This window comes from Dermacentor silvarum, chromosome 11 (genome assembly GCF_013339745.2).
Source record: "Dermacentor silvarum isolate Dsil-2018 chromosome 11, BIME_Dsil_1.4, whole genome shotgun sequence".
Taxonomy (NCBI): Eukaryota; Metazoa; Arthropoda; class Arachnida; order Ixodida; family Ixodidae; genus Dermacentor; species Dermacentor silvarum.
Window position 1 is genome coordinate 80656972 of NC_051164.1, and position 71630 is coordinate 80728601.

Here is a 71630-nt window from a genome sequence, read left to right on the forward strand (position 1 = left end):
GCTCAATAAGAGTTGCAACATGGGCATATACACCCGTCAGTTCTGTCAATAATGAAAATGCTAAGTGCAATTCTTCTTGTAAACAAGTGTGCTGCCAGTACACAACCCTGATGTCTGTTGATGTAAGAGAAGCTTCCCTAGTTTTGGAAAACGGTGCATTGAAACGCAAGACATATGGCATGTATTACAATGTGCAGGTCTCTCTATTTACAGATTGCGATGTGTCCATGGTTTGCGATCGTTTCTTTTTTAGGGGCGAAGCTCCTTATAGCGGCACCCGTTCCGTCCCCGTCGTCGTAGTAGTAGTGTGTAACCAGTCTGAGAAAAATGAGAAAAAAAATTCCGAAGTTGTGTCCGTAGCGCGGAATCGAACCAGGGACCCCTCGGCTTCCGAGCGCGCGGCGTTAGCCCACTACGCCACGAAGCGCACATGGACACACGCACCACGATGGCAATAAATACCCAACATTAACGAAAGGCCGCGTTTCTAGCGCGTTTCTAACGCGTTTGTGCTAGCGCGTTACGGCCCGTGTAAGAAGCTGGTGTAAGACGCTGTGGCCTCTCCGCCTTACCTTCAACGCGTTTCGAACGCGCTGCCCAAAGCGGTGGCAAGTCAAGTTCAAGTCGAGGAGCGTTTATGAATACGGGGGGTATACTCTCTCAGCAGTCATGTGATGGCGTCGGCAAACGCGGTGCACATTCCGGCATGTGTCAATGGCTGCGTAAGACGCTGTGGCCGCTCCCCCTTACTAGAGAGTACTGCACGTTTCTAACGCGTTTGTGCTAGCGTCCCCTTAAGCGGGAGATCCGATGATTCCCTCCGGAGCTTCGCCCACTCATCATCATTCACCCCGTGGATATGCTGTGATTTTTTTTTTTACAGCCGACTGGAGCTTCCGAGAGCTCGCCATTCACAAATTAGATAAATGATCTTCTGCAGTATCTCTTATGTACTGTGCTTTCTCAGTATCAGTTGCAACACGGCCACATACGCCCGTCAATTCTACAAATGATAAGTGCAATTTTTCTTGTAAACATGAATAATTTTGACTACCTGGGGTTCTTTAACGCGCACCTAAATCTAAGTACACGGGTGTTTTCGCATTTCGCCCCCATTGAAATGCGACCGCGTGGCCGGGATTCGATCTCGCGACCTCGTGCTTAGCAGCCCTACACCATAACCACGAAGCAACCACGGCGGGTGACGTCAGCTTGCGTCTTTGTATCACATAAAAAACAAACATCAAGCGCTGCACTCCGCGTCAATTAGCTTCAGACTTCGCGAAACCATTACCCGATCGCTGTAACACACTTCATATGATTCATCCGAGCCATTATTTACCAAACCATCAATGCATTACGTAGATGTCAACGGGAGCTAAGTATGCTTATTTTCTTTAATTATTTTCTGTCACAGAATAGGCGCCGTGTATGGGAACGTCCCGTCATTGCTGTCGTGTTGATGCGGAGGCTGAAACCCTACTGCGAATATGACGGACCAGTTTCTTGACACGCTCCGAACAACCGGACAGCTTCTGCAGGTACGGCGTGATCTTCTGGATCTTTGCGGACACGTCATTGTAGCTGACACGCAGAAGGCGATGTAAAGCCGACAGGCAGCGATAAACCTGTTCTTCGCTGACATCGCCCTGCAAGAACTGCGTGATCGCCGTCGACAGCTCCTCGGCAGCGTCATCGAACAGCTCCCTCGTGGTGAGATTGAAGACGAGCGCGGCGCCGAGCTCGTGTGCGAGAAGTCGGTCGCTGAGTAGCCCGTGGACAACGGCGCGGACGGTGGCTTTAGCGTTGCTGCACACCCGGCCGGTGTTATCTCGCCACTCGGAGATGTACACCAGCCACTCGCAGCTGGCGACGTGGCTGCACAGGTTGCAGAGTAGCTTGAGCACTTCGTCCTGCTCCTGCGGAGAAAGCGTCGCGATTCGGTTGACGTAGTTCATGATGACGTGCTTTCTGCGGTCCTGGTGCAACAGGAGGATGACGTCCTTGATCAGCGCCGCCGCCTGGAGCATGCGCAGTAGCGACAGCCGCGCTGCGCACTTCCCGTCGTGCGACGTCAGCAGCTTTTCGAACAGGTCGAGCAGCTCTGGACCGAGCGCAAAAGCTCCGTGGCCGTTGACGAGGTACTCGCGGAGCTGGTCCAGCTGCGAGCGCTCGCTTTCGGTGATGGCGGTTCTTTTGAGGTATCCTTCGAGTTCCTTGAAAGCGGCGATGCCGTCGACCCGAGGGTAGAAGATGGGTTGGTCGCCGCCGCTTTCATCTTCGTGCTCTTCCTCGCTCCCTGCATCAGGACTCGTCTCTCCTCGTGCTCTACCGTGAGCCGAGCCAGGCTTCGGACGGCCTGGAGAGTGCGAACTCTTCGACCTTTGTCGTGCGCCGCCTGGAGAATCCTGTCCCGGTGCCTTGTCGACAGCAATCGCAAGGCGCTCGAAGAAAGGCACCAGCGTACTGCCCAATGGCGTTCGTAGGAACTCGTCGGGGAGTTCCAGGATCTCTGCAGGGATGGACTTGCCAGTCAGGAACAAGGCGACGTCTTGAGAAAAGTTGTTGCAGTTGTGGCGGAACAGGTTGTACGTGCTGCCCTTGTAGCTGGACTCGCCCAGTTCGCGGATGTACTCCAAGAATACGCCGTGAGGCAGCTCCGTGCGACCGAGGCTTATGATCTTGTCAGGTTCCTGGAGGATGGTCTTCCCCGCCGGACAGCTATCGATGCCCGTCGAGCCGAAAAAGTATTCCGTGCCGTGGACGACGATACTTGTGTGCCACACGCCAGGCAGCTGCTTTCCCAGGAGAGCGGGAGAAAGTTTCTTGGCGAGTCCTTTGGACAGGTCGTACACGTAGAGATGGACTTCGAAGCCGGGCTCTGCATAACTACGGCATGCGGTCGTCATGACGCCGAGGCTCACAGTTAGCTGAAGAAATCTGGTGGCTACTTCGGTGCCGCGATGATAAACGCGATACTAGACGCCTAGATAAGCTGTATTGAACACGGAAAGGGCTTGTGCTTCCGATGACTCACAGAAGACGACAGGCTGGACGCCGATCACAGCGTGGACTTTCTTCTTCTTTGTTCGGTGCCACACAGCGATGCCTGCTTCTTCTTTCTCTGGCGACGCTGGTTTGAAACAGTTACACGCTTGTGGATGGTTTTGGCCGTATGTATGCTGTCATGGGGGGAGCGGTAGAAAAAGAAGACAAAAAAAAAAAAGGACAGCAGTCCTGCGCGACCTTGCAGAATTACATTCCGATTTCCAGCAAAACTGTTTCTTTCGATCAGTTGCAAAAAAGAATTTCAGTGGCCTATAATCAATAACTTACCTCAAAACGTTACTCGGACATGACTGGCCAGTTTGAAACCTTAATTGACCGCATGTAAATATTTTGAGGACTTGTTAAGAATTTTTTACGAAGCCAGTTATTCATGCGCACACACTTTACTTCGCCAGGACATTGTCCATAATGTCCCTCAGCCCCTGTTCCACTTGATAAATTATCGATTGATAGTAAACCACACTTACAACGCTTGGGATCGCTGGCATACGTAATTCGCCGCTGAGGCTGTAATTAGTCCACCACACTTTAAACTCCACCTACATATCACCCATAATCTTTCACTATCTCTAAACAAATCTCGACAAGGCCCATAAGCTCGTATAAGGCATAAAACAAAAGAAAGAAAAATGAGGGCACAGTAATTATTTGCAACGCTTTGAATTACGCATGGAACGTTAAGTTTCGCTATTGCACTTAAAATGGCCCCAATTTTCACCAAATATTAACTTCGTGAAATGTATAGTTATTTTGGGAAATAGGGAAGTGTGCTTGGGCTACACTGAAAAGCCTTCAAATTAACGACGCGCGCACACATCTCGGTGGCCATTGTATTTAAGCCTAATCAGTGATCTAACGCTTGCGCCGCTCGTAAAACACAATCATAATGCTCCGGAGCACTTGCATACGTAATATATTGCAAAATACGCAATTAAACCGCACTCTTTGAACTTCGCCTAAGCATTATTCACCTTTACCCCTTTGTTCGTCTGTTAGGTGTATGTTTTATTTTATCCAGTGTGGCCAATCCCCCTCGTGGGTACGAGCCACGTTTTGAGGCAGCAGCAGCAGCAACAACAACAACAACAACAACAACAACAACAACAACAACAACAACAACAACAACAACAACAACAACAACAACAACAACAACAACAACAACAACAACAACAACAACAACAACAACAACAACAACAACAACAACATGCCCCTTATTTTCGCGAAATATATACAAGGCGCCTTGTTTATTTTACCGATGACACCATGATAAACCAGCTACGAACTTCGTATAAGGCATGAAAATAGGGAAAATAAAAGATACGAGAGTTCAGCAATTATTTATAACCTTTCTAAATAAGGCAGGAACGTGAAAGCTTCGGCACACATTAACATTCCCGGCTTTTTCACCGAATTTGAACTTGGACTCTGGTGCAGTTGTTTTAAGTGTCTGGGAGAAATTGCGAATAACGGCAGTATGACACTCAGGAACGCTTGAATAAGGAATTGTTTAAAAAGGTGTAATTAAGCTACACATATTCAACATTTATCGCACGTAAACCACGACAATGCTTCGTACTTCAACGAAGTAAAAAAAAAAAAAAAAAAAAAAAAAAACGTGACTCAGATAGCTATAGCTCACAGAGGAGACCGAGAGAACCACCTACACGTCTCGTATAACGCATCAAAATTGGGAGAAGACGAGTATACAGTAAATATTTTAATGCACATAATTAAACTATATACTTCAAACTTCTGGTACACGTAATTTATGCCGTTTTGGTTGCCCCAAGGGAAGCAGTAAAAATTTGTAAGCTTTTTATATAACCCCTCTAAATGAGACGAAAACGAGGGTTTAGCTATTTTCATATAATCCCCAATGAACACACACACACGCTTTGAAATATACCTGCATATCGCCGCTAATTCACTTTCCCCACATTTCCTGAAAATGCAAATTTTCTGTGCTGCAAAGAACATAGCTGGACGATAGCGTCACGGTCGCCCTTAAAAAGAAGGAGAGAAATAGGGGTGTGATATGGTAATCTTTGAGACAGAATCGCGTACGAATTGAATAGCGCCAGAATCGAACCAAACCGAAGGTGGCGCTAACGTAAAACTATTGAACGCTATGTTCATTCCTAGTCCGATATCAGCCCTCCGCGATTGGTCAGAATTTTACAGGGTAATTTAAAGCGCAAATAAATAACCCCGAGTGATCAAAATGAAATTGAGATGAACAGATAGAGTAAATTAGATCCAAAGCATGGAAACGAAAAAGACCATGGATATCTACCAAACATCCGGAAACAACTCGGCACATCCTAATGGAATGCGAAGGTGGAATGGAAGGTGGTATCCTAATGGAATGCGAATGCAAAACACCATGCAGCAAGACCCATAGGGTTACGTCAAACTTTCATAAACACTGTGCTAAGCGGTTGGAAGTCTTAACTAGTCAGCAGTGGAGATACGCGAGAGACGTTTGAGCGTTGGTTAAAATATCCTCCTGTTGCAGTAGCCACTATTTCTAAACGCTTGAAGAAGCTCATCATTTCTTCCACTTGGCACATGGGTGCAGAAAGCAATGGCAATAACAAGAACAGAGTCCCAGGTATTCCTTAAGTCCATCCCTTGTTAGGTAGTAGGTAATTAGGTAATTAGGTAGTAGGTACGGGTTAACGTTGCGTTTACGACTGTCAGTAAGTTAGGGAAGTTACGCACCGCCGAACGGAGAGAGAAAGAAGAGGTGAACGGCAAAAGAAGGCCCGACAGGTGTTATGCAATACATGCCAACGACTTCGCAGAATGCCCGTAAGGGTCCAGTACATAAAGTTCCTTTCAGCTGCGGTCGCTTCGATGTGGGGCAGACAGGCTGTTGTAGCAGTCAAGGATTAATTGAGCATAAAAGGTCGTTAACTAGCGGACCCCCCCCTCCCATCTATACGTCTAACTGTCGCGGTTGTGAAGGCGCTCTCAAATTTAAGGACAGTGTTACTTTATCAAGACATAAGTACGGACAAGCGCGTCTTTCGGTTGAGGCTTGACATGTCCATAATAGTGAAAGTGCGAGCGTTAGCCAGCCTTGAACTACCTCACATAAAGATGAAATGCCGTGCCCAAACAGTTATATTTCGCGGAGGCAAGCGCGTGTTCCTGATTGAAGGTTATCGCTGCCATCTCCTGAGCATGCGCAGATAGGTTTTGAGTCTAACTTCTATTCCGATTTTGTACGTCCTTTCACTTTATAGTCGGCGTTTGTGTTGTCAGTTTCCCTCTGCTTGTGTGCGTGTCTGCACGCCTACTTTTTTCCAACACGAATCTGTAAACACGTTTCAATGTAAATTTCAATTTAAAGTCGGTTACAGTGCTAGTTTTATTATTATTGACACCATGTTATTAGAGTGTCCAAAGAAAAACTTAGTAAATTGGTAATAGCGTACACAAAATTTATGAACGCGTTAGAATTTCAAGAATCTGACAAGCAAATCTAACAGGTTTCTAGATGGTTGGTACAAAGTTGACAGAAAGCCAATAAACGTGTTGTAAATGAAAGTCAGTGGTCAGGCGTTGATAGCATTTACTAGGGAGTTGCTAGGAAGCTTGTAAAATACCAGCACGTAAAAAACAAGGGACGAACGGAGAAGAGACATACACAACGCTGAATCTTCAACGTGGTCGTCCCTTGTTTTCTTACGCGCTGTTATCTGACGCTCATGTATAGCCAAATAGCCCGAATGCCAGCCCTAGTGTTAGCAAGCCTAAACAATGTTGGAAGGATTTCAACAAAGGGATGGTAGGTGAAAGCAACAATACGGAACAAAGAATCACTTAAATGCTACTCGAAATTTTTATAAGGGATCTTCGTCTCTTCCAGCATCAGCAGTTGTCTCTCCTGGCGGCCCATCGTGAGCCGAGCAGGCGTCGGACGGCCTAACAGTTCTGGGGCTAGCTCTTCGAACTTCCTCCGCCGGTAGAATCCTGGTCCGGCGCCTTGTCGACCGCGCTCGAGAGACGCTCGATGAAAGAAACCAACATGCTGCCCAGTGGCGTTCGCAGGAACTCGTCGGGGAGTTCCAGGATCTCTGCAGGGATGGAATTGCCAGTCAGGAAGAAGGCGACGTCCTGCGAGAAGTTGTTGCAGTTGTGGCGGAACAGATCGTACGTGCTGCCCTCGTAAGCGTACTCGGCCAGTTCCCTGATGTAATCCAAGAATACGCCGTGAGGCAGCTCCGTGCAACCGAGGCTTATGACCCTGTCGGGTTCCTGGTGGATGGTCTTTCCCGCCGGGCAGATGTCGATGCCCGTCGAGCCGAAGGAGTACTCCATGCCGCGGACGACGATACTGGTGTGCCATAAACCGGGCAGCTCCTTTCCGAGGAGACAGGCAGATAGTTTCTCGGCGAGTCCTCTGGACATGTCGTACACGTAGAGATAAACTTCGAAGCCGGACTCTGCGCAACCATTCGATGCGTTCGCCATGTCGCCGACGTTCCTGATGAGAAGAAGAAATTTTGTCGCTGCTTCGGCGTCGCGACGCGGTTGCGTCTTCGGCGGAAGACGACGGTTGCGTCTCGACGCCTACCTCAACGCTGGTTGGTTGGATGGTTTTCCTTCACGAATGGCTCATACCTACTATAGGGGATTGGCCCATAATGATGATGATGATGATGATCCTCTGTACAAATGGCACATACCCACCGTGGGGGATCGGCCAAGAATTGAATCAGCGCTCCGTTGCCTCGTCACTTGGTTCCATGCCACGTGTCACTGTCTGCTTCTTTCTTTTCTTCTGGCGCCGCTGTGATGAATGTCACCGCAATGAACAACAACGACAACAACGACAACAACGACAACGACGACGACGACGACGACGACGACGACGACGACGACGACGACGACAACAACAACAACAACAACAACAACAACAACAACAACAACAACAACAACAACAACAACAACAACAACAACAACAACAACAAAGTTTAACAGACTCGGCCATCGCGCCCCGTATAGCGCCTCGGCGCTTGCGCTCGGCAGGAGTAGAGACCCAAGTACTGCACGTGTGCGTCATGTATACTGCTCGCTGCATGAGTTCATTTCATACGACGCCTTCGCCCTATCACTTTTGCGGTTATGCGCGAGTCGTCGTCAGATGATAAGTGTAGATCAGCCGTGATGTAAAGCGCCTGCACTGCTACGTAATACGGCTAATCCATACTTGTCAGGCAGCGGGGGTCGATTCGCTAGACGATACTGTGGTGCGTCTGATTGAGCGAACGATCATTGCGGCGTGTAAAATGACAAGTACTACACTCAACACTGTCTGGAGGCCAGGCTATAGCCTAAGCGCCGAGGAGGTAGTTGCCGCGATGATGCAATGCTGTCTGAAGCTCAGGTGTGCTATTAAAATGAAGACTTGCGTGTATTGATATTGGAACCTTTAGTAAACCCCTTATTGCAACGCCCTCGGGTTTTTCCGGGGCCATTTTTAATGAAGAAAGAAACTCTGGACGCGCTCTACGAGGTTTGTCGCCTTTGTTTTGCTACACCAACCGCTAACGCTGGCGAATTGGACATATGAATACACAGGGGGCCAATGCACGCACACGCATTCTTTACTCAACGTGACACCCGGTCTCAAGTTTCCAATATGAAGCTTCTTCATCTTGAGGAATCAAGGCCCATACGATAAGTGGTTTATGTCACCCTGGCCCTCTTATCTCTGCTCGGCCCTTTCGGAGCTAAAATATCGTTACCGAGCACTGTCGGCATCTAATCGCAGGCACAGAGGTACGACGGCATGTCTCTCAATCATATATCCTTATCGCAGTGGCCGCTGGGAATCACCCCTGAAAGCGCAGCGTCTATCCGTGCTCGAAATTTGGCACTGTCATGCGTCGGTGGCACGAAAGTTAGGAGAAACGCAGATAGTAAATTAGGTGAAAAAGATAAAAATAAAAGAAATTTGTGGAGCTTTACAACGACCTAAATTCAGAAATCAAGAAAGAAAGAAAGATCTTTAGTGTCAGAGGTAGCTGCGTGAGAAGAACATAGATTATCAAATTTTCGTAACAAGGTGAGGCATGTGTCTGCGGCGTAAAAGGAAAACAAAAAAGAAAGAACAAAGCGGAGCTAACTCAGCGCATTGTAAGGCATTGCCACTATACTCAGGAAGTTTGAACCGCGAGAAACGGTAATTAGAACGCTGATTAGAACGGTAAGTGGACAGCAGTGTAATCAGCCAAGGGATGATGCGAAAAATTTGTGGAAAAAATGTCGGGAAGAGTTGGGAACCGGGTGGTAAACAGGCATAGATAGCTTTGATAAAGCAGGGATGACCAGAACGCTAGAAATCTATAGTTCATCATCATCATCATCATCATCATCATCATCATCATCGGAATCATCATCAGCCTATATTTATGTCCCACTACAGAATGAAGGCCTCTCCCTGCGATCTCCAGTTACCCCTGTCTTGCGCTAGCTGATTGCAACTTGCGCCTTCAAACTTCCTAATTTAAATTCTATACTATAGTTATAGCAAAACATAATTGCCTCAAGCAGGTTAGGTTCGAAGTGAAGGCCATTATTGATCATCATCATCTTCGGCATGATTCTGAGGGGTGATGAATGAGAGCTTCTAGTCTCAAAGTTCCTAAGTGATTACAGGGGTGAGACAAATTTGATGCTTCATTTATTCTATCGGCGATTGGTTTTCGGAAACCCACGCACAAATACAGAGATGCCTTGTATAAGTTCTGCCATGTTAAGGCAGTTTAAGCTTAATAGGATCGGAGCGTGCTTTCACGGATGTGCAGCGACCTTTCACTATATTTTCAGTATCTACTAGGAGGGAAAACATCAGACAACGTAAAGAATTATTTGAAAAAAAGAAGGAAAACGAAACAGAGCACACACGTCAGCATGGAAGCAGCCTAAAGGTAATGCAATGAGAGATGTAACGGGAAAAGATAGGCATATGTTTTTTAAAAGATAGGAAGACGGCAATGTGAATTAAAAAAGCAAAGGCGGGTAAATGATATTTTTGTGTAGAGTAACAGGAAAAGCAGAATAGGAAACTAAAATGATCGCATACGTCTACGTGCTACCGATGATCCTTATGACGGCTAAAACTTTGCAGCCTCAAGCTGCCGTCTAGTATTCGTGGCAAAGAGCGTTGCATAGCCTCCGAGAGCATACTGCGCGACAGGTGTACATGTAATCTCGAAGGCCATGCTCTTTGTTCCCTTGGCAGCATTGTCCTCCGCTAGATGGCAAAACTAGTCCATCTCTTGCACGCAGGAAGTAAAAATTATCTCCCGATTCTTTTCTTACTCCGTTTATCCTTGCCTTTCGCGCATTCCTATCGATCAGGCTGAACCAGCGCTCGACGGCTCGACAGATTTCGCGACGGTGGCGTCTCTTTTGGGAACATCGTCAAGCATAATCGTAATCATTTTCCCGCCTTGTCGACAGGCGGCGCGAGCTCTCAGTTAGCAATTTAGTCACCTTCGAATTTAAAAGAAATTTGAAGTATTTGAAGATCATCATCATCATCATCCTCATCATCATGAGAACATATCACTTTTTTAATTAAGTGGACTACATAGCCAGAAGCTATATGTATTACAAGATTACCAGTATAAAATGCGACTTCTAAGAACGGCTATTTCAGATTAATGTCGTCAGTTCCAATGAAAAGGAGGATTTCTACCTGTTTTTTTTTTTTTTTTTTTTTGCGCTTACCTTTTTTTTTTTTTTTACACGCTGTCGTGCTGGCCGTCGTCAATCATAGCTTCTTAAACAGCGCGTCACAGTTTTATTAGCAAATCAGCAGGAAATATTCACAAAGTAAAAATAAATAGGCAAAGCAAATCCCTGATGTCTGTCGATGTAAGAGGAGCTTTCTTAACTTTTGAGAACGGTGCATGTAAACACAGCGCCACCAGTGGACGCTGGGGATACCGAGCTGATGCTTTTCACGGCAATCCCGTGGGTGCTGCCATTTTTTGATCAGGTGGTGATGCGTCCATTGCTTGCCTCAGCCGCCTCCGTTGCATCGGTATTTACAATGGATGTGCACGACGCCGGCGCGGCTCAGCAAACCTCCTATTTGGCGGATATCCTGGACGGCGATTGGGTGGACGACACGAAGCTTTGTCCACAGTTTCAGAGGACATTGTTAGCGCTTTCGGTGCTCTTTACGCCTTGTCCAAGGAGCGGGAGCACCGTGTACTGTGATTGTACTATAAGGAGGGTGGTTTTGTGGTGGTGAGCCGGGCGATGTATAATTCACGGGCTCATGAAGCCATTTCGTTAACTTTCGAGGGCAACGAGGACATTGCACTTAAGAAAGTACAAAATGAAGCAAAGAAACTATGTAAAGTTTCAGACTAGATGGCTTATCCCGGTCTATCGAAAAGAGCACTTAGGGGGAATTCGACTTCTTTTCAGCAAAGACACACAAGCCGCAATGTCCCCTTCGAGGGATCGTGTCAGAGAATGCATCCTGGCAGAAATATGTAGCGAAGTTTTTACAAAAGTACTTGAAGCTCTTGCCAATCGACGACCCATTCTGAAGACGGGGTGGAATTCTTTAAAGACTGGCAAGACAGGAACCTTGTTGCTTTTTCTATTGACTTAAAAGACCCGTACTATTCTCTCCCGCAGAATGACTTGATGAAATGTGTTACTGATTGCATTGACACGTTTGGAGCAGTTTGATTTCGAAGCGCTTCCGGTATGACTTGCGACAATTTTCTAGAACTTCTTAGTTTTTACGTTAACTCGACTTACGCGACTTGGGAAGGAAGTGTTGTTCAACAAAAAGATGGCCTATGCATCAGGTCGTATATTGGCCACTGCTTAAGTGAATTGTATCTAGCCAACCATGACCAGGTTCTTGACGAGCGCCTGATGAATAACAGCGATGTAGTGAAAGTGTTCAGATTTGTCGACGATTTTTAAATTATTTTTGATAACGAATCGGGTAATTTTAACTCGCTGGTATCAAAAACCCTAACCACGTTTACTGAAGTGTTGTCCCCTTTGTCGTTGATGCATGAAGTCCCCGTAGGCAATTTCACAAGGTTTTTAGACTTGGGATTGTACTTCTCGCCCCAAAAGGTCTGCTGGAATTATCAGCCGAGAGGCAATAAGTCAGTCCTACCATTTTCTTCCGCTCATTCAAAACTTGTAAAACTGGCAATAGTAACATCTTGTTTTAATAATTCTCTCATGAAGTCATGTGGCCACAAAGGGGTCGCGGAGGGCTTGAGCAGGAAGTATAAAAACGCATGAAAGGGAAGGAGTAACACTACTAGAGCAAATAAAGTAGCTGTGGTACCATACAGTCATTGTATCTCGCATAACTTCAGAAGAATATCGGGAAAATCGGGGGTGGACGTGGTTTTCTCTGCCCCTGAGCGTGTACAGAAGCTATGCAAGCAGGTTAATTCAGAGAATAACCAGACGAACGCATTGTTCGACTCTACATCACCAAGAATTTGTACCCTGCACTCGTAACGTTGTCTATGCCATCCCGCTTTCGTGCAAAAGAGCGTATGTTGGTCAAACTGGCCGATGCATCAATGAGAGACTAAAAGAGCATCAATATAACGTCACCAGAGTAATCTCGGGCCATTTGGGCATTCATTGCCGAGACTGCAGTGGCTGCAAGCCCATGTTTAAAGATACTTCTGTTTTTGTATAGGGCTCATAGCAGGACGACAAGGGAGATTGTGGAGGCCTATGAAATTGCAAAATTAGGAGAAAAGTGCGTGAGTAAGCCTTCAGTGTAGCTATCTGAAAAAGAGATACGATTCGTAGGTTTATCGCTTCAATTATTGCAGTGTCTGTTTTAATCATGCCTTACACGTGTGTACGGTTCATCGATATGCGCCACTGAATGTTTCCTTTATGTCCTTTTTACCTTGTTTGTTTCCGCTCGTTCGGTGTATATTTATCAGCGCGTGAGAAAATAAAATCTGTAGTTGAAAGTATAGCGCTGTCTCTGTGTGTCTCTTTCTACGTCCTCGTTCAGTCGCGCTCACACATTCTATCATGGATTTTAACCAACTAGCCCGCCAACGTGTTTTAACTAAACGCGGGGCTAGAAATGCATTCCTAGCTGTCCAAGCTTGCAGCTTATGAATTAAATCAGGATCAACGTGTTTTGCTCTTCCTTCATTTTTAGACAAACACTTTGAAACAGTGGCTCGTCATGTTTCTGACTCAATAAAGTTACTCGGTGTCGCCCCTATCTGATCGTTCGCAGGTGTGCTCAGTTGCCATAGATTTGTTGTTGCTGGGTACATGGCTTGGAACGTGGATCTTCTGCACTTGGTGATAGCATGTAGCAAATGTGTATTATCGCTAGTCACTCGCTTACTCTGCGGACCACCACGAAACGTACAGCTTCGAACATTCGTGTGTAGTCCCTGTAGCCGACCGTAACCCATGCTTCGGCGCATTGATTCAAGTGCGCGCCCATTCACTTATTCTTGATACATTGTAGATATAGTCGGCTTATGTTTGAGTGTGAGATGAGGTGGATGTGTGCAGATAAAGCGCAAGAAACTTACTATGCCAGGAAGCGGCGCTTCTCCCTTTGTCACTATGTAACGATCGGTATACTCACTCTTGCCGACGTTCCAGCGTTGAAGCCCTTACGTTGGAGGTTAGCGATACAACGCTGTTCGAAGAGTCACTATTTTTATCCTCTAGGAGCGCCATCAATTAGCGAAAGGCCGGTAACAAAGGCAGTCTACTTACGTAGCAGATGTCCGTGGACCTGGTCATTTATTACATTCCTTAATGTGCCAGCGACTATTTTTGCAGCCGACTACAGCACACCTCTTCCCTCTACTGTTCCACATTTTGAAGCCCGATTAGAGCACAGTGCGTTAGCGAACACCCAGTTGTGTTTCCGTCAGCTAATCGCACAGTAGAAGGGCAGAAGCGGCGACGGTTTCGTATGCGTGCGCTTTGATTGAGGCAACGTGTGACGCGCTGCGGAAAGCGCCATCTCGTTTTTCTAGAGCAAACTGCTCCGAGAAAAGGGTCTATACGGTGAAAGCGAGAGCCCTTGCGAAAGCGAGAGCTCACCGGGAATGAAAAAAAGTGCCGGCTGCCACGCGATCTAAATATCGCGCTCGAATCGCTGGCAGTGTATACAACAATGTACAGAGCGCTTTATTTGCACATTACAACGTGCCCATGGTTTCGGGTCGTTTCTTCTTGTTGCACAGCTACCTGAATCTTCCTGGGGACATTATTCATAACTCAGAAAAAATGGTCTTCTGCCGTCTCCTTTATATACGACTGGTGACGTCAACTGGCGTCAAGCTGGCGAAAAAAGTGGCAACAGCAAAGGTGCTGCCATGTTGCTGCGACTCATTCTTGTATACGCCAAAATTTTCAGAATATTATGCAAGAAAAAGCGTTTATGCGTGTCACGTACTTTTGGACCAAGTGTAAACTTCACTCCTACATTTTTCAGGAAGATCGAATGGCTATTTATAAAATATTGATGTAAAATTTACCGTGCGTGAAAGGATGCGTTTGCAGGCACCTGATCGCTGTAGATGGTGTCACCATACTGACGGAGGCCCAGTGACCGCGTTGATTGCGCGTATCGCTTGAATCGCATCTCATCGTCTGCGCCAGCGCGCCTGTAGAGTATAGCAACATGGCGGCACCCATCGTGGCGGCACCGATTTCAATGCATGGACGCTATTGGGAGCTTTTCCTCTAGAGTTGCACGCGTCATAAATCACGTACTTGAACTAAGCACACATGTAGCGCCCTACACTTAAACAGACGAAACAGCCGACTCAGGACTGATTAAATGTTCATGAAAGTTAAGGGTGGTGCTAAAAAGGATGCAATATAAGGGGTCGAAATGTATCTTGTCGCGCGATTTCCAGGATTTGAGGGGAGCGCGGCATCCTCTCGTTAATGTGAGCACGTGCAGTAGAATAGAGGGTTGATGAAAGATACTTCAGAAACTATCTGCAGAAACGGCAGTAAGTTAATTGGCTGAGAAAACTTCGAATACATAGCTAAGTAAATAAATATCGAGCCTCTGGTGCTAAAAAGAAATTATGGGGTTTTACGCGCCAAAACCACGATCTCGAAATCGAAGTACACGGGTGTTTTATTCGCATTTCGCTCCCATCTAAATGCGCTGTTTTCGTCGAGATGCCCACCCGGGGACTATGATAACTAAAAGAAACAGACAGCTTCTGTAGTTACGGCACGAGGTTCAGAACCTTTTCGGACACGTCACTGTAGCTTACGCGCAGAAGGTGATGTAAAGCCACCAGCGAGAGGGAAATTTGTTGCCCGCTGACATCCGACTGCAATAACTGCGCAATTTTCGTACTATTCCGCATGCGTATAGCATCTGGTTTCACATATTCGACTGCTGATCGACCTGTTAGGATCGACTCTCCAGGTTAGGATAAATTTACAGGAAGTGCTGAACATGTCACAATTTAAACACTGCGGCCGATTGTGGACAATGTTTCTAGGTTGTCCAAAGCGAAACTGTTGGCGAGGAAATTGAAATAGTTGACGACGTCACGATGGAGCCTAAACAAGCGTTTATAGAATGTTGGTGACGAGTGTTTACAGAAAATCTAGAAAGACATTGCAACTCGATTTCGGGGGTCAATTGTTGACACAGTAGTACAAGAGTGTCCAAAGAAAAGTGTTAGCAAATTCATATAGCAAGATTACAGAAAATATATGGACACGTTACAAATTAAGGCATTTTACAACAAGTCTAACTGAAAATGTTCCTAGTTGTTAGAACGTTGACAAAGTTAATAAACAGGTTTCAAATGAAAGCTGGTGGTCATTTGTTGATAGGATGTACTAGGGAGTCGTTAGGAAGCAGAACGAATATTCGAAAAAAAATTAAATGAACTGCTGGTGGGCTCAAGAAACTACGGTCTAAAAAAAAAAAAGAACTAAACGCTGCTAGCTGCTAGAAACTTTTACAAGCGATCATCATCCGTTCATGCATCAAGAGTGTCTCTCCTGGCGTTCTACCTTTTCGAATTTTGTCCGCCTAGAGAATCCAGTCCCGGCGCCTTATCGACCACGATCGAGAGGCGCTCAAAGAAAGGCACCAGCGTGCTGGCCAGTGGGGTGCGCAGGAACTCGTCGGGGAGTTCCAGGATTTCTCGCGGAATAGACTTGCCGGTCAGGAACAAGGCGACGTCTTGCGAGAAGTTGTTGCAGTTGTGGCGGAGCAGGTCGTACGTGCTGCCCTTGTAGCTGTACTCGCCCAGTTGCTGAATGTAATCTACGAAGACGTCGTGAGGCAGCTCCGAGCGACCGAGGCTTATGACCTTGTCCGGTTCCTGGAGGTCCGTCCTTCCCGCCGGACAGCTGTCGATGCCCATGGAGCCGAAGAAGTATTCCGTGCCGTGGACGACGATACTGGTGTGCCACATGCCGGGCAGCTCGTTTCCGAGGAGAGCGGGAGAGAGTTCCTTGGCGAGTCCAATGGACAGGTCGTACACGTAGAGCTGGACTTCGAAGCCGGACTCGGCGTAAACATTCGATGCGTTCGCCATGTCGCCGACGCTCCTGGTGAGCAGAAGAAATGTGGTGGCTGCTTGGGCGTTGCGAGGCAATACACGCTGCACTAGACACCCAATTATGCTGCCTTCAGCACGGCGAAAGCTCGGGATTCTTGCCTCAGTCTTGCCTCGGCCTCGTCTTTGTTGGTTTGGCGCCACGCTGTCTGCTTTTTCCTAGTATGACGGCGCTGGGAAGAATGTGACGCGCTTCTGGGTGTTTCTGCGGTATTCCCAACCATGCGCGAAAATGTTACACTCTTGCCGATTACCCCACCTAGCGCCTTGGCGCTGCGGCTCGCCTGGAGTCGAGACTTACGCAGTGCGCGTGTACTTCCTATCTTGCTTGCTGGCATGACTGTTCGTTCGCATCCGATCCTTCGCCTGATCGACTTTGCAGTTACGCGCGAGCCGTCGCTAGCTGATAAGTGCGGCTGAGCCGTGACGTAACGCGGCTGCTACTGCGAGAGACCGCTGAGTCATACTTGCCAGGCATTGGTGGACCTCGCAGAACTCGTCAAACGACACTGCGGCACATCGGACCGAGCGAACAATCATTTCCGCGTGTAATATTGGACGCACATGCGCACTGCGTGGGTCTCGAGGTCAGGCTATAGCCGCGCCGAGATGCTAGGTGGCGCGATGGTGCAATTCTGTCTAGAATTCTGTCTGGCGGGCTATCAGAAGGAAGACTTGTTTGCATTCATGCTGTAACCTTTAGTAACCCTCCTGCTATAATACTCTCGGGCAGAGCGGGGTAATTCTTAAATAATGGGAGAAATAGCAATTTGGCACGCGCTCGCAGAGGTCCCGCCGCTATCAAAGCGATAGCGTTCAGGGTTCCGTGTCGCAGAAAATCCGGTGTCGGCGTCGGCGGCCCGTGAGCGAAAATATATTTAGGTATATGTATATACCACGCCTTGCTATATCACATGCGGTACATTCGGGTTATACTGCCACACCATTCTATCACTAAAGTTGATCATACCTTGTCCAACATTCTTGACAAAGTTATTCCTCGGAATTTTGAGAATTGACAGCGCTTTGAAAAATACAAGCAAATGCCATGAAACAAAACACCGACAGCGCATGCCTTTTATGTTTATTCTTCTCAGACTGAAATATTAAAAGTGCGAAACAATGACAGAAACCTGAAAATTATGCAATTTTTTTTTCGGCGCGACGTGCGTTACCTCCGGGATCGGCCCACTCAAGAGGCCGCGTTTCTACCAGGAAGCTTGCCTTCGTGCATAGGTATGTTCGCCGCCAGCGTTTCCCAGTAAACATTACGGTTACATAAGCTGCAGTTGCCGGGAAGCGTGAGAATCAGTCAGGGATCTTTGAATACTAAGCTTAAGCGTCCTCCAAGCTTTTTTACCCCCGACATGCAGTTCGTCAGCAATTCGAATTGGTATAACGGGGGCTAAATCGACAGAATGGATACGGACTCGTTACTCAGCTTGGTATACTATGCGTCGAATCTCCAAAAGTGGAGATCTTGCAGAATGAAGGGGCTGTACTCTATAGAAAGTGGCGGGTCCCATCCACTGAGTGGCGTATGTCACCCGGGCTACTTCACTCCAGAGCGCCTGGGACGGGCCGTTGGTGCTCCTTTTGTCGGACCCACTTCACTCCAGAAGAATCGACAATGCCTGCGCCGTCAAGACGTTCAACCACTTCACTCTGCTCGGCGCTTTCTGAGCTAGAAATCTCGTAACCAATCATTGTCAGCGTCTACTGCGAAGGCACAGATGTTGAGGCATGTCTCTCAGTCAAAGCCTCATCGCATTGGCTGCAGGGAGGCACCGTTGAAACGCCGCGTTACCGTGGTCGAAAGGTGGCGCTGTCATGAGTCGGTGGCACGAAAGTTAGAGAGAAATAGGTACAAAAATGTCCTAATTGCTCCACAAGCATAGCAATTAAGAAATCGGGAAATGTAATTAAAAAAAATAAATACTGCAACCTCGACTTGGGGTTTTAGCAGAGCGGATCGAGTTACATTTGTTGGGGATTTCCGAATTGGCAAGCAACTCTAACAATAAAAGAAGTACATGGACGAGAAGTACATAATTTGGCAATGCAACACAATGCTTCACTGGAACCAGTGAAGCATTGAACTTGCATCACATTGAACTTGTTGGATTACACAGAGTGTCTAGATTTTTTGTGCCATTACAATACATACAGTACATCAAATTTTCGCAACAGGGTGGAGCATGTGCTTGGTGCGTAAAAAATCCGGTGTCGCATTGTAATGGATCAAATGGAGCATTGTAACGTCGCATTGTAATCCGCATTGTAATAGGTTGCAAAGATATTCAGCAAGCCAGAACTGTAGGAAACCTTAATGAGAACGTTGATAAGAACGTTAAGTGGGCAGCGGTGGAGATCAGCCTGGTTACGATGCGAATATTGATTGGGAAAAGTTGACAACTGGACTGTCACGGGCATAAGATAAAGCAGCGATAGCCAGAATGCTAGATTACTGCGTTTAGGATAACACATATTTAGCTCACGCAGGTTAGGAGGCTGTTAGAAGCGGATGTCATTAGCGATGGTCGTCAGCATCGGCAATGTTCTCAGTGGTTTCGAATATGAGCTTCGAGTCAGAGCTAGCTAATTGATTACAGTGGTAAATATAAATTTCGTGGTTCAGTTATTCTAACGACCGGAAATTTTCTGAAGCACCATGCACAAATACACAAATGTCCAGCAGAAGTTATGCCACCATGTTGGGTCCGGTGAACCTTGATAGGATTGCTAATGCATGTTTCTGGGTGTGCAGTGGTCTGCTGCCATCTTTCCAGTGTTAACTTATGGGAGAAAACCTATAGAATAGCGTAAAAGGTGAAAAAAAAAAGCGCAAGCATAGAAGCAGCCTAAATGTTATGGAGTGAGCGGTGAGACGGGAAATGATAAACGCATGTTAAGATGTAGGAAGACGGCGCTGTGAATTAAAAGAGTAAACACTGGTACGTGATATTTTATTTGAGACTAAGAAGAAATTCAGAATCAGAAAGAAAGTTCTAAAATGATCGCATACCTCTATGTGCTACCGATGTTTCTCATGACAGCTAAATGCTTGCAGCCCCCAAGGTGCTGTCTAGTATTCATGGTACATAGCGTCGCATGACCTCCGAGAGTGCGCGACCCGACGCGCGTGTAATCTCGAAGGCTATGCTCTGTGTCCCTTGGTTGTATTGCTTTCCATGAGATGGCAGGACTAGACCGCCGCCTCATGCATGGAGGAAGGAAATGTATTTCTTATACTTTTCTTCCTTCAATGCGCCTTGTCTTTCGCACATTCCTATCGATCAGGCTGTCCAAGCTGTCTACGACGGATTGTGCAACAGTGGCGTCTCCTTGCGGGAAGCGCGTCATCGATAATAGTAATCACCTCTTTCAAATGCCGACAGGCGGCATGAGTGCTCATGGAGCGGTTTAGTCACCTTAGAATTTGAAAATACTACTACTACTACTACTACTACTACTACTACTACTACTACTACTACTACTACTAAAAATAATAATAATAACGAAGTGTTTAAGGATGACGATGATCATCATCATTATGAAACTACTTTGCTTTCCTTAAGTTAGTAGGTGGAATTAAGAGTACTTTGCCTCGGGCTGTACATATTACGAAATCAACAGAAAAAAAAAAAAATGCCACTTCTAACAACGGTTATTTCAGGGCCCATGTTGTCAGGTCCACGGAAAGAGAGGATTTACTCGCAGTTTCTTTTTTTTTTTTCTCTTTACGTTTACGTTTTATTGCGATAGGACACTCTAGGCGAATTTTCGTAGTTGTCATCGCCGTGATGTTCTGTATAAATTCAAAGTGCCATAAGATCTTATCGCACCTCGCACGCTGTATATATGCTGTAGGTGTAGGTTTTTTGTTACCTGAGGTATTCCGAGGTGGCGCCATTCACAACTCGGAGATAAGGGTCTTCTGCTGTGCCTTTTGTACATTTGTGATGGTGTCAATTGCCTGTTTCTGATTGGTTTGTAGTCCGGAGTACCCTTTTCGAGTTCTTTGAGAAAAGCAACTGCTCCTGCCACTGCCGGAAGAACGGGTGCTGACGGTTTTCCGCACGCTTAAGTTGCTTGCTACCATGCGCCATAAATCACGTGCGGAAACTGAGAGCACACGCAGTGCACAACCTTTAGTCAAATTACACAGTCGACAAGGGCTGATTGCATATTTTGAGTTAATCAGCATGCATAATGGGTGCGGGCTAATCGGCCCGAATCCCGTTTGGGTGCGCGCATGCATAATGGGTGCGCGCTCCCGAATGCCCGTTTTCCACGACATTCGGGAGCGCGGCGTTTTGACGTCAGTATGCACATGCGCAGTCAAAAGAGCTTAGATGAAATATGCTCCCCAAACTGCAGAAACTAATACCCGTGGTACACGGGCGTTTGGAAGGCCTTCCAACCGATAGTCCGTTGACTCAAAGGTCAAGTTTGAGCTGCTGCACGGGCGGTTTCGAAGGCCGCTGAGTCAGTATTCTATCGAGTCAACTGAGCACCCTGCAACTCTACGAGAAACCCCGATGGCCTTTGAGCAACGGAAGCAGGAACGGCGCGAATGTGCCCTCTCGTTCATAGTGTGCTCATGAGAAACATACTACGTAGTATGTTTACGTAGTATGTTTCTCTATGGTGTGCTCGTGCTTACGCTTAGAAAGAAAAACAAAAATCAAACCAAAATGCCCTAAAAAATTTATAAACAATGTATACACACTTTATTAAAATGTCGAAACAAAAATGAAAGAAACTTTCGTGCTTTTAAGTGGATTGAATATTATTTAACTTTTGGTGACATGATGATGATGAAAACATTTTATTGACAGGAAAAGGAGAGGGGAGTTAGGGGAAGGGTGGTCGGATCCTTATTCCGGGATTCCGCTGGCTAAGGCCGCCGCCCTGGCTCTTTTGCACGAGGGCTTGCTGGTGACATGGAAACAAAAAATTCCGCAGCGCCACACCGTTTTTGCGAGAAACGCCTGAACCACTCAACGGCCTTTCAAGAGTGCCGTGTAACAGCGCCTCAACTCCTTTGAGTCGACAGAGTTGAGGTTAGAAAAATACAGAAACAGCACGACACAGGACATGTAACGAGCACAGGACAGGGCGCAGATTAACAACCAAATGCTTTATTTCCAGAAGCGGCAGATAAAGAGATCATTGAAGGCCACACGAAAGAAAGAAAGAAAGAAAGAAAGAAAGAAAGAAAGAAAGAAGAAAGAAAGAAAGAAAAAGAGAAAGAAGGAGAAGGATAAGCGTTAGCCACGAAGATAATCCAGTTCTTTTGTTGACAGCGTGAGGGACGCAGAACTGACCGCATGCGTCGCCACTTGTGAATAAAAAGTCTCGAAGATCTCACGTGCGCGCTGTTCACGATATTTTCTAATTATTTTGCACTCTTCAAAGATTGGGCTGCAACCGCACATGTTACAGTGGGTAGCCAGATGACTGTACGGGTTACCTTTTAGTGAAGCAGCATGCTCGCGCAGGCGATCGTTGATGCGTCTCTCCGTTCACCCTATATAGCAACGGTTACATGTGAGCGGGATTCTACATACGAGCTGCGTTGTACAATCAATGAACTTGCGAGCATGCTTCTTAGAGCAGTTTTTTCGCGCGACAGTATCTACCCCGTTGACTATTTTGCCCAACGCGCTCAGTTTGTTAGGGGCATTGCACATAACCCTCACTCCTGACTTAGCCGCAATTTTCGTAATGTTATGGGAAACACGGTGTACATATGGAATGACAGCAATCCTAGATTTCGAAGGCCGTGACTGCAGAGTTTGTTTTCCTGTATTCTTTAACTCTTTCACCAGGTCACCAGCAACGCTGCACAACACGGTGTAGTCGGGTAGCCTGCTAATTTTAGTCGGCTGGCCTGTGTTGAAAAGCTCTGTTCAACAGAGTGCTCCCACGAACGCGTGAGAGCGGCTCGCAAACATGCCTTAGTGATGCCTCTTTTTAACAGTTTGGAGTGTGCGGACGAAAACGGGAGAAGCCCTTTCTTTAAGCGAGGAGAGCAGCACACATGACGGGGCTTAAAAACAATTTCAGTGTCTAAAAACCTTAAACTGTCATTGATTGGCTGCTCCGTTGTCGATACAAAATCCTTAATTAGTTGTGGTGTTTCGAAGGTCGTCAACTGGAAGGCCTTTAAAGTTTGCCCGTGTGACACGGGTGTAACTCAGCTACGAAAACAAAAGTTTCCCTTTGTTTGGCGGTTCATGTTACTTGGCTTGGCCCCTCGTTATCGAAATCATAGGACGGCCGAAGTTCGTGTATGATCGAGAGCCACATAAAGCAGACAACTTTGAGTAAAATGCTTGCGCTGTGTTTGATGGTGTATAGTACACAGCGCCCGCGCAGTTTCCTTTTTATTACAGAATATGTGCCGTGTATGGAAACGTCCCATCATTGCTGTCGTGTTGGTGCGGAGGTCGAAATCCTACTGCGAATCTGACGGACCAGCTTCTTGACACGCTCAGAAGAGCCGGACAGTTTCTGCAAGTACGGCGTGATCTTCTGGACCTTGGCGGACACGTCATTGTAGCTGACACGCAGAAGGCGATGTAAAGCCGCCAAGCAGCGGTAGACCTGCTCTTCGCTGACATCGCCCTGCAAGAACTGCGTGATCGCCGTCGACAGCTCCTCGGCAGCGCCATCGAACAGCTCCCTAGCGGTGAGGTTGAAGACGAGCGCGGCGCCGAGCTCGTGTGCGATAAGTCGGTCGCTGAGTAGCCCGTGGACAACGGCGCGGACGGTGGCTTTAGCGTTGCTGCATACCCGGCCGGTGTTGTCTTGCCACTCGGTTATGTACAGCAGCCACTCGCAGCTGGCCACTTGGCTGCACAGGTTGCAGAGCAACTTGAGCACTTCATCCTGCTCCTGCGGAGGAAGCGTCGCGATTCGGTTTACGTAGCTCATGATAACGTGCTTTCTGCGGTCCTGGTGCAAGAAGAGGATGACGTCCTTGGTTAAAGCCACCGCCTGGAGCACGCGCAGTAATGACAGCCGCACTGCGGACTTCACGTCGCGCGACGTCAGCAGCTTTTCTAACAGGTCGAGCAGCTCGGGGCCCAGCGCCCAAGCGTTGTTGCCAGTGACGACGTACTCGCGGAGCAGGTCCAGCTGCGACCGCTCGTTTTTGGTGATGGCGGTTGTTTTCAGGTGTCCTTGGAGTTCCCTGAAAGCGGCGCTGCCGTCGACCTGAGGGTAGAAGATGGGTTGGTCGTCGCCGCTTTGATCCTCGCGCTTTTCATCCCGTCCTGCATTAGGACTCGTCTCTTGTGGCGCTCTACAGTGAGCCAAGCGGGGCTGTAGGCGGCGAAAGCCTCCTGAGGAGGGCGAGCTCTCCCTGCTTTCGTGTGCTCCGCGTGGAGAACCCTGTTCCCACACCTTATTAATTCGACTCGAGAAACGCTCAAAGAGAGTCACCAGAGCGCTGCCAAGTGACTTGAACAGGAACTCGTCGAGGGGTTCCAGGATCTCTGCCGGAATGGAATTGCCCGTCAAGCACAAGGCGACGTCTTGCGAGAAGTTGTTGGAGTTGTGGCGGAACAGGTTGTACGTGCTTTCCTTGTAGGTGGACTCTCCCAGTTCGCGGATGTACTTCAAGCAGGCGTCAGGAGGCAGTTCCGTGCGACCGAGGCTGATGACCCGGTTCGGTTTCCGGAGGGCCGTCTTTCCCGGCGAACAGCTGCCGATCCCCGTCGGACCAAAGAAGCATTCCGTGCCGTGGACGACTATACTCGTTTGCCATACGTCGGGCAGCTGCTTTCCGACGAGGGCGGGATAAAGTTCTTCGGCGATTCCTTTGGACAGGTCGTACACGTACAGCTGTACTTCGAAGCTGGACTTTGCATTATCGCCCGATGCGTCCGCCATGTCGCCGACGCTGGTGGTCACCTGAAGAAATCCGGCGATCTGGTGGCTACTTCGTTGCCTCGACGCAGTTAGCGTTGCAGGAGACGCCTATGTAAGGAGTCTTCAACACGGGAAAATCTCGGGCTTAATTCCGATGAGTCACGAATGGCGACAGGCTCGACGCTCACCTCAACATGGGCTTTTCAAATGCCTCGGTTTTCTTTGTTCGGTCCCACTGCCTGCTTCTTTCTGTGGCGGCGCTGGTAAGAACGTCAAACGCTTATGGCTGGTATTGGCCGTACCTATACTGCGGTAAGCAAGAAATAACGGAGCCTTGCGAGCACAAGCCGAATTAAAGTCCCTATATAAGAAAAGTACCGCCATCTACTCTTTCCTCCGCCGCCTCCTCTCCTAAAGCGCTTGCTTTTTTCTTTACTTTTTGCCTGCGAAAGCCAAGTCGACGGTGGCGCGCCTAGAAAGTCCACGTTGAAGTTTTCATGCCGGGCGCGCGCCGCCGCCACCGCCGGCGACTGCGGCTGCGCAGAGGACTTTCAACATGGCTCTGAGGCGGAAAAAAAGAAAATATAAAGAAGTGAAAAGCGCGCGCTATCATCGTCCAATCGGAGATACAGGAGAGAGGGAAGCGGCGTTTATCAAAGGATGGCGGTACTTTTCTTATATAGGGATTTTAAGCCGAATTGCATCATCGCGCCACCTAGCGCTCGCGCTTGGGGTCGCCTGGAGTCGAGACCTAGGCAATGCGCATGTACAGTTCCAGCAGAAAAAGATTACCACGAGTGACTGGCGGCCGGAACGGCACATTCCGTTTTTCAAAGCAGTGGGGGCCGTGATGAAAGCGTGTCGCGATATTGCCGCTCTTTTTCCGCGGCGACTGTACGTCATATATTGTTCGCTGGAATGACCGTTCCTTTCATCCGTTGCTTTGCCCCCAGCGATAAGCGTGACTCAGTCGAGACCTAGCACGGCCTCTACAGTGAGATAACGCTAAGCCCTGGTGTGGCGTAGGCGTGACACTTACAAAATGGCGCTGATGGCAACCGTAAGGTAAAGCCCCTATATTTATAAAAGTAGCGCCATTCTTAGATCTTGCCGCCACCGCGCTCGGCGCTTCCTCCTCGCCCTCTCTTAGCCGCCTCCTGTCGCCCCAGCCTCCTCCGCTCCCCCATTGGCCATCCGTGTCACGTGGAAGTTCTCGCGCTGTATATTTTTTTTCTTTCCAGCGTTTGCCATTCTCGGGCCTGTGCGACGAAAGTGCTGTACGCACAAACGGATCAAACGTGTTAACATTCGTTGTGATGGCATGCTGCTGCGCCTTAAGTTGCCGGAACCGACAAGGCGAGGGCAAAAGGCTTCCATCCGGCGTGCGCAAACGCTTGCTGCGATATTTGCGCCGTCTCGCATCGTCGCGTTGCTAGGCATTATTAAGACGATTTGCTTTCGTAACGTGATGTGGACTTGACGTTTTGTCGCAGAAACTGAAATCGAAGCAATAAACTTCACGTTCTCGATAAAGCAAAACATTTTTGCTCCTCATTCAATGTAAAGCAGGCATCTCAAAGCGCAAAAATATGCCTGCCGAAAACGCCTCTCGGAGGGGGGGGCGGGGGGGGGGGGGAGGTTTGCTACATTAGCCAGAGGGCGTGGCTCTAAGATGTGAAATGATTTGCACTATACTGGCATCATCACGCATTTTTTTTACCTTGGGACAACAGAAGCAACCCACCAGTGATGAAGAGCGCACGTTTTGTACCGCATTATCATTGTCTTGTAAATTGCAATTGACTCAGCCCTTCTTTACTGCCTGAGAAGTGGTAAAATTTCAGAGTAAAAACTGCTGTCAATATCAGCGTAAAATAACGGTAAAATACTGATAGCGCTGCGCGCGCCACATGTGGCCGTTCGCACGACGCAAGTGCCGGCACCGCCATTTCCCGTTCACATCGTTTCTTAGTCGCACCGCGTGATGATACGTGATGAAACTATAAGGCACCGGCCTTGCATACATTATTTGCATACTTTAAAAGAACGCCGTTGTCATAGCTCCTAAGCATGCCAAAAGTCGTTAATTTAAATTACAATAAGAATGCAGCAGTCAGAAGTGCTAACATTCACAAGGAGTTTGTGATGTTAAACAAATGTTATTTCAAATAAACGCTTCCGTTAAGGAAATGAGAGCTCGGATTGAAACACAAGTGCAAACAACACCCGAGAGCGGTGCGAACGCTATGCGCACGGATCACGAACAACATAATTTCATGGCCCAAAACAACGGCGAAAATGTGGTGATACACACGCCTCTCGGCCGCCATTGCATATAGCCGCTCAGTGGAATATTTCGCGCGGCTCTTCGCACCACAAATTATGGCGGCGAGTATCTGAAATGGCGGCTAAGCGCAACTTCACGCAACGTCACGCAACGTCAAAACGATGTTTACGAAATTGCCTTTCCTGGGATGCTACTCGCGTCATAATCCTACAGCCAAAACAACGTGGCGGCTATCTCAGAACGCCACCCCATATTAGCGAAACTTCAGATGCATTGCAGGAGTTATTACGCACTACCGTTTGCTTTCCTTTTTTTTTTAAGCGCTAGACCAATGTCAGTTGAAACGATTCTCGCATGTCGTCGACAGAAGACAACGCAGCTGAAGGCAACGAAGGGACTCCTTAGATTTTTAAAAGAAACGGACTTAGACGAGCGGCTGTGACAGTGATGTCCCGTACCACGCAAGAGTGACGGACTGTGACTGACGATGTGTGTGGTGTGCTATGTGCTCTCTCTCTCCTCCCCCTCTTTCATCCCCCCCCAATCTCGCTCCCATGTGTAGGGTAGCAAACCGGTTGTGCTAAACTGGTTAACCTCCCTGCCTTTCCTTCTCCACTCTTTCCTTCCTTCTTCCTTTAAGCGCTTACGTCGCAATATAGCCCCATGTAGCTACCAAAGACCACAAGAAGGCTTTTTTTTAAAGTGCAGAAACGCTTCTTGCAAGGCTTTCGTTTCCAGGTACAAATTGAAAAAAAAAATGAAGAGAGAGAGAAAGGACGTGTTCATTCCAGAGCCAATCAGAAAGCTAACATGGCGGATAATGGCGGCCATGCAGTCGCCATGCGTGTCGAGAATAGAGCCTCTTGTCAGGCAGACGTTACTGTGGGACTGAAATGCGTCGAACAGAGCGAACGATCATCAGTGTGTAATACTGACGGACATGCGCAATGCGGGGGTCTTGAGAACGCGTAACGCCAAGGAGCTGGATGACACTATGATGCAATTCTGTCTGGATCGCTGGTGTGCTATAAAAATGAAGGTTGGTTTGCATTAATGTTGTAACCTTTACCAAATCTCCGGCTGTAAGGTCCTCTGGAAGAGGTCGGTCGCTCGAAGAGGTCGGTCGCTTTGACTCACGACTTAGTTTGCAACTCGAGTTGGTAACGGTGGTGAATTCGACAAGATGACTACGCAGTGAGCTAACGCACGCTCATGCATTCTTTCCTCAACCTGACATTGTGCCTCGCATCTCCAAACTTAAAGCGCCCTGATCTTGCAGAATCAAGATGCTTTATTAGGCAGTGGCGGGCCCCTCTGAGTCGTGACCTACATTGCAAACTAACTTGCACCCTTACAGGTGATTAGTCTTTAACTCGCACCCCTGCACCCCTTACAGATGTAAGGACGTGGATTATAGATTAATTTGCACCCTTGAAGACCCTTAAATGTGTCATTAGGTTTACAGTGATATATGCCACCCCGGCCACTGCACTCTGCGCGGCACTTCCTGAGCTAAAATCTCGTAACCGCGCACATTCAGTGCTTGCCCGAAAGCATGGTTATGAAGACATGTCTATCGATCAAATCCCCATCGCAGTGATCAACGGGAACTTCCACTGTTGAAGCACTGTGTCTACTGCAAGAGAGAGAAACAAACAAACAAACAAACAAACAAACAAACAAACAAACAAACAAACAAACAAACAAACAAACAAACAAACAAACAAACAAACAAACAAACAAACAAACGGACGGACGGACGGACGGACGGACGGACGGACGGACGGACGGACGGACGGACGGACGGACGGACGGACGGACGGACGGACGGACGGACGAACGAACGAACGAACGAACGAACGAACGAACGAACGAACGAACGAACGAACGAACGAACGAACGAACGAACGAACGAACGAACGAACGAACGAACGAACGAACGAACGAACGAACGAACGAACGAACGAACGAACGAACGAACGAACGAACGAACGAACGAACGAACGAACGAACGAACGAACGAACGAACGAACGAACGAACGAACGAACGAACGAACGAACGAACGAACGAACGAACGAACGAACGAACGAACGAACGAACGAACCGACCGAACGAACGAACCGAACGAACGAACGAACGAACGAACGAACGAACGAACGAACGAACGAACGAACGAACGAACGAACGAACGAACGAACGCAACGAACGAACGAACGAACGAACGAACGAACGAACGAACGAACGAACGAACGAACGAACGAACGAACGAACGAACGAACGACGAACGAACGAACGAACGAACGAACGAACGACCGAACGAACGAAGAACGAACGAACGAACGAACGAACGAACGAACGAAACGAACGACGAACGAACGAACGAACGAACGAACGAACGAACGAACGAACGACCGAACGAACGAACGAACGAACGAACGAACGACGAACGAGCGAGCGAACGAACGACGACGAACGAACGAACAACGAACGAACGAACGAACGAACGAACTGAAACGAACGAACGAACGAACGAACGAACGAACGAACGAACGAACGAACGAACGAACGAACGAACGACGAACGAACGAACGAACAACGAACGAACCGAACGAACGAACGAACGAACGAACGACACGAACGAACGACGAACGAACGAACGAACGAACGAACGAACGAACGAACGAGCGAACGAACGAGCAAGCGAGCAAGCGAGCAAGCAAGCAAGCAAGCTTGTCCATGAACCTTTGCAAGGAAGGCGAAGGAGATATCTGGAAAAGAATTTGACAACGCAGTAAGGTAGGACCTTCATTTTTACGCCTGAGCCAGCTGCCTCAGAATAAAGTACGGGAGCCAATATTTGCCCCAGTATGAGGCATGGGTCTAATGCACAACGACAATCTGAACACAACTCGGCCCAGTGTAATGGGATGCTAAGACCAGCAAAAAGCGCACACTTCCACTTTGCAGAAAGGCCGGAGTTCAAAGCTGACGGGATAGTTAACTGTACAGCGGTGGGAGACCAGCAAGGTACGATTCGAATATTAGTGGATAAAGCCAGCAAAAAGTTTGGGACAGAATGAACATTACAAGTTAAGCAGCGATAAAATACTAAATTACAGCGGTTAAATAGCAACGCATAAGTAACTCACGCAGGCTAGGTAAGTATTTGTCGCTACCCCGATTTAAATGAGATGTAACTAGCGATAATTATCGTCATCATCGTCATCATGATGAACTCTGTTCTGCGGAGGTATGGTGGCTATAGCCACCGTAGCAGAGGGGTGAAAAGGTTTCGTGTCGAAGCTTGCTAGTGAATACGGGTGTAAATATAAATCCGATGGTTTCTTTTTCACAGGGCACATCACAGGGTGCAGCGGCTTTTCACCACGTTTTCAGTATTTGGTTATGGGATAAAGCAATAAGTGACGCAACTGGAAATCATAGAAACATATATATTCTGGAGTTTTACGTGCCGAAACAACGGTATGGTTATGAGGCGCACCGTAGTGAGGAGACTCCGGATTAATTTTGACCACCTGGTGGTGAAAACGTGCACCCAATGTATCGTCATCACCATCGTCGTCATCAGCCTATATTTATGTTCACTGCAGGACGAAGGACTCTCCCTGCGATCTCCAATTACCCCTGTCTCGCGCTAGTTGATTCCAACTTGCGAACAAATGGTGCAACAGAAGGTCCCCGGACGAGATAATGCTAGTAGCGGACAATGCAAGAGATTTACAGAGGTTTGCGAATATATGTGGCAACGCAGCGACAAATCTTGGCCTTAAGTTTAGCACAGAGAAATCGGGATTATGATCTTTAATGAAGAGACGAGTAACTACGTGGTGTCAATTCAACAGCAAGTCATACAATATAAGTCAAGCAATATAAGTACCTCGGCGTACACATAAACGAAGGAAAGAATTACTCAAGCAACCACCAAGATAATCTGAAAATAAATGGGAAGCGGAATGCAGCAATAATGAAACACAGGGCACTGTGGGGCCACAATAAGTATGAGGTGGTGCGTGGAATCTGGAAAGGAGTAATGGTGCCAGCGCTAACGTTCGCAAATGCCATTCTATGCTTAAAATCGGATATCTTGTGGGGGTTGGAAGTTAACCAACAATCAGTAGGCTGGTTGGCTTTGTGAGCCCTCGGCAAAACCACAAATGAGGCAGTGTAGGATGACATGGGTTGGGCATCGTTTGAAGTCAGGGAAGCGTAGAGCAAAATTAGTTTTGAGGAAAGACTCGGGAACATGTATCAAAATTAATGGACGGCTTAAGTGCACAAGTATCTGTTACTCAAAAGCGTGGACACAGAATGGGGGAAGAGGTCAAGTTGGCAACCAAGTATAGGACAATTGAAAGTGTAAATAGACAACCAGGAGTCATCAGCAGCGAGAGAAATAGAGACAGCGAATTGGATGCAAAGAATGGGAACAAGAAATACCACGGAGGTTTACAAGAATGGGAAGAAAGAAATTAGAACGGACAATCAGAACGATAAGACAAAGGGCAGTGCCTTGCTATTCGAGGCTCGAGCTGGTTGCTGAAGGACAAAAACATACAGTAACAATTATTTGCGACAAGATGAGGCATGTGTATGTTGCAGTAAAAATCCGGAGACAACCCAGCACATCCTAATGGAATTCGAAGGAATTCACTCAGTGAGACCAGGAGGTAACGCTCACCTTTCAGAAGCGCTTGGATTTAATGTGGGCGGAAGAATTAGGGGGGGGGGGGGGGGGGCAGTCAGTGGTATAGATAAGCAAGAGACATCTAGAGTTTTGGTGAAAAAAAAAAAAAAAAGCAGGGAAGAGGTTGATACTACTCGATCCGTTACATGGATAAGTAGCGGTGCAAAGTATATAGAGAAGTTTTGAGGAAGAAAAAGAAAGATTAAGGAGATGTATACAAAAATACTAGAATGAAAAACATGTATAGCTTACCTGGAGAAATCAAGCAGGCTAGGCGACTATTTGTCACCGCCCCCTTACAAAGGGGATGCCAATAAATCATCATCAGTTATCATCAGTCTCTCCCGCTTGCTCCATGAAGAGGAAGCGGAATGTCGGTATAATGAAACACACAGGACTTTGGGGCTACAATAAATATGAGGTGGAGCAAGGAATTTGGAAAGTAGTGATGGTACCAGCACTAACGTTCGCAAATGCAATTCTGCGCTTAAAATCAGATATCTTGTCGGGGTTGGAAGTTAACTAAAGTTGGTGAACCGATTGACGTAGGTGGCCCACGGTAACAATTGAGGGCAGTGCATGGTGACATGTCACAGAAGGACAGAGCAAAATCAGTTTTAAAGAAAGGCTCAGGAACATGGACGAAGATAAATGGGCGGCCCAAGTGCCCTAAGCTCTGTACCTCGAAAGCGTGGACAAGGAATGGCGGAAAAGGTAAGGACAATTGGCAACCCGGAGCCGGGTAATTGAAAGCGAAAATAGACAATACTGAGTCATCAAAAAAGGAAGGAAGAGAAACAGAGACAGTAAGTTGGGTGCAAAGGATGATAACAGAGTACTCCCCGGAGATTTACAAATACGAAAAGAAAGAAATCGGGTGCGGCATTCTGTGCGATAACACAAAGGGCGGTGCCTCGCTATTTTAGGTACGAAATGGCTGCCCGAAGGCAGAAGCATACCGGAGCAAATATTCGCAACATGACGAGGCATGTGGCTGATGCAGCAAAACTGCTGAGAAGATTCAGCACGTTGTAATGGAAAACCAATATATTTACCCAGCCAGAACCGTTGGTAACGTACGCCTACCAGAATCGCTCGGATTCAAAGCGGAAGGAAGCGTTAACTGGTTAGCGGTCGAGATAAGCAAGAGTCGTTTAGAGTATATCGATGTAAAGTAGGGAAGAGATCGATAATAGCCGGGGTCGTTACATGCATATGATTTAATGAAGAACGAAAATACGAAGGAGAGATAAGCGAAATGCTGTACTGATAAGCATGAGTAGATTACCTGATTAGCTAAAGCACCCTATGTGGGTACTTTTCACCGTCCCGTTTCGAAAGAGATGCCAATAGATCCTCATCTTCGTCCCCAAAATCATAATCAAAGAAGGGAGCCATCGTCAAACGGCAGATGCGACCGTTTCCTTCGCGAAAGGAATTTTAAAGCGGAACATTCTTTAAGGATAATCATCAGCATTATGAAAAGGTCATTTCGATTTTCCGGAAGCTAATGAAATTAAATATCCGTCGGAGACACTATAACGTGTGGAAATGCGAAGGCATTCTAGTCCCTTTGGTGAAATGTATTTTTCCGCGCGTTCCTTGTCCGCGCAAGCTCCCACCTGCGTTCCAACTGCGCCTCGGTAAAGCCAAATCAAAACGCACGCGCTCGCTTGCCCGCGAGGAGTTCATTACTCAAAGGACCACTCAGCGCCGTTCAATTGGACATTAATGCTTTTTTATTGTATGCACTCATTTTATACACTCCTGACGGGGAGCCACCTCCTCCCCATTGGAAGCGCCGTCACGTGCCCAATGACGCACACACTAGGCACAACTTTAGTCAACCAGAACCGCCGTGGAGCCGCCGTGACGTCAGCGAAGCGTGCCAACACCACCTATAGATAAATTTACTAATCTAGGTGGTATTGAGCTTGCTCGCCACGCACCCCAGAGGCCCGGCTTCGATTCCCACCCAGACTGAAATTTAACAATTTTTTTTCACAGAGCCATTGATTTACTTTGTTTACAGGACCCTACTTGAGAAATTTGACGCCATTCCGAGCATTTTCGACGCGTTTTTGCTGTTTGCGCCGTCGGCCATTTTTGGTGCCATCGCTCCGTGGCGACGCCGGGGACGCCGGATTTTCGCGTAATGGGACATTTAATGCTTTCGCATTAAAAGTGCATAGATATTGTTCAGAACATTGTGACCATGGCGTGTTTTCGGCTACTGCAATCGCTTCCAGCGCTTGTAGCGAGCCTTCAATATTCGTTCTTGTCACTCAGCGGGAGCCATAGCTGGCGCGTGGATCTGAACAACCCTTTACGGGTATTCCTGAATTATCAGGAAGAAGGTCATTTTAAACACAGCCATTTTACATTCATATTGTTGTCAGTTCCAGTGAAGGAAATATTTACTTGCTGTTTGTTTTACGGTTACGTTTTCTCGCTCGCGCTTACGCTTGCCTATAGCCTTCGTCGGTCGTAGCTTCCCAAATAGCACATCTGGTATTCATTCGCTGCTTTACTAGCTTTGCAGAATCAAATATTCCCAAGAGAAATAAAAATGAACGAGTTTATTAGCCGTGATTTACTCGGCGGCACAGTCAAATAGATGTTTCGCCCGCAGTAGGCGCAACACATCAAGCTGTGCGCCGAAGTGTTGCCCCGTTATGCACGGAAACCACGAACTATACCACTCTGTCCAATTGGCAGGTGTCGCCTGCAAAAAGTTGACAGTCACTGAAGTATCCTTACGTGATTTGAATGCGAAACCATGAGGACTTGTCTAAGCTATCACCTTAAATTAACACTCCACCTTAATCCACCTTGCTCTAAGTTTTACCAACTTTTATCCCCTTATAACCCACCTTAATACAATTTCGGAAGAGGGCCGGGTTTTTGGATGTGGGCCGCACTGTTATGTGGGCCACGGCGTCCGGCCGCCGAAGCCGTGGCTGGAGCGTGACGTCATCCCTGGTCACGTGAGTTTTGTTGCCATCCGATGTTAACGCCGGACGCCGGATTTTTCGCTTCATGGGCATATAAGGCTTTTGCCTTAATAAAGCATATGCGGTTAGACGCGTGATGACGAGCGATGGCGCGCGACCGACACCATCATGTGTTTACCACCTATGTGGTGGGATATGGTATGGGGGCTTTTCATTCCTATATAGGCACACACTAAACTGGGTACAACGGGGCAACGTTCTTGGGCACCGTGCCGGGCGCGTACTGCGCCGTCGGGTAGCCATGGTGTTGTGGTGCCCACGGTTGTCCAGAGTAACCCTGCTGCGCTCCGTACGCGTTGGGCGCCGGGTACTGCCACGTGGTAGCCAGTGGCACGGCGGCGGAAGAGGAGTAGACTACAGGCGTTCCCGTCGCATACTGCGCTGCTTGAGGCCAGCCGTGTTCGGAGACGACGGGGTAGCCAGTGCTCGCGTCCTGGAAAAAAAAAAAAAAGAAAAAAAAAAGATGTATGAAGTTTTCAAATTACTGTTGCTGGAACGAGTCTTCGGGTTATCAAGGACGTACGACACGGCTACTACGTTGGCGTCACCTTTTTGAAAAAGGTATAGAGTTATAAAAAAGAAAAAAAAATGGCCCTGGCAGCTTTCCCTTCAGAGGGAATACGTTAAGAGGCGAATATTACTTAGCGAGAGAGAGAGAGAGAAAAAAAAAAGAAACGTTTATTGTTGAAACAGTGTCCCGGTGAGGCCCAAAATCGCAATTTCCATTGGGGTAATTCTCCTAACCACACTTTTTGATTCCTAGCTTAAAAACGCATCGAGCTATGGCGAATTCAATTGGACAGTGATAAACTCGTATGCACTTAGCTGAGTTGCTGAGACCAGCTTCAGTTTCGCCCGCGAAACGTGTTAGGAAATACATTACTGTTCCACTTGATTGGCGCAATGGCGGAATCTTATGAATGTATTAACTTATACACCCACCGTGGAAACATGGCTTGCGGTTCTTCCATGTTTCTTTCTTTCTTTTTCTTTTTAAACGTTAGGGTGCATATATCTGGGAGAACGCCCTGACAGGTTATCCTTATATACCGCTTACTTTTCGTGCCAGTAAGTCACGGGCGTAACTAGATGCCTGTGTGGACATGCATGTCGTCATTTCCGTTAGGCAGTTGGCCTCGCAAAATGTAGATGATGGTTGAAGAATAAAATGCATATGAAAGGTCACTATACCACTAACACCACTACACTTGAAGAATTGTTTTGTTAAACCCAACTGATAAAAGGTTGTCACTCCCGAGGTGTTCTTTTTTAGTGATCTAACATTTTTATAAATGCTTTTCTTGAACTTGGTCTGTTACTGGTGAACAATTAAGTGAGCCCATGTATGTGAACAAACATATGTAACTACTAGTATATGCAAGTATGCTTTATGTATACATGTTTTTCAAAATAAAATGACGCTCCCTTCCGTTTTCAAGAGCTGTTAGGTTAACACTTTTACTGTATAACAAGTCTTTCATTTTATATGTTTTCATATGTTCTGTTTGACGTTCTATGCCTGTATTATACGTACCCACTCCTGTATGAGCTTGTCTAAGGCTTACGGTAGGAAAAAAAAAAGATAGAAGAAAACTCAGGTTTCTGCGGAACGGCGGCTTTCCGCTGCTGCCAAAAGGCGGCGACAGAGGTTCATGTTAGCGCCGTCTAAAGAAGGCAACTTCGTATTTTTTTTCTTAGACAGTAGGCATGTTACTGCGCCAAATATTACATTAAATGATCCCGACCATAAAATGCGATCTTTTGCCAATACCCGTGCCATACGGGCAAAGTAAAGTGCACTTCGAGCGAGTGCACTTCAGCGCGCTGAGTGTCACTTTGGCGGTGCGCTGTTACACGAGAAAGAAAAGTGTGCTTTCACATTGATGGCGATCGGGAGTCAGACGGGAAAGCATATACTTGTTAATATGAAAATGTGTGCACGAAAACAGTTTATTATTGTTAGCGACAGCACTTACAATCGACCTTTATAAGCGCCGGCAACGACGGCAACTTGACACAGCAGCAGTCAAAACGACTCGATCCGCCAAACTGCGCAGTCAATTACCCGGCGTGGTCGTGAACAGCCCGAGAGCGAGAGTAGTTTTATGCTGTTCTTGTTGTTTTTTTTTTGTTTTTTTTTGCGGTGTGGCACATTTTATTATCTTGTAACTTTAGCAATTTAAAGCAATGTTATTAAAATTACTCCTGACTCTTCTTTCAACACCACTTTATGTATCTTCTAAGCATTGCTAACGAGGCTACACACGTTCGCCGCCGCGAAGTGAGTTCGCCGAACACACTCGCCGGCGAGTGCGCTCTGCAGTGAGTGTCACTATAAGCGTTCCCGTGCGGCAGCCCGCGAATGACACTAGCCGCGAAGTGCACTCGCTCAAAGTGCACTTTACTTTGCCCGTGTGGCACGGGTATAAGTTTCAGGAATACCATATAGCGATACATCTGATCGACTATATAGGCAATTAGGTGATTCATACTTTGCTGGCCGAGTGACTTCCTCAAGCGAGTTTGCCACCCGGCCACGCTCTCCGGCGCTGTCAGTCGTGCAGAACGATTAAAACCGCCATTGAAAGTGTGCCGCGCAGCAAGAAGTGAAGAGAAAAGAGAAATAAAGAAAAGAATAGCGATGGGGCTCGTGACGTAAGCATGACGCGTACCTCGGCTCCGATGTGGAAAAGACAGGGAGGGAACTTCGCTTGGGGCGGACGCTAGTCGAGGCAAAGGGAGAGAGCGGCTACGTAACTGGCAGTGAAGTTCGCCTCTTGGCACCGTTCCGACGAGACATTTAGGTTTCTCTAATTATATATCCTCTAATAACGAACAATTAAAATGCTTGAAGGCAATTCAACCTCCCACCGAAGTCGATGAAAGAAAGTCTTTCTTAGCGGTTTGGAGGGGTAAATGAGGTGTAGGAACCATGTAACTTATTCTGAGAAGTCAGCAGCGTCTCAACGACAGCGTCTCAAAACCCTATAGCGGACACGAATGAAAAATGCGAGAACGCTCCCCTCACCACCGGTACTACAAGTATCACCTCCCGGTGGTGACACTGGTATATAGTACCCGGTGGTGAGGGAAGCGTTCTCGCATTTTTTCCTCGTGTCCGCTAGATACCACCGGTACCAGTGCTACCACCATACCGTCGCTACTACCAGGAGCACCGGTACCGCCAGTACTATATCTATCTTGGGGACCGACGCGTTTGTCGTGCGAAAGGCAATTGCTAGAATTTACGACAGATTTATATTTTACCATAGACCCAAACCTTCAAACTGGCTTCGTCTTTCTGGATTTTTTTTTCTAAAAAAAAACTTAATTATATGGTGTTTTACGTGCCAAAACTACGATCTGATTATAAGGCACGCCGTAGTGGCGGACTCCGGAAGTATTGGACCAGCTGGGGTTCTTTAACGTGCACCTAAATCTAAGTACACGGCTGTTTTCGCATTTCGCCCCCATCGAAATGCGGCCTGTCGCGGCCGGGATTCGATCCAGCGACCTCGTGCTCAGCAGCCCAACACCATAGCCACTGAGCAACCACGGCGGTCTGGATTTTTTTTTTCTAAAGCTTTTGACCGCATAGCCCACTGTGACGTGTTTTTGAAACTATCATTATTAAAACTTGATTCACTAACTTTTTCCCTGGCTACTAAACTTTCTTTCAAACATGCAGCAATTTACATTCGCTTACAGCTTCTCCTCGCCCCCTTCCGATGTTTGTTTCGATGTGCAAGGAAGCGTTCTTGGTCCCTTCCTCTAATCTAATTTAATGACCTACCCAATTCATCATGCATGCGCATATTCGCTGATGACTGAATTATCTATCGTCCCATTAGCAGCTCTGATGACCAGGTCCTCCAAAATGATCTTAACCGAATTACTAATTGGTGTGACGCCTGGCAAATGACTCTAAATTCATGTAAATGTAAAGTGATGTCCTTCAGCTGCAAACGCTCTAACTCAGACTATTCTTACTGGATCAAAAATGTCCCATTATCGCGGGCCTCATGATTAAAATTATCATCATCATCATCATCAACATATATTTATGTTCACTGCAGGACGACGACCTCTCCCTGCGATCTCCAATTACCCCTGTCTTGCTCTAGCTGATTCCAACTTGGGCCTGCAGATTTCCTAACTTCATCGCCCCACCTATTTTTCTGCCGTCCACGATTGCGATTTCCTTCTCTTGGTATCCATTCTGTAACTCTAATCGTCCACCGGTTATCCATCCTACGCATTACATGGCCTGCCCAGCTGCATTTTTTTTCTCTTAATGTCCAAAAATGTTAAAATCGTTAAGATCATTAAATTATCTGGGCGTAAATGTTTCAACAAACTTTCCCTGGATTTACCAAATTACCACCGTCTGTGTCAGTGCTACTCAATCATTGGTTTACCTGCGCCGAAACCTTCGAAACTCACGTACACTTATCCCTAAACTGACATTTCAAATATTCGTTCGCCCACGGCGTGAGTTCGCCGCTCCGGTCTGGTCTCCACACCAAAATTACTTAAATAGCATGCTGGAATCAATCCAAAACAGAGCCGCGCGATTAATTTCCCGGAATTATAATTATCATTCTAGCGTCACTCAAATAAAGCTTCATCTCTCACTTCAGCTCGATGTCGCGACACAGCCGTTTTGTCATTATTTCATAAGTATACGCCTGTCACACTAACAAACGCTCTCTACGCCTAGAAACTTCATTGCACACGTCACGCAGACTACACAATCATCTTAGCTTTACTCGTATCTACGGTAAAACTGAAGCATTCAACTCGTCTGCAATTCCACGCGCGATTCATCTCTGGAACAGCCTCCCCGATAACATGGTTGCGGAAACTGACCGTGATAAATTCAGACACTCTCACTCAACTCGCTTATCCCTTGTTAATCATACTCACTGGTTTTCTTTTCCAACTTTTTCCTTGCACTGTTGTACATTTGTTTACAAACTTAGTGAGTTGTTTTTAGTGTTCTATATATAATACACAGCTGCATGTCATTAATATGTTTCTGTAAATTTTAAGCTGCGCACCTGCCTGGTGTTGTTTTTTTCGACCTTGATGTCGGGAGTTCGCCACTGTTTATGTGTGTATTTGGTTCTATGCTCCCTCACTCAATGCCCCGTGTAGGGGCCTTGTAAGGTATTTTACATATAAAAATAAATAAACATACCCGACAAGGACAAGTGGCGGTAACTCGCCAAGAAAGACTGTCGTTAAAAAACAAATTCAGTAGAACGCTCCCGAGACAGCATGCTTTACAACTTCCAGCGGATATCTGAAATCGCTGGTAGGGGGTCAGGCAAGGATTAAGTAACTTGGCCCTAAGCCGACGAGGTAAACCACGCGCACGAACCCGGGGTGCAAATGCATGATTTCGTAGCTGAAATTCGTTCATTGGATTGTGGTTCGAGAATGTTACGCGTATGGGATCAGCAAATGAGAGTTGTCACGATGGCAGGAAGCCTCTGCTACTCATTTGTCCGAGAAGCCAGTTAGTCAGCCCCCTCATTGCCCGCAACGCTCACGTGCAACGGTATCCATTGACCGAATACACGACGAGATGCGCGACACACACACACACACACACACACACACACACACACACACACACACACACACACACACACACACACACACACACACACACACACACGGCCATAACTAGACAAATCGTTCTCGGGAACCTCACCAGCACGTTACCGTCCCTTCGTGAGAAGATTCCGCGGCGTCGCAGGATGAAAGCCACGTAGAGGCTGGCCAGGCAGGACACGATGATCAGCACAACAACGCAGACCACCACCAGGGCACGCGGCATCCACATAGACGCGGCACCCACGACGGGCACGATGACACTCGTTGCCCTTAGCGCCCTCGCGCGAATTCATCAAAGCGAAGGCCTGTAAGGACGATTACCCGCCGGTGCTTTTTCGTTCGCTATCACCGTGGACCGCGCACGCTGCGAGCGACGGGTTTCTCTTCGCGTCAGGGCGTGCTGTTCCGCACACCGTTCCTGCGCAGTTGAACACGCAGCGACCGAACGGCTCGATAGGCGATGCCGGAAAAACACTACGCACCGCGCAGCGGATTTCAATGCCGACCTTGACAGCCAAAGCAGCCGCGTCTGTGTACGGCGCGCGCGCGCGCACAGCCGTGACATCGCGGTGATAAAGAGGAGGGGAGGGGGGATGCAACACGACGGTGTTGGAGAGATGCGCATTTGACATCGTGCACGGGGTGAAGATAGCTTGATCATTGGCCCAGAAGTGTATAGACAGCTGCAGGTAACTGCGCGAGAATCAAGGTACACTCGGCCACAAAATATTGCGGGGCACGCGAGCGCGTGGCGGAGCAGTCCTCCTCGCCTACTGGCTCTGCACCCCTCGTGTCGAGACCGACGCTTGCGCGCATGCGCGTCCCTCCATTACTGTAAGCGTGCATGTTTCTGCGCTTCTTCCTTGCGCGCCGGCGATATCCGAGTGCAGCCGCGAGGGGCCCCTCTTGCGATTGGCGCTGTGGCAGCTTCGAAGGGCAAAACTTAGTTGATATAACGGCGATTAAAAGTTCATTTTCATCGCGCCCGGCTCTTTCTATAGAGCGCCTCTTCTGCCACGCTCTTCTGTGGGAGAACGTCACGTTCGTGAAATTAAGAAATAAGGAACGATCATTGGCCACGAAAAGGCGCAGTGCAGAAAAAAAAAAAAGGCTGGTTGCTTTCGCGACCAGCGCTATGCATCTGCGCTCGTGACCCGACAAAAAGCGACCGGTGTGGCGCGCGCCAGCTCACGCTTCACCCGTTTGCCCGTCGAAGCCTCCACAGCTCTAATCGTTTAAGTAGGGCCCCTCGCGGCTGCACTCTGATATGGCTGGCGCGCAAGGAAGAAACGCAGAAACATGCACGCTTGCAATAACAGAGGGACGCGCATGCGCGCAAGCGTCGGTCTCGACTAGAGTGTACTAGCATGACCGAGTGGGCCGAACGGCGCTCTCTCGCTGAGGCGCCGCGTGTGGAAAAATTGTGCGAGGGCGCTGGGAGCGAACTGGATTTGGGTGGAGACGCGCTCCGCGGCATTTTCAACGTACTTTCGCGGCGGGCGCCGAGGCCGATTGCACATAGTAGGCTCTTAAAATAGTGCTTTATTTCAACTGCAAAATTATGTTTACACAATTTTGCCAAACATATATATTTGAGGCATGGATTATACAACGCGACGTCTTCAATTTTGCTGTCGTTGTCAAGCGCGTCGTCTGCTAGCGAGCGCGCGTTCGCTACGCGGACGCTGGGGGACGCCCAGTTTTTCTCGCAGAACGTCTCTGCAGTACATTTTTTAAATATTTTAGTTGCTTTGGTGCGCCCATAACTCTTGACGGCCGGTACCAAATGTAGTTTTAGCCAGGTGAACTGCTCTTCTAAAGGTAACTGGTATCTCTGCAACATGAAGCTACGTAAGAACGTTTTATTATTGATGTCGTGTCATTTTGGGTGCGCTTATTGTTGGTGGATATTGATCAGGAACAACGATTGAAGAAAAAGTTAAATAAACCAGGTTTATTAACTGCGTGGCGCGAAGAATGGCGAATGTATTTCTATAGCAAATAAATCAAAGGGTACATAGACTTATATATTCACGATATATGTGTAAGGGAAAAATAACAAATATTCTAAATGCGCTAATTGAAAAAGTGAGAACTCCCGACCGGAATAAGCGCACGTGTTTGCAGTAACAAACACACTTATGAGTGAATACTGCACATAAAACTCGCATTCGCAGAAATAATATTCATAGCAGGCAAAACCACTTTATATATATATATATATATATATATATATATATATATATATATATATATAAGGTGGTTTTGCCATATTTATATAAATAAATAAATAAATAAATAAATAAATAAATAAATAAATAAATAAATATATATATATATATATATATATATATATATATATATATATATATATATATATATATATACTTAAGCACGTGTTATTGATATACTGTACGACGCCGAATAGTCGTTTCCGTTCGAATGTAACGCATAACAGCACCATTGAAGTCTCAAAGGTGAGTGACCGATACAAGTGAGGACTGTTATTCCGAATGATTGCGCTGCCGGGGAGTCGTGGCTGTTGTGCAGAGGCGCAGTTCCTGAGATAATTAACGCACGGGTGTTAATAAGTCCTGCTTAACAAGTTCCTAGCTGTCATTCAATATAAACGCCCCCTGTAAATCTGCAGCCTTACTGTAAATCTGCTAACTTGATTCAGGCAAGGAAAACTTTTTTTGACAGTCTCACCATGTTTGCAACCAATTAAAACTGGGTGCCCCATGTGGTACCACACTTATCTTCAACGAACACAACAGATCTGCACATATCTCTACGTGTATGTGAGGTATGCCGTTCCTTTAATTGTTTCATTATGGTCGTTAATCGTTATGATAGTGCACTGGATAACTGAAAACAGCCGTTTATAATATACAAGCTGCTGAGTTGAGCGGTCATACATTTGGGAACGGCATTAAATTTATGTATGAAATATAGGATAAGCGTAACATGTTTTTCTCGGAAATCAGGCTAGAGAATAATTTACAACTATTTTGTTTACACCCCTAGAAAAAAGCCGAAGAACGCAGCCACATGCTTTTCTCTTATTTTTAATTTAAATGAATTCTTGGGTTTACGTGGCAAAACCACGATATGATTATGAGGTTTAGTTTTCTCCACCTGGGCTTCTTTACCGCGCACCTAAACAGAAGTACACGAGTGTTTTTCCAATTCGCTCCTGTCGAATTCCGCGACCTGGATTGAACCTGCGAGTTCCATGCAGTTTAGCAGCCCAACTCTAGTTTAGCAGTTTAGCAGTCCACTATATAGCCACTAATTAGGCTACCATGCCAGCTTTCTTTCTTTCTTTCCTTCTTTTTTTTTTCTTTTTTGAAGTATTGACAGGGAAAAAAATTTCCACGTACGGCTTATACGGCCAAAGATGAGCATATAGAATAGCCACTAATTAGGCTACAATGCCAGCTTTCTTTCTTTCCTTCTTTTTTTTTCTTTCTTTTTTTGAAGTATTGACAGGGAAAAAAATTTCCACGTACGGCTTACACGGCCAAAGATGAGCATATAGAATGACTAACTAAAACTGTTTTCGGCGCTCGAGGTCCTACCACAATAAATGATCCCGTACCAAATTACTCCGCATTCTGTTGCGCGAGGAAGGCGGAAACTTGAATGGAATGTTGCGCTGCAGTTAACTCTTTTTTTTAAATCTATAACAATGCTTCCCGTAAATCTGAGTACAAGGCGCCGGATGGGGCAGATATGTTTTACTCGTTTGAAGCGGCAAGCAGGAAGGGTACATGTATTTCTCCGTCTGGGTTTCGCAATACCTACTGATGGAAAACTATATGTGCAGCAATACACACGAGAGATACATGCTGCTTGAAGAACGCGAAAAATATTTGTTCTCCAAAGGGAACCGTAGAATAACACAGTAGAATGAAAGCCGACACTGCGGCCGCACTGGACGGGCATCACCGAGCAGCATTAAAAAATGAAATAAAGAAGAGAAATTGCAAGGAATTCTTAAGGCATAAATACATGTCATATGCAATTATGAACACCATTTGAGCGGTCTGAATGCAAATATCAGCGCGCGAAGTGGTACGAATGACCCAGCCGAGCTGTATCGCCAGCAGTTTTCTGGCGAGTGAGTTGCCGCTTGTGCCTAAGCGCTTCCCCCGACCATACTAGTCATTCTTTTCTTGCGCTCGCTTTTCGATCCATCCAAAAGAAACATATTTCATCATCGTGGTCGCTGTATGGCTACGTTCTTGGGTCGAGCGTTGTGTTCACAGAAGTCTTCGTATACAGGCGGTGGCAGTAATAATTTTGCGGTACATTTTCTCCGACCTGATGTACCGGTCTAATATAATTACTCGGGGCCCTTGCACACACGCGCCTCACATTTACATGATCAAGCTCCCGCGATACATCCGTGCTGCTGAATTGCGGCTTCTTTCTTATCTGGCGTTTTTACGTGCCGAAACCATATGCCTCAATTAGGCATTTGATGTGCACATTGCCTTTTTTTTTTTTTTTGTCAGTGCTACCCCAACTGTGGAAAATTCTGCAATAGCAGACAACACTGGTTTAATTGCGAAGGCAGTCGAAGATTGGAGGACGTGCAGCGCCTGTCCAAGTCTACACAAATCAACGTCAGCATCAACAGTAATGGGATTCATTATTCGCCAAACAAGGGGTGGTTTGGTGTTCCCGAAGCCCGAGTTTGCTGCTGTCCTCGTTAACGTAAAAAAAAGCCGTTGACATCGCAGTGCCACATATTGGCAAGGATGATGTGTGCAAAAAGTTGGCAGCTTTGATTTGTTCACACCTTAGAGAGCTGACCTCTTTTTACTTGCCAGGCAAACGAAGAGCATTCATCAGTGACTTCTTCAATAGTTGCCCGCAAAGTTACAAAGGCCCTACTGTCAAACATTGGCGCAGCCGTTAGAGACACAGCCGCTTACCAAAAAAAAAAAAAAAAAAAAAAAAAAACAAAGAAAAAAAAAAAAACCTAATGGATAAGGCACTGAGCCGAAAAGTTCTGCACGTTTGAAGAGAGAACTGCTAGTGCGCAAGGGTTGTGAGTTTGCCATCGTAAATAAATGATTGAATGAATTGTGAATGTGTTATGCTGGTAATTTGGCCATGCATACAAACATGGCATGCACGTATGTACAGATGGCTCAGAAAGTTGCTGAAAGATGTCTGTCCGTGGCTGTCGGCTCAAGTAAGCAGCTTGATAGTTCGTGCAGGAAGACACGCGATGAGTTGGTCTTTTGATTAACAAAATAAAACAAAACATCAGCGCATATATTACAATGCACAGATACGTAAGACTGCCGCGACTTGATCAACTCTCCATTTCCAAGTTCCGAGTCCTAGTTTTCGTATTTTACAGTTAGTCACTTGGTGAACAGTGTAAGTCATATTAAACAGAAGTTTGCGAACTGCGGATTCGCAAAAAATCTCCGTTGCCTCGTCAGTCAGGTGGCATTCCTGCTAGCCGATAGAGCTTGAATGCCTTCTCTGGCTTGTAGGCTTTCCATTGGCATGCTGCGCTTGAGCGCGCGGAAATAATTTTCCCGCAAACTTTGGCTTGCACTGTTGTACATTTCTTTACAAACTTATCGAGTTGTTTTTAGTGTTCTATATGTATAATACACAGCTGCATGTCATTAATCTGTTTCTATAATTTTTAACCTGTGCACCAGGCTGGTGTTGTTTTTTCCCGACCTTGATGTAGGGAGTTCTCCACTTTTTATGTGTGCATTTGTTTCTATGCCACCTTACTCAATGCCCCATGTAGGGGCCTTGTAAGGTATTTTACATATAAAAATAAATAAATAAGTAGACACACCCGATACGGAAATGTGGTGTTAACTCGCCAAGAAAGACTTTCGTTAAATAACAAATGCAGTAGAACACTCCCGTGACAGGATGCTTGGCAATTTCCGGCGTATATCCGAAATCTGTGATAGGGGGTCAGGCAAGGATTGAGTAACTTGGCCCTAAGGCGACGAGGTAAGCCACAATGCATGATATCGTAGCTAAAGCTCGTTGATCGGTGCGCGGTCCGAGAATGTGACGGAGGATCAGCAGATGGGAGTTATCCCGATGGCAGGAAGCCTCTGATACGCATTCGTCCGAGAAGCCAGTTAGTCAGCCTCCTCATTGCTAGCAATGCTCACGTGCAACGGTATCCATTGACCGAATAAGGATGCACGACGAGATGCGCTTGCGTCCTCCTAATCTAAAACTCTCTATTGTCAATGCGACGCAGCGGCCATTGTCTGGTTGCTCTAGGCGAGCGCACACACGCTCATCTCTACTATAAACAAAGGTACTTGCGCATACACGGCCCTCCATCAGCGCAATGGCCTACAAACCACGCGAACATTGAAAAATGTATACGCCGTGCTGCAACTGAACTGCTCGTGTGGTTTGTGCACTTTCTGCGCTGACTGCCTGCAAAACACACACACACACACACACACACACACACACACACACACACACACACACACACACACACACACACACACACACACACACACACACACACACACACACACACACACACACACGGCCATAACCAGGCAAATCCTTCTCGGGAACCTCACCAGCACGTTACCGTCCCTTCGTGGGAAGATTCCGCGGCGTCGCAGGATGCCCGCCAGGTAGAGGCCGACCAGGCAGGACACGATGATCAGCGCAACGACGCAGACCACCACCAGGGCACGCGGCATCGACATGGACGCGGCGCCCACGACGGGCACGATGACACTCGTTGCACTTGGCGCCCTCGCGCGAATTCATCAAAGCGAAGGCCTGTAAGGACGATTACCCGCCGGTGCTTTTCGTTCGCTATCACCGTGGACCGCGCACGCTGCGAGCGACGGGTTTCTCTTCGCGTCAGGCGTGCTGTTCCGCACACCGTTCCTGCTCAGTTGAAAACGCAGCGACCGAACGGCTCGATAGGCGATGCCGGAAAAACACTGGGGGTACATGCTACGCACCGCGCAGCGGGTTTCAATGCCGACCTTGGCAGCCAAAGCAGCCGCATCTGTGTACGGCGCGCGCGCGCGCGCACAGCCGTGACAGCCGTGACAGCGCGGTGATAAAGAGGAGGGGACGCAGTCGTGTTGCATCCTGGGTGGTGACACACTGCAGCCTCTGTGGGCAGATGATGTGCGTATACGGCGTGTCGCGTGGGATGCGTAAGCCGACGCGCGTTGCCGGAATACCGAGCGACGACGACGACGACGACAACAACAACAACAGCAACAACAACAACAACAACAACAACAACAACAACAACAACAACAACAACAACAACAACAACAACAACAACAACAACAACAACAACAACAACAACAACAACAACAACAACAACAACAACAACAAATGTGTTAGAACACATAAAGCAGACAAGGTAGATATGTAAGTTCGCTGCCTACCAGAAATTGATGCAGGGTTTTGTAGGGTTTTGCTAAAGTCTTACAAGTTATCGGTATATTTCAGAGCTGTGTACGTATTACACGACGGTTTTGTCAGCCTTAAATATAATATTATGTGTAGTTTATAGAATTGTAAGATTGTTCTTTTCTCTTTCTTTTGTTGCTTGCTGACTCGCACAGTTGCAAGCTGGACATATTAGTCTTCCCACGTATTGGAATTTTCAAGAATTGCTCTAACGAATTGGTGGCATAAATCGAGAATCCACTTCCTACAGTCACTATATATATCTTAATCTTTTCTTTAAATTCAACAAACTTAATTAAAATTGGTGCAATGGTTACCAAGAGAAACAGTTTCTCTGGTTCCATGTATTTACGTAAGAGCGGTTAGGTGTGTATCATGTAATTAATTATTAATTCATTAATTCATTAATTCAATTGCCTAAAACACCCCTCACGGGGTATTACATTAGGTGTGTACATTAACTACTAGTGCATACTTTCAGAACTAATACATACATTCAAAACTGGTGCATACAATGAGAACGAGCGAATACATTCATAAATACAATCGATGCTATTCTTGAAAGCTGCAGAATGGGATAGCAGCACGACGTGGGGCGGCAAATCGTTCCAGTTCTTTGCTGTCTGAACGAAGGATCGGATTTGGGCAGAAGTGGGAGTACACTGGAACAGCTATGGAGTGTGGGCTGCAAGACCTGTGTCGTGTAGGAATTCAGGCAGTGTTTTGTGGTATAAAAGCGACCATTGTTTATTATGTAAGAGAAGAAAACATCCCTCTTATACCCCCCCCCCCCCTCCCCTTCTTTTCTTCCGTGTTATTTAGTACCTGCTAACACAGTACGACTGCGTGTGTTTTGTGAATCTCAAGAAGCTGCTTAACATGACTGCATCCTCGAGCCAGATAAATATTTGCTTTTTTCCCTCCCATAATATTCACTGACGGGTTAGTTGGCCATCCACGATTTTGGTGAAGCCTGAGTATGCCCTCTATTTCGTGTTGGTGTGAACGTCTTTTGCCCTATAGTGCGCTGCCTCACCAAAATTATCCCTCACATTTTTTTTTTCCCGTCAGCGTTATGTTTTACTGAGGAGCACTTGAGCGTAATGCTTCTTTTCTTCTTGTCGTTTCGCCTGCTTTTCTATGTAAGCTTAACTTTAGGTTGTGTGACACGATTGTCTTTTTGATTGTGCCCGGCAATATCTCGTTCTCGCTGCTCTATGCTCAGCAGCATTGGCGGGTTAATTACTTATTACCTGTCTGTCGTGTTGTTATTGCTTGTGATTTTCTCTCTCAATGTAGTGTAAGCGAACGCACTTGTTTCGAATCGTGCACCCACTTCTGCATTGGCCACCTTGAGGCAACCGCCATAACTAACTAACTAACTAACTAACTAACTAACTAACTAACTAACTAACTAACTAACTAACTAACTAACTAACTAACTAACTAACTAACTAACTAACTAACTAACTAACTAACTAACTAACTAACTAACTAACTAACTACTAACTAACTAACTAACTAACTAACTAACTAACTAACTAACTAACTAACTAACTATAAGCAGGGTGTCGACCACCATCATGATTCTGTCGACTGGATGCTTGGAGAAGCTCACCCACAGGAAAATACTTTCAATGGGTGCTGGAGGTGCGTGCTTTTATTATTTTATGTTATTTCTACATTAGGCTCCATTAAAGCAGTTATCCATACGTATGCCATGCAGCTCCAGAAAACAGGGCTGACGTATGAAATGGAGTCGTACGCGGCCGCCTTCAAAAAAAAAAAAAAAAAAGAAACTGGGAAGGGACGCCATAGCCACGCGTCCAGAATTCGATTTTATTACTCCCCGCAAGTGGAGCAGCTTCCGAGTTTTTCGGTTTGCTTTTCACGACCACAAGCAGGTGTGCGGCATCGGCGGGCTACCCGTCGCTGCCTACATCTGGCAGTAGGCAGGAGCCACAACCGCGAGTGGCGCAGGACCGGTCACCGGGCCGAGCTGTTGCATGAAATGGTCCGGAGGGACGTGCTGGTGGAAGACCACCTCGCGAATGTCCTGCGTAGTGCCGTGAGAGAGAGAGAGAGAAAATGATAAATGAAAGGCAGGGAGGGAGATTAACCAGGACTGAGACCGGTTGGCTACCCTACACTGGGGGAAGGGAAAAAGGGAGGGAAAGATTATATGAGAACAAGAGAAAGTCCACTGTGGACCTCGCCGACGTGGTATATATAGAAACTCAGGGAGGTTAACTTGAGGTAGCTAATTAACTTGAATCTATTGATTCCCATACCACTTCTTCCCGGCACGGAAAGAAGTGGTATGGGAATCAATAGAGAAAGAGAGTGGAAGGGGCGAGAGAGGGAAAAAATGGCGCAGTTTCACCCGAAAGGCGAAGCATCAATTGCGATAGATAGCAAATTAGTAGAGAGCTATACGGAGTAAGGATGTATAGTAGTTTTATCAGCTGTGTAAACTTGGACATGTAGCAGTACCAGCGACGCGCAGAACTGTTGTCGACGCCGTCGGCATTTTGCCCGCGTTCGCACCGAACACGCGCGGCGTTGGTGACTGTTGCCGGTGCCTCTGGCGGCGGCTTGGAGGTTTTCGACGAGATCAGAACGGGAAACCTCGTCGAGCAGCGTCGGAAGTCTTTACCACCTTCTCGCCTCGCAACGTTTTGATATAAATACGTATTTAGTGCCGCAGCGTAACGTCGCCTCCCTTCCCTCCCTCCCGTCCGGACGCCCCACGGCCTTTCGCGCGACGGAAGTCGCGTTATGCTCTCCGCCGCGCGTTCGCTCCCCGTGAAAGCGCGGTTCCCTCGCGCTCTTTCACTGGCACATACAGCATACGGCGCTGCGGCGACGATTTCATCGCCGTTGGACTCTATACGGAACCTCACGGCGACGACGACGGCAGAAATCTGCTTGGAGTGTCCATATAGTTGCTATCGCAATAAAAAGAGACTGAGCACAAACGAAGTATATGAACACTTCCAAAAATGTTTAAAGGTTGCCTGTGGCAGATAAAACAATTCTAGTTCAAAGGCTGGTCTACTCGAAGAGGCGGACATTACTTGCACAAGAAATGTAAATGCATAATCGAATATTACCAAAAGGTCACTCATTAGGTTTTTAACTAATTACCTTATGGCCCATATTGCAATTATAATTCTAGCCGTGACGTTCGCAAGGCGGATCCACTTGGAACAAATTCTCTGGATGACACCAGTTTAGAGATATTAATTCGCGAACTTTTCCAAGAAATGCATTGGTGTTCCAGTTACTTTTATGCCTCAATGCATAAAACGACGTTTTGTTAGCTTTTAGAAGCTGCTTTTAGAATTTTAACCAGTTCTGTTGTGTCTTTGTTGTATTCATGGTGTAATCTCTGTTGTATGATGTATAGGAGACGGAGACAAAACCAGGCCCGTAGGCCTGCGTTCTTGAAAGAAAATATCGCTGTAATAACTACATAGTTGTAACAGCATTCTCTACACTTTGGTACAACTGCAGTTGATAAACGTAGAATTACTAACATAACTGACTGAACAAGGTAGTCGGAGTTACTAACGAGTCTCAGCTACCAATTTTAAAAGCAGATAGCAGCAACGATTACAATGCTTCGATCTATAGCCTGCAACGAATATATCGGACCCACTGTGGTATATTCCGGACAGAGAAAAGCAAATGCTCATGAAGATTATTCATACGATATTCGCTTAACGGCACCCGCGTAATTTCATTTGCCGATATCAAGTGGTTTTCTAAGGGGTGTATAGGTGTGTATAGATGGAACGGCCAGGGTCTGAAGTATCAGACTCGGAGGAAATCGGCCGGCGGCGCTGTACCTGCATTCTCATGAAATCAGCCTTGCAGAAAGCTAGACGCAAATTAAAGATTCGTAAGATTCTTAGTACCACTAGTACAAGGGTAAACAAGCTCCAAAATTCGAAAATTTTGCGATAATGTCGTAGATGTGTGGCAGATATTGTGGTGGAAAACTTAAAGCAGTACTGAAACGAAATTCTTGACTTTTCATTAACCTCGAGACATCAGGAAAAAAATAAAATAATGGTAAGCCTCAGACCTCTCACCCCCCCTCCCCACCCCCCTACATAATTTAGTGTAATACTTTACGACGAGCCGGTTTCGGTTTTGTTTTTCTGGAGGTGAATATGACGTGACGTGATGACGCAGAAGGGGGTCCCGTGGAAGTAGGACGTCACGATGGTGTGGCACTCGCTCCGAGCGGTGCGCTCGGTCGTCTGTAGCGCTGCTACTCATTGCGCGGTCCAGTGTAGTGCCAAAACGTCACGATTTCCTGCTGCCACGTGACCGTCTTCGATACCGTGACGTCACGACACATACACCTCCTGGGAAGCGAAACCGAAACCAGTTCGTAGAAAAGCTACCATAGTAAACTATATAGGGCGCTCCGAGGCTTACCAGCATGTTTTCTGGCATTTCGAGGTCCATGACCCCCGTTTAACGCGAGAGTCGAAAACGTCATGCGATTTTTCGTTTAGGAAGAACACGTCCCTGGGCTATCTGGTACGTGCTGGTAAATAGCTAGATTTTAGCGTGAAACAGACGACCACGAAAAGGAATCCGCACGCAGACGGAAAAGGCGCTGTCCCGTCTATGTGTGTATTCCTCTTGTGGTCGTCTGCTTCGCGCTCATATCTAGCTACTTACCCGGTAGTAAACATGGCGCAGCATCGCAATGCTGCACAGATCGAGTGGTTGCAGCAGTGAGTCGTTACCCTCTCGGGCCTGAAGCAGCAGCGCAGCCAGCACATCCAGCAAGCGACGACGGACAGGGTCACGACCACTGCGACGGTGAGGATGGTGACGATAATCCCCGTAGCCAGTTCGCTGGTCCCCTCTGCCGGGTCCATCACGACGTCAGGCTGGTCCTCTTTGGCACTGCAGACAGAATTTCAGGCCATGATTGACAGAGAATATGAATTTAAACGTTACAGGGAAAGCACAAAAATCTGCAATGTATAGATGCACGCTCGAAAACAATGCAAGAACGCGTACTTATTGAGCGAGGTGCAACAAATAAGAAGCATGTGCTATCTGCGACAAGGCTAGGGAAACGATGGATCATGTTTTATTAGAATGTGATTAGAATGTAAAGATATCTTCAGAGTGGTCGGTTTAGGCCCCTCTGGCCTCCTTGAAGCCCTCGGGTTCAGTGATAGCAGGGGGATTGTAAACATGTCTGCAATAGAGATTAGTCAGTGGCGATTTAAAGTTTGGTGGCAGAAAAGTAAGCAGATCACAAACAACGGAGGCGCACAATAACAAATTTCCCAATAGTGGTTCAGAAAATTCGATGCTGGGAATGCTGTTGTGTTTTTTTTATATAGGCAGTTTAGGGAAAATAATAACAAGATAACAATATCCTGGTTGCGCAACCCACCGCCTCGTTTCAAAGGGGACGCTCATAGCATTCATCCATTCATCCGCGGCTGGAGCGCTTTTAAGCAACCCACCCGTTACCAAGGCATCAGCTACATTTCATCATCATCATCATCATGAGCGAGGCCTATATCGCCTCTTGTGCCTGAACAACGATGGATATAACGTGTACGGGGGTGTAGTTAACTCCCTAGTTGTCGCGCATCCTGTGGATCGACAAGTGTTGGAGATTCGAGAAACGCACCGCCTCGTGGTTACGAAAGGACACAACATCGTGTCTTAGTGGCTGCCAGGTCATAGCGGTATCTCTGGCAACGACCTGGCCAACGAAGCCGCTGGAAGAGCACACTAAGCAACTAATTTTGTATCTGTATGTCTTTACGAATCATCAGCGAAGCCCAGCACTTGCAACGAGCTATCGCCTGATTTGACATTAGAGCTGTGACCCACACCTGACCTTATTCACGTTCGGTTGCATTTACTCGACCTTGCTATGCAACCCGTTACCTGGTCTTCCCCATAAGGGTAGAAACATTAGCTCTTCGCTTACATATGTATTCACCGATGCATACTCATTCTTCAGTGGAATGACCGATAGCACCGAACGCAATGCTCCCGGTGGCGAAGAAAAGTGTAGAACCCCTCGTGTGCTACTGCCCGTAGTTAACGTTTCTTCTCCCAGGTCTTCCAGGCAGAAGATTCTTCAAAGTGTCTTCGTCGCCGTCCGGCGACACTTTGCACTTAGGGAGGCCAACTTAGGAAAATGTGGGATTATGAGGACAAAGTAGTATACATAGACTAGCGGCTGCCGATTATCGGCTGGCTCACTTCCCCTTCTCATCTCTACACACTGTTTTTAAGCACCCTTGCAAATTGGGGCGGTACCCTAATTTTAGATCTCCTCGCTCACATCTTACCAATCAGTTCTTTTCAAAGTAGGCGGGACCATTACCAATCCACACTGTGACCACCCCCCTTCTTCAGTCCGGTTTTTGGAAACGACAGATCAGCATCATGAACGCCACATGGCCCACTCTTGCTCGAGGTCCACACACCTCGGTGGAGCTGGCCCGGTGCAATGGCATGCCCCGCGTACACATAAATCGCCCCGCGAGCCACTAACCCCGGACCTGCCGCAGAATCGTACTCGCGCGCGACGCTGCCGCCAGGGGGGCTATTCTGTAAAAGTCCACCTAGTGGACTGTCCCCTTCGGCTGTCGCGATTGGCTCCAACAGCACGAGCGAGAAGGAGCCAGCCAGTCTCTTTCTCGCTAGTGCTGCTGGAGCCAATCAAGACAGCCGAAGTGGACAGTCCACTAGATGGACTCTTACAGAATAGCCCCCCAGGTCTCCATTGCCTACGCATGCTCGACGGCGTAAACTGTTTATATCCCACACTGCAACGAGAATGCTTCCACCCCAGGCAGTGCCTGTGTTTGTTTTAGCTCACAAGAATGCGCCTACATGCCGCTGAGCGACATGCGCGCGGTGAGGCGGCTGCTTGGCCTCTCGTTGCATGCGCTTGTCCGTCAAATGTCCTTATATCTTGGGCACCGCAATGGAAGTGCGCCATCCCCAGCGGTTCCTGTCTCGAAGAGCAGCGCGTCAACACAAAGGACCGTCGGTTGCGAAAGGATAAACTATCTGCGCGAGTGTCATGCACGTGGCACCCGGGTTACAACGTGGGTGGCGTTCAATGCATGCAAGGCTGATTATATCAGCCAACTTAACTCCCGTCCCCAGAGAATGAAAGGCACGTCCACGGAAAATGAAAGGCCTGTCTTCCGAACCGCTCTCAGCCAACTAGACGGAATGCCTTTCTCGTTGAACGAGGTCCTGCTGGACCGTGGCCACGCATGTCACAGCTGCATGATGCCATAAAAGCGCTGCTGCTATTTCCGAAGGCAACCTGTCCGTGATACAGCGATGACAACTTTCACTACACCGGCGCAACACAAACACTGTATCTTTCCTATTTCCCTAGTGCAGGATAGCCAACCGGGCTCAGTACTGGTTAACCTCTCTGTCTTTATCCCCCCTCTCTCTGTCTCCCCTTCTGTCTATATATATATATATATTCGTGCACAGTGCAGCTATGGTAGGCAAAAGAAGGACTCAGTCCTCTCTGCTTTACCGTTAAAACTGCTCCCTCTCGCCCAAGAACTCGAGCAATGTCTGGATGGCAATGCGAATTCATCTAGACTCGGGTCCGGGTTTGCGGTCCTCACAAACTTACCGACTGCCATGTTTTGCCTATAGGAAGCAAGCGAATGCCCGCCGCGTATGGTACGAAAACAGAACGTAAGATGCGGGCTGTTCAGAGTCTTTCACGCAAGGCTACTTAATCTGCATGTTGAATATGAAAAGCATGTCTTCACGTAAAGACTATGACTAATTGTAGTCTGCGTGCACCACATGGCGAAGGTAAGGTTGTATGCGGGAAACCAGAGTACGTGATCACTGGACAGCTGAGTGCGAAAGTTGATGATACGCGTTAGCGAGTCCGCGGGTAGTGGGTTCAATTCTGGGCCGCAGAGGACGGAAGCAGTTTGCAAGAACGCCCATGGGCAAGGTAAAAAATCCCGGATGCCGAAGAATGAATCCGTAGCATCCCAGTAGGTTTTCCAACAGAGATTCGGCGATTTGAAATGCCTATTACCATTGAACCGGTACTTACTGTTCGTACAAGATCATTTGAAAAGAAAAGGCCACTGAACAACTAAATGGAATGCTGCTGCAATAGTGTCAGGTGTTCATACAAGCTTTAAGCTTTTGGCGGTTTGCAACAGTAACACTTTATGCCTTTCAGTGCGGTTTCAAGAAATATGGAAAATAATTGAGAAACAGAACTTTGAAGGCCTGCGCACTTATGCGAGTTTACTTGGTAGATACAACGGAATGTTACGCAATGCACCTTTGCGTAAACCTTCCTGTAGAGCTACCGTAAACCTTCCGCGTAAAGCTACCTGGACGAAGAGAGTTTTCAGAAATGCATCTTAGCTTGGAGACCATGCATACTTTACGTAATCAAGACGCTCATTGTGTTTCCTCCGGCGCGTTCACGACAGGCGTCATTTAAATATAGGCAAGCATGGGCTTCAACTTAAAACGCATTTCTGTATACGGGAGTTACACTCCATCTCACAAGCTGGTTGCAGCCCTGCCGAAGGTACGAGGCGTACACAGGTAATATCCTTGCGCAGCGGAATATAGTTCCGGGCGTAACTGACTGATTATTGGCTACACTAGAGAGCTTTATTTTTGCTCGCTACACGATACGGTACAGCGATACGTCACATGTTAGGACATTTGCGCATGCGCGTCGAATACCGAGAATTACTGTGGCAGTTACCGACGGTAACCGTATTAGTCACCTTAACCATGCTCAACATGGCAGCGCCCACACAGCGCTGCCATGAATTATGTCCGAATTCTCGCTTGTTACTGGCTCTCCGTCCTGTCAGCAAGAAACAAGTGGCAAACTCAGTCATCGCTAAGTCTCATCTCAAGCTGAGGGTAAATCATTAGGCATGTTTTGTCGCAATTATTGAGATCGCCTGTTTGTTTTCCCGCAGCTACAGGACTACAGACACGGCACCGAGCTGCAAGACTGGTTCGATTTCCAGTTAGCAGATATGGCGCCACAGCATTAGCATTGGGGATGCGTTGACGATGCGGAACGCTTTAAAACTTTCACTGCGTCATTAATTTACTACCCCGCTCTAGCAGGGTACGTGATGACGCTAGCCGCCAAACGCCAAGTATACGCCGAGCAGATGCTGTGGCGCAGGTGAACATTTGTAAGGGCATTCGCCCGTACTACTTGCTAAGGAGGCTGCAAGGTAACTGCAGGGAAAGCGTACAAGTAAAGCGAAGCCCTGCTGTAGCATGCATGTAAACGCAGCTTGTGGTTACGGCGTCAAAACATTTTTTTTGCATCAATATAATCCACCAACCATCGAGCATGTAACAGGATGACAAGCAGACTCTTAGCAGACGACGCGGCGCGAATGAGCACATTTCGAGAGACATTCGGCACAATGCTGCAACCAGCTGGTGAGATGGAGTATAGAGTTGAACGGGACAGCATTCAAAGATCCCTGACTGCTTGTCAGGCTTCCCGGCAACTGCAGCTTTTTTTTTTATGCACCTTCGCCTCGGCGTGCCGCTGTCGAGGAGGCGAGCGCCACCTGGATGGTGTTCTTGCAAGGGACACCAACCGGGGCGCGCCGCTGCATGAATGGTAGAAATCCTGGAGAAGGGATTTGTGCTTGAGTTTCCGCGTAACATAATTATGTTTTCTCGTATATTCGAATTACGATCGGACGCCGTCATACCTGTAGGTTGTGGTTAAGTCGTCTTTACGATTTTTCTGATGAATTTTACTTTGAGAAATTCAATTAGTTCACCAGCGCCTCTGCGTCGGAGGGCCTGCGTGGTCGGGGTGGTTCGCGATGATTTTCTTGGCCATGGACGCCACACGCCGACACCGATGCCGGATTTTCTGCGACACGGGGCCCTTAACGCTATCGCGTTAGAAGCCGCAATGCAAATGACCCCGTTGTTCCCGCGGTCTCTAAAAATACCATTATTAGAAAATAAGTGTCTACGCCGATTACGCGACGGCGGTGAACTTCTGCAAATTGCATCGTCGGTTTTACTCTATGGCTAGGTTTTTATCACCATATATATCTTAGTCTATTGCATGGAAAGAAAGTCGGCTCTGATCATGACGCAGTGCATATGTCACTGTTAAAAGGATGGGTCGCATATGCATGAGTCACATATAAAAAGGCCGCATATAAACGGGTCGCACACGCAGCAGACCACATGCAATTTGTGCCGCTTACAAGCGTCGAAATCTCAATCTAGTTTTTCTGCTAGTATGTGTTTTAATAGGGTTTCGAACAACCCCGTAAGGCCCAAACACAGCACAGGAATAGAGTCACTTTTCGTGTGGGTTCTTATTAGCTACTGCTATGTAAGGCTAGGTTGGGTTAAATTAGGTTTTTGTTTAGATAACACTATTATAGACGGAGGAAAGTAACACCTGAATGCACGTGGACAAAGTAACCGTCTCCTCACGTTTGTTATATTAAAATCCACTTTTCCCTGCTTAAACACAGCGACGAAAATGCATAATTCGTGGTGTGGGTCGGCGTGTTCACGCTGAATCCCGAATTTTCATGTCGCCGCGCGTTATTGGAAACGCACTTGGCGAGTGATGTTCACCATCCGTGACGACGCAGCGTTTTAGATAAAGCTATATCGAGTTAAATTTTCTCAAAAGCTGACGGCATAGCATGCACATAATCAATCCACTTCCATAGAGTTATCGCATGTATCTGTCTCGATACCCGGAGTAAACACCAAGCGAGATATCCGGTAAGGAAATATCAAGTATTTTGTTTACTGATTCGTGTTCCTATAGTTGCACATTGTAGCGCGCTTATAATATGACGATTCATCAGCATTTTCAAGCAGTTTTTGTGGATAATATACAATTACTTCGATTACTGAATCTTGTTAGTTTTGTAATTGCATTTACTGCGTGTTTTCCTTAACGTTACTAAATTACATAATATTTACATCGCATTTAAGAAATCTAGTCTGCTTGGTCGATTTATATCCTCCGGGCATCTCGTTAGTTTGGTTTAGTTGCATTACCTTCATGCTTTCATAATCATTATCTTAACTGTATATAAATACAATACTGCTCTAAAAGTTATAGCCTGCTTGTTAGATTTATTCTGTATCCTGTAACTGTATTTTGTCTGTATGTGTCTTATTGTAGCGAAGCTGTATATGGCTAGGTTGTGAAAATGTTTGCTTCCGTCTATCGAGTCGTATCGACAGAGAAATTTGCCCCGCTCCCCATACCACCTGTGCGCCAGCGGCGCTCCTGCGCTCCCGATTGGAGGGGCTGAAAAAGAAAATAAAACGTCATGGTCTACCCACCAATCGTAGTGCTTCGTTTCCTTTTTTTTTTTTTTTTCGTCTGACATAGGCCGATTTCGAAGAAAGTGCAATACCGGGCCCACCCACGGCGGAGGTGACGCAGGCTTGAAGTCCTCCGCCAACTTGCACAAATAAGTTTCATATATTGGATCCAAATACAACCCATATCAGATATTAAGCCGATGAGAACAGATACTACACTTTGACCCGCGTCGGCCATGTCTACGTTCGCACCGTACACGTGTACACGCCACCCCGCGTATTCAAACTAGTGCCTACCAATCTAAGTGCTTTCTATATCCTGACGTCATGCCCTACGTAGGCCCCTTTCCTCAGTTCTGCTCTGACTGTGAGATGGGTAGGCCACGTGTTTTACGATCTAAAAAAGAACAGCGTGCCTACCGAGAACGACAGCGTGAACAGAAAAGGGCATGGACGCGGCGGCGGAAGGAGACCACCGACTATAAGTGGGCCACGGACGCCAAGCGTCAGCGTGCTGCCCGCCAGAACTGCGAGGCGGAAAGAAGTGCGAACCGTTCATGTGGCCCCGATCCGGCAAACTTGGAACATTTCACCGGACCAACGGTCAATCACCACATACACAGCTTCACTGGTGATCCACCTTCACAGAGTGGAATGGCACTGGATTTTTGTATTTTCTCTCTTCTGCCTTTCCTGCAAAAATTCCTATCGTGAGTGACAGTATGTTCAAGTGAAAAAGAAAATCATTTTACCTAATCGCCTCCGAGTTATCTTGGAAATGATTAAAGGAACTTTGAAATATAGGTCCTTGTGAATGTTCGCTTTGGTTAACTCATGAATGCATTCCTTTCGTTTAGTTCAAATGCGGGCTCGGTCGTCTTCGCTGGGGTTCTTACTGTGCTTGTGGATTTGTTGCCTTGTAATGGTGTGCTGTTGGCTCGCGCACGAGTCGCTTCCTGAGAACACCTCCAAAGCCTGCTTTGGGAAGGCGGTGGCGGGAGCGGTTCGGCGAAGGGAACAGCAAGGGGTTCTTGCGCATTGGCTCTTGCGCATTGGCTCTTGCGAGCATCATAAATCGCGCAGCGCGCCGCTATCGAACTCTGGAGAAGGAAGTTTTTTTGGGGAGTGTTTGGGTCGGGGGCGGCTCAGGTGGTTTGAGTAGTGCCCCTCCCTCCCTTCCCCCACTGGTGTGAGTTGTGGGGACACATGGCCCGGGGCTCGGGCTCCAAAAGTGCGTGGCTGAGCGGACAGTGAGACCTGAGATTTCGGAGACAACGAACCCGATTTCCCAAGTGCCCCATGGGAGCGACGGACTGCCCCGAGACACTTTGCTCAGCCGTATTCATCAATGCTCACTCGCTTGTTTTGTTGACTGTATACACGTAATGTAACCTCTGTCTGTCTGCAATTAAACTCAGTTCGACTTATTGACATCCACAACTTTGAGTCCCTGAACGCCGAAGCATGAGAGCAGTGCAGCGACTTTAGAAGAGCAGACAATGACAATGGCGACAAACTAAGACACCAAGGAGGAAGAACCCGGCGGTGGAGGAAAAAAGAAAACCTTACTGGAGCTCAGAAGGATAACAGCGTTTATAAGAACGTCACTGGCCTCGCGCAGTTCACATAAAAAGTGACAGTTTCGACCAAAAGGAAAGCACCTATTGTGATAGCAAACTAGTGGACAGCTGTACGAAGTAAGGATAGTAGTCTTATCACCCGTATAAACTTGTAAACCTAGGTATACGAACTAAATTAACAAGCACGGTGTCACGCGCGCACAAGTAAACATGAACGAATCTCACTCGATGACCGCGGAAACGCGCTGTCAAAACTCAGTATGTAAGCGCGACAGCAGCAGCGAGCGAATTGACCTTCGTCCCGCCGTTCGCACCAACGCGAACTAAGCCGCGAAAACAGCGCAGGGCGGAAGGACTCTGCCCCCGCCGCAGATGGATTTCAAGATACATCCGTTGGGGTGGGCGTACGCGGCGCAGAACGCGGCCTCCCCCTTCCCTACCCTCCCCCTCCCCTCCCAGCCCTCCATCCGGAGCGTTGCGCGCGACTGAAAGACAGCGCGCTGCCTTCCCGTTTCCCGCCCTTGCGTGCACGAGATTGAACCGCGATCCGCGGCTCACTCTCGTAAGCTTTCACTCGCACATTGAGCATACGGCGCGCGGCGACGATCTTATCGCCCATGGACTTTATACAGAACCTCACGGCGACGGCGACGGCGGGAATGTGCCTGGAGTGTCCAAATAACTGCTATCGCAACAGTAAATAGAGAGTTTTCGATTAGGGGGACGAACGCGTTGGGGCCCCCTAACTCTTGGGGCCGGGTCTACTGCGCATGTGCAGACCCCCTCTGTACCTGCGCAGTACCACGGCCCCAAGAGCTAGGGCGCCCCAACGCTTGCGTCCCCCTAATCTAAAGCTCTCTAATATCGCGGCGTTTTACTAAAGAACCGCAACCCACGTACCTTTGGCAAAAAATGCAGGCCCCTGTCTCGGTGCGCGATGAGGTGTCACTCTCCCGCCTCGTCGACGACGTGTCGAAAGTGGAACTGAGCTCGATCGCAGCCACCAACCAGGCGCACCATCGGTCGCACGCATGCAAACGGAGAGCAGCCACGCACAATACGAACCCGACGACCGGCGCGAGTGAAAAGCGAAACCACACACCTTACGGCGCTGGCCTTCGGCGCCAGGCACGGCGAGACATGCAGGGCGCAGCGCGCCTTGTTGTCGTCGAGGCAGGAACGGGGCTGCCACCCATGTGCTGCTTCTCACCGAGCGTCTGGGAAAACGTTCCGAAAACACCAAAGAGAAAGGACTAGTTCACCTGTGTTAGTGGGGGACCAAAAAACAATGCTACAATACTAAGATAGCCACTTTTACTGAGAGCAGAGGCCTGGTAATGCAGAAAAGACGCAAGAACAAAAGGACAGGTGGCGCCACTGTCGTGAAGTTCGCGAACTAGCTCGTCGGGAAGTCATGGATTTTGACGGCATCTGCCAGGGCCTGGTTAATTGTTGACTGGTTCAATACTGCCTGCATGGCATGCTAAATGAACCCAAAGATGGAACTCGGCAAAGTTTTGGAACATTTACCGAGCCTAACGCGGCCCTAATACGAAAAGGTAAATTGAAATCTGAGACATCACACTAACGTACCGTCGCTGGCAATTCGTAGTGAATTGTAAAAAAAAAAAAGAAAAGAAAAGAAAAAAGAAAGGATTGACCTGGACTTAAAAGAACGCGTCGATCGGTCGATCGGTAAGCTTTTTGTTATATAACCCCTTCAGGCGCCAGTAAATTCTGTTCATACAAAATTTAGCTTCAACGAATTTCTTGCATCTTAAGAATCATAAAAAACGTACAGCAGCAGAACAGGTAAGAGTTTTCTTCGGTGAGTTCTCTCAAGCTTTCAGAATTTGGGCTCCACGTGAAACTTCTCTACGGGAACGTCAAATATGAAAACATTATGTATTTAACAGCAAGCATACATTAGAGCACCTGTCCAGCCGCTTAAAAACGTTTGCTGGATGTAAAAAAATTTGAGAAACAGTAAAATAAGTGATCCCGCTTACGTGATGACACGTTAACGCCGAGAGCAAACACACAGCTATATATCTTCCAACTACTTTTTACTAAAACACTTTACACATATTATTCAAACCTACAGCATATGCCCAATCAGAATTTGCTTTCATATGTGTGTGACACATTTTCATGAGTGTTTTTTGTTTTGTTGCACTACTTTGATGTAATTATGCACACAGCACTTGAAAGAAATGATACACAGTTATAGATCAATTTACGGAAAATCAGTCTTTAAAAAATTTCTATTTCACTATGTGTTTTTTATTCGCCATACTCGTATAATCATAAAGCCCAACTCAGTGAAAAACTCAAATCAACAAAGGGAACTCAGTGTATCACACGATTTATCAAAGTTTTGGTCGGGAAATGTGGATAAACGACAGGTCACAAGAAGATCTGCTGTTTTCAAAACGCCTCGGAATTGATTCAAGTATTGTAACAGTAACCGCAGTACCATGCCGGTTTTAGGCACATTGTCAAGCATGTAGCTGCATTTTTTGTCACTCCCGCTTCCCTCACAACTACCGTGCAAAAACCATTAGCATATCTCAATTACAGAATGAAATTAAAAAAGAAAATAACGGCTTGCGGCTGGCCGCTTTCCTTTCGCGAACCTGTCCATTGCTCGGTAATCAGTTTTGAAAGTTGAGCGTAGGCTCTGCTAGATGGCGCCAGCTGCTCAATCATAACCCCCGGAGTCCTCCAACGCTTTCAGAAGCTTGTCACCAAAGCACATCCAAACGCACAAGCAGATTTTCCTTTGGTATGTCGGCTTAAGCAAAGGTTTTTTACTGTGGGAGGTTTGCCGAGTACTACTTCTTCATTTCTATATTTTTAGTTAATTCTGCGGCGAGAGCTTGAGTTCTGAAAGAGACAAATGAAGGTCAATCTTCAATTTTTCGAATTTTGTGCCTATAAACCCCAGCGCTGGTACACGGTCGTGTAACGTCACAGATTTTAATGTATTTATCGTTTCGGGACCGTTGTGACGTAGTAAAAATTAACGAACCTTGTTAAATTCAGTGTTTGGCTTGTTACAACGTAGTCCACCTTTACCGGTGGGGGGGGGGGGGGGAAGGAAAAAAATTAACTAGGCCTGAGCAGCCGCACTCAAAAACCATGACGTCACTGCCAAGTGGTGCGGGAAATTCACGGCGGAGTCGCCACGTGTCCCTCGCCTTTGTGTCTTTCGAGGGTTATCAAACATCTTTCACGGTAACAGTGGCTTGTTTGGTATATTTGTAGAAGGATATATTTACTAATGACAGGGGTAATTGGAGATCGCAGGGAGATGCCTTCATCCTGCGGTTGATATAATATAGGCTGATGATGATGAGGATATTTACTAATGTAACTCAAACTGTTTTTCTCTTAAATGTACGTCCCTTCAATGTGGCATATTGGGGTTAGCCGGTAACATATTCTTATCGTAATTGTGTCTACTGAAAGGCGGGGACAAACAGGCCCAAAAAACAAACGCGAGCGTCATAAATTCCAAATGATGTCCTGTTCTCTCACTGGGCAATGTTTTTTTTTTTTTTTTCGTCACAAGGGACCTCCGTGTGAAGTTTGCGTTTGCCTTTCTCTTCCGTCGTCTTCGCCCTCGCCTTCAGCCACGAACCTCTAGCAAAAGGTTGTCACCACCTATGTCGGTGCTGTTTTCGGGGGCACCTTGAACGGAGCGAACCAGACGGGCTCGACTTCCGTCCGCGCGATCGCACGCTGTCTCCCGCGCGCCATCCCCAGACAACAGCGCTTCTGGTTTCCCACGCTACGACGTTCTCACGCCACGCGTCTGGCAGCGACGCCGGTTTAGCATTGCGTGTTTTTCGATTGTGCTATGGCCGAACGAGGCAGCCATTTCCCTTTCTAGGTAGAGCAGGCTGATTCGCCTTCGGCTGTGGTTTTGTTCGCATGGAAAAAGAAAGAAAGAATGGAAGAAAGAAAGCTCCTGGAATGGAGCATCAGGTGATCATGCCTCCAGTATCGGCAAGGCATTACCCTCTGACGCCGTCCCCACTCTCCTTCCACGTGAAACCTCCCCTTCGGCGTCTATGGGTGCGTCGACTCTTGGGATTAGGATACCGCACGTTTCCAGACTGTCTGGTGCGTGGTAGCTTTTAGTGGTACTCGCGTCACAGATTGACTCTCGATGCTGTAGGCCTCGGCTTCGTAATGCAGTGACATCCGTTGATGCACCTTTGGCGAGGACGCTACTGTTCTTTTTTCTTTGTTAATTGCGTGTGATAGTTAGGAATATATATATATATATATATATATATATAGAGAGAGAGAGAGAGAGAGAAAACAAGAGCAGCTACGTGACTTACGACAACCTGGCCCCTATGTTCCCCTTCTTCTTGTTCATTATCCGTACGCGGTTGAAGTCCAGCTGAGTCCCTGGTCATGGTGGTGAATGCATTTGTCTGGACCTAGCTACTGATGTTTGATGTGGGCCACCCGCAGATGGCATTGTGGTGCTCGTAAAACATCTTAACGCGATAGCATTAACGCCCCCGTGTGGCAGAAAATCCGGCGTCGGTGTCGGCGTGGGCACGGGCGCCCGGCGTTGTTGGCGGAACTAATCATACCGAACCACACCGACCGCGCAGGCCCTCCGCATGGCGCAAGGCGTTAGTGAACAAATTTGAATGTCTAAAAATAAAATCCGTCAGAAAGATCGTAAAGTACGACTTGACCACCACCTACAGACGTGATAGCGGCGGATCGAATATACCAGAAAACATACTTCTCTTACACCGAAACTCCGAAACACAAACACCTTTTCCAGCATTTCTACAATTCATACAGCGGCGCGCCGTGATTTCTTCTTTGCAGAAACACCATCCAGATGGCGCTCGCCTTCTGGGAAGCCGCGCGCGGTGGCGAAGTTGGACAAAAAAGCTGCAGTTGCCGGGAAGCCTGATAAGCAGCCAGGGGTCTTTGAAAGCTATCGCGTTCCACCCCTAAAGGCGATCAAGCTTAAGCGTCCTGCAAATTTTAAGCAGAGTGTCGAACCGAAACTTCTAGCAAACTTTTTGCAAGATCCAAAGAAAGCTTCGCTTTAAAAATGCTAACAAAAGCTTCGTTGTACACACCTTGAGATTTGCTGCCGTATGCACACCAACCCAATTTTATTCTTCTGTAAATTTCTTTCTCGTGATCGGGGTCGCCTGTGAGTAATTGGCCTAGGTAAATGTAGTCCTTTACAGACTCTAGAAGCTGACTGACGATCCTGAATTCTTGTTCCCTTGCCGGGCTATTGAACATTATCTTTGTCTTCTGCATATGTATATTCAACCTCACTCTTACTCTTTCTCGGTTAAGGTCCTCAATCATTTGTTGTAATTCGTCTCCATTGTTGCTGAATAGGACAATGTCATCTGCAAACCGAAGGTTGCCGAGATATTCGCCGTTGATCCTCACTCCTAAGCCTTCCCAGTCTAAGAGTACGGCGTTCAACAAAGTACTGCGTTATAAATAATTAAAGAGACGTCATTAAAATCGTCCCACGGCAGGATTCGAACACAGGAAGCACAGAAGTCCGATATTGAAATCATTACGTCATGGACGCATGGCCAAGCTGAACCACTGCAATTAGTCTTATTGCCTTCTGCATTGAAAATTATAGATAGCTTTGAAATTTTGGCCAACGAAGGAATAAAAAGCGTTATAAACAAAGCCAGAAGAACGTCTGAATCCGCAAGCACGACGATCAGACAAATCCATGTACTAACCATCATTAAAGTCTATACCAGAAGTACACTGTACTTCAGGGGGCATTGTTTTCAGGGGCGGCACCCGCCATGCATTGCCGTGAAGGCGGCAAGTATGGAACGGTCCGGCACTTGGATGACCGCCCACGCGACAGCAGCGCTGCCGCCAACATCCGTTGATCCGTCGCTGATTTCTGCTGTTGTCAGTTGTGCTGGTTGCACGCCACTAGCGCGTACGTCAAAGTTTGTGTTGTTTGTTTTTTGTTTTTTTGCTTAATGTAAAAGTTTTATTTTCCCGAATGTATTCCAGTTTGAATTATACCCAACGGTTGTCTCCGCAATACAAGGAGCTGAATGCGTCTAATTAATTACTTAAATATAGAATTAATTGTAGTTATCCAATTAACTTTGAAATAACTTAAGTAATTATATCTTATGATTGTTAAATAAACAATTAAATAATTAACAAGAATTCTACTGTTGGTTTGCGTTACTCATATTACCTGAATAATTGAGCAATTATGTAAATAACCTTTTTTGGAATTATTTGCTTTTGCTTCGTCGAGTGTATTGTTGATCATGTGACTTTTAGAAATGAAGTAGCCAGTCTCTTTACATAATATAATTGTTTCAGTGATATCTGCATACGAAGGAGTAGTTTTCATGTATACTTTTCATGTGTGGCACGTAATTGTAAGAATTGCATGTACATTTCCACAGTCGTTCTCTGTGCATTTCCGAGAAGTTCTCTAACGGGTTCGGGCTCAGCCAGGATTCCCGATTGTTGTAACCTGCTTGTTATTTTATCACTTCGCAAAAGCAGCCAGCTCGGACAATGCAGATCTTGATGAAGAAATGAGCTCTCTTTAGCCTTGTGATGGCTCCACCTAAAAAGCCAGAGACAAAGATTTGGGCAATGCCGTCGAAGCGGGGACGTGTTAGCATTGACGTGCTAGTGATTAAAAAGGCGATTCTTGAGCGCGATGTATGGAAAGCGCCGTAGTGCATCGGAACGGTGCATGATGCGACAGGCCATGCTCTGGTGGCGCCATCTGGTGGCTTTCGACATCAGGTGCAGCATCCGTGAGTCCTCCCTGAACACACAACGTCATGGTGGTGGTGGTGGTGGTGGTGGATTGTAGCAACAGGCGGGTTTAGCCTGGCGATGAAGGCCGGCAATTGATCCGCACGAGCGTCCCTTACAATATCACTGCAGTGTTTCACCATAAGTCCATAAAAGCAGTCTCTCTTAAGAATGCGATTAGGAGACGTGAAGTTTCTTTGCGGGCTATGACTGATCATTCGGGGAATACAAGGTGTTGCAGGCACGCATGCGGAAGACACTACCCCATATTCTAGTACACTATACCATCATTAACACGGTGGCTGAACGACCGCAGCGTCGGAGTTCCCTCTAGTAATGATTGTAAAAAACCCTATGGTTTGTTGTCACGAATCAGGCGCCGCTTAGTAAACAAAAAAAAATGGTATTGGTAATTTATTTGGGCAAAAAGCTGACAGTTCAGCAGAACGATAAAGGCGAGGAAAAAAAAAATGGCCGGCATCCCGCCCTGCGTACGTGAATGTCCAGCGAAGCTGTATCAAACGCCACACATGGTCGAGCATTGTATTCACGCTGTTCTTCTGGTCTCTTTAATTTCAGTGGTCTACCCATGGCAGTCTTAGAATGAACTGAATGAGTTGCTAGACCGGTCTCCCTTCTATATATGAAAGCGTGGTGACGTATATATAATAAGCTCGGTCCACCGACCGAAACTTGGGTAAATAAACCTAAGATAACCGCGAGGTTGTGCTTCTCATTTATATATATATATATATATATATATATATATATATATATATATATATATATATATATATATGCTGTATGCCTGATTTCACTGAAAGATATGCTGTTTGCCTTCAATTGTTTATCTACCGTTTTGTGTTTACGCCACGAAATTTTCCGATCAACGGGAGGTATACAGTTTCGCTGTAAATAGAAAAGAGAGAGTAAGAGAGAGACCACTGAGGCGACTCGTGCACGAAGTAATCATTTGACGACGGCCACCTCTCGCACGGTGAAAGCTGCGAGTCGCGCCACCTGCGGCTGCACCACGGGCTCGACGGTCGCGACCGTGACGGTCCTCACTGTGCACACCTGCACCGGCTTCGGGCTCGGCGGAGGGCGGTAGACCACCACGGGCGACGGCCGGCGCTGAGGTCGGGGTGGCGGCGGCTGTTGAATGAAAGGGCAGACATTTATATATTTACATGGGGTGAAGTAGATGAGAAAGTAAACTTTTGTCAGCTTTTCCTGCTTCGGTCTTGTAGGCTTCGTCAATACCGAGACATCAGAGAGAGAGAGAGAGAGAGGTGCTCAACTTCGGGTGTCAAGACTCACGTGTGTTTAGATTGTATTATTAAGAACGTATTCGCGCTCCCGTGTGGCAGCCACACTCTCAAGTTGGCAGCTGGAGCTTTAAAAACAAAGAAAGCAGAAAGAAGAAAGAGCGAGCGCATGGATTTCAAGCTATAGTTCGACCAACCGTATTTTCGCACTCAGCCAGTATAGGTACAGTCAACCGCAAAAGTTTACGGGACGCAGGGTCTGCGAACAAGCTGAATTCTCGCGTAGCGTGGTCACCCAGCCTCAAATGAAATGTTGCAGCATATATGTAGTAGCCTTTGTCACCTACACAGTGATTCATTAAATTTGAAATGCCAGACCTTAACAGTGCAGTAATTCACATTTGCAGAGGAAATCGCATTCCATAAACGTTCTCGCTTGACTGTACGTGATGGCCCTACGCGTCGTTAGATCTAGTCTGCTCTAACTTTCTGACAGAAGCCCGTGGCATGCTACGTCCTAGGATGCTATTGTGAGAATTTGAACTTGAACTTTATTAGCCTAGGTATGGCAAATGCACCAAAATATACTTGAGATAATATACATGAGATAAATATAAGCGAGAAGCATCTGGATCCTTAGCATTACACTGGTATGGATCCATACTACAGTGGTGGAACAACTGAGCAGATAGCACCAAATTGCACAAAATGCGCTTTGCACCATCCTGCTCCAAAGTAACATTCACAGTAAATATACCTGGTAGCGAAGCTTCCGTAGAAGCCGATACGTTCAAAATATGGCGGCTCATCTGGGCTTCGTGGGGCTTATCGCCATCTGAGTGACGAGGGGGACACTTTTGGCGGAACAAAAAATGTGATACCATATCGATTGAAATCCCTGGTCCGTACCCTTTTGCTCACGGGTGTACATTTGTTGACCTACATCTGGTTTTGCTGCCACAAAGGCCCAGCGTACTTTATAAAGTACATTATCATAGCGCTTCAAAGAATAAAACGTCACTCGTGAAACTTTCACAATGTATTTACAGTGTGAGAGTATCATCTCACACAAAAAATAAACAAAGTGTAACTTTTCTTAGGCCTTAGTGGGGTAAAGAGATGTACACAAAAATGCTAGAATGCAAACCATGTATAGCATATATACCTAACTTTAGCAGGCTAGGGGACGTTTTGTCACCGCCCCGTTTTAGAGGAGATGCCAATAAAGCACCATCATCATCGCTGCGTACAATATCTTGCCAACGGGCAACTTCTCTGTGATATTGTTTTGAACTGTCATTGCATAATCTCTCTGGGCGGCGGCTTCATTCGCGCTTTGTACTTTGTACTCTTTTAATTTCTAGAGCCCCCTTTTTTGTGCGCACTGTCCAAAGCTGTGCCCGGCTCGCACACACCTTTTGATGCGCAATATGACTGACTGATTAACTGACTAATTGAATACCTTCTTGCAGCAGTCCTGCCAGCAGCGTTGCAAAGAGCGCTTGCACCAGCAGATGCAGCAGCACACGACGACAACAATGATGGTGACCGTGGTGATGACGTAGGCGATAGCGTAGACGCTCAAGGCCACTCCGACAACGGCAGTCGCTGAAGTCGGCGCCGGCGTATTCAGTTGACTGTACTCGTAAGGATACGTGTACATCGCTTCTTGGTGTAGTGATCTGCAGCAACACGATAAATAATAAATGCATCAAGATTCCCGAAGTGCGCGACCAAACACACTGGCGTTCCAGTTACTTTTGCATTTCAGTGCGTAAGTCGGACATTTGTTAAGACTTTCGATTAAAACTTTTGTCAGACTTTCGATTTAAAAAAAAAAACAAAGAAAAATAAAACAGTATCGCGCACTTGCCTGCACATTGTTTGTGGGATGAAGATTGTGGGCAGAAGCAAAAGATTCCACTGCGAGATAGCTGGTGGAAGCGTCTTTATATCACCTCCAAAGGTTATACATGCATCAGCGATTCGCCAATTTGTTGATTTGGTGGCGAGGAGAGGTTCTTGCGCTGCATGTTGAAGTGACGCAATCATTTTGTACATATTTCACTTTTATTTTTTTTTCGATAGAGGTTGTGTACTGTCTGAGTGCGAACGTGTGTTACTGTACGTATATCGACGACACCAAGTTTTGTTAAGGCAAATTGCAATGTGTGGTATAAAGCAATTACTTATAATATAGATAGCAAGTGTTTGTGAATTATTTAGGTTTACACTTTGATTTGATTACCACACTTTTTATCAAGCTGACAGACTTATTAATCTAGTATTGGTCCCCGCCCACTCGGGAAATCCTGGGAACGAGGAGGCGCACCGTATCGCCCGAGGGTTAACAAGCCGGGAGGCGCGCCGCTCTGACTCGGATTCTCTGAGTGAGGTGGTGACCACATATAATGAAATAACAAACTTTTATAAAGAAAGGAGGCGTACGTACCCGGCGCCTCATCGGGACCTTACCAGAGCGCAGGCCACCGTCCTTCGCCAGCTTCAGACAGACTCTTTTCTGAGTCCGCACAGATTGGCGATTATCACAAATGGGGAATTTAACCCCATATGTCAAAATTGTAACATGAACGAATTGGCAACACAAGACCACATTCTTTGGGAATGTAGGGGTTTTCCTCCCCCAAATACGCTCTTGCCAGCCCCTCCAAACTTACCTGGGAGACCTTACTTAGGACTGCCGCCGATCTCAGGGAACAACTAAAAATCGTCACTTGGGCCGAGGGAGTCGCCCCCAACAGGGGCCACCCTGAGACCCCACCATGATTTGCAATAAAGATGTTGTAACCACCACCACTTTGATTTGTTCTCAGTAGCGTCCGCATCTTCCAGCAATCCAGTTCGAGGATTAGAATTGTGCAGACACAGACACTCCTTCAAAATTGTGAATAGTCTATAATTGGGAATTGGGAATTGTATGTG

General features: G+C 47.0%; 5 protein-coding genes and 1 pseudogene across 7 annotated transcripts; all 6 read right to left on the reverse strand.

The window, feature by feature from the left end:
• Positions 1-1445: 1445 nt before the first annotated feature.
• LOC119432697 (uncharacterized) lies at positions 1446-3098 on the reverse strand. Its single transcript, XM_037699854.2, has one exon. The coding sequence runs from the start codon at positions 2907-2909 to the stop codon at positions 1446-1448; it is 1464 nt and encodes a 487-aa protein (XP_037555782.1). The 5' UTR covers positions 2910-3098.
• Positions 3099-6106: 3008 nt separating this feature from the next.
• LOC119432698 (desumoylating isopeptidase 1) lies at positions 6107-7666 on the reverse strand. Its single transcript, XM_049658567.1, has one exon. The coding sequence runs from the start codon at positions 7546-7548 to the stop codon at positions 7015-7017; it is 534 nt and encodes a 177-aa protein (XP_049514524.1). The 5' UTR covers positions 7549-7666; the 3' UTR covers positions 6107-7014.
• Positions 7667-16121: 8455 nt separating this feature from the next.
• Positions 16122-16655, reverse strand: LOC119432699 (desumoylating isopeptidase 1). The gene has a single exon (XM_037699856.1). It carries the CDS (start codon positions 16653-16655, stop codon positions 16122-16124), a length of 534 nt encoding a protein of 177 aa, XP_037555784.1.
• Positions 16656-21047: 4392 nt separating this feature from the next.
• Positions 21048-25618, reverse strand: LOC119433116 (uncharacterized). Its single transcript, XM_037700259.2, has one exon. The coding sequence runs from the start codon at positions 24576-24578 to the stop codon at positions 23106-23108; it is 1473 nt and encodes a 490-aa protein (XP_037556187.1). The 5' UTR covers positions 24579-25618; the 3' UTR covers positions 21048-23105.
• An 8490-nt stretch (positions 25619-34108) lies between these two features.
• Positions 34109-47267, reverse strand: LOC125941254 (uncharacterized). Of its 3 annotated transcripts, XM_049658219.1 has the most exons (3): positions 47134-47265; positions 40284-40635; positions 34109-34997 (listed from the first exon to the last, which is right to left on the reverse strand). In XM_049658219.1, the coding sequence occupies exons 2-3, from the start codon at positions 40413-40415 to the stop codon at positions 34737-34739; spliced, it is 393 nt and encodes a 130-aa protein (XP_049514176.1). In that variant the 5' UTR covers positions 40416-40635; positions 47134-47265; the 3' UTR covers positions 34109-34736. The 3 variants fall into 3 exon arrangements, with proteins under 3 accessions (XP_049514176.1, XP_049514173.1, XP_049514175.1); XM_049658216.1 differs by lacking the exon at positions 40284-40635 and having other exon boundaries at positions 46786-47267; XM_049658218.1 differs by lacking the exon at positions 47134-47265 and having other exon boundaries at positions 40284-40917.
• Positions 47268-59075: 11808 nt separating this feature from the next.
• On the reverse strand, positions 59076-59255 carry LOC119434190 (U2 spliceosomal RNA; annotated as a pseudogene).
• Positions 59256-71630: the final 12375 nt, after the last annotated feature.

What these genes read in the sequence shown, in the direction of transcription:
- LOC119432697 (XM_037699854.2), bottom strand. Translation starts at nt 2,909, where the DNA reads ATGACGACCGCATGCCGTAGTTATGCAGAGCCCGGCTTCGAAGTCCAT.
- LOC119432698 (XM_049658567.1), bottom strand. Translation starts at nt 7,548, where the DNA reads ATGGCGAACGCATCGAATGGTTGCGCAGAGTCCGGCTTCGAAGTTTAT.
- LOC119432699 (XM_037699856.1), bottom strand. Translation starts at nt 16,655, where the DNA reads ATGGCGAACGCATCGAATGTTTACGCCGAGTCCGGCTTCGAAGTCCAG.
- LOC119433116 (XM_037700259.2), bottom strand. Translation starts at nt 24,578, where the DNA reads ATGGCGGACGCATCGGGCGATAATGCAAAGTCCAGCTTCGAAGTACAG.
- LOC125941254 (XM_049658216.1), bottom strand. Translation starts at nt 46,917, where the DNA reads ATGTCGATGCCGCGTGCCCTGGTGGTGGTCTGCGTCGTTGCGCTGATC. An exon ending in GAAGGGACGGTAACGTGCTG is followed by an intron (nt 34,998 to 46,785) that starts GTGAGGTTCCCG and finishes TTTTTTTTCCAG; the next exon opens with GACGCGAGCACTGGCTACCC.